The sequence below is a fragment of the Nicotiana sylvestris genome, chromosome 4 (genome assembly GCF_000393655.2).
Source record: "Nicotiana sylvestris chromosome 4, ASM39365v2, whole genome shotgun sequence".
In the NCBI taxonomy this organism is placed as follows: Eukaryota; Viridiplantae; Streptophyta; class Magnoliopsida; order Solanales; family Solanaceae; genus Nicotiana; species Nicotiana sylvestris.
In genome coordinates, this window is record NC_091060.1 from 171,629,029 (window position 1) to 171,701,117 (window position 72,089).

General features: G+C 38.1%; 5 protein-coding genes across 6 annotated transcripts; all 5 read right to left on the reverse strand.

Annotated features, from left to right (window-relative positions):
* Positions 1 to 6,769: 6,769 nt before the first annotated feature.
* LOC104241266 (protein SHI RELATED SEQUENCE 1-like) lies at positions 6,770 to 9,264 on the reverse strand. Of its 2 annotated transcripts, none has more exons than XM_009796197.2 (2): positions 8,015 to 9,264; positions 6,770 to 7,439 (listed from the first exon to the last, which is right to left on the reverse strand). In XM_009796197.2, exons 1-2 carry the CDS (start codon positions 8,685 to 8,687, stop codon positions 7,063 to 7,065), a joined length of 1,050 nt encoding a protein of 349 aa, XP_009794499.1. In that variant the 5' UTR covers positions 8,688 to 9,264; the 3' UTR covers positions 6,770 to 7,062. The 2 variants fall into 2 exon arrangements, with proteins under 2 accessions (XP_009794499.1, XP_009794498.1); XM_009796196.2 differs by having other exon boundaries at positions 6,770 to 7,445; positions 8,015 to 9,262.
* Positions 9,265 to 11,289: 2,025 nt separating this feature from the next.
* Positions 11,290 to 12,320, reverse strand: LOC138890517 (secreted RxLR effector protein 161-like). Its single transcript, XM_070173910.1, has 2 exons — positions 12,208 to 12,320; positions 11,290 to 11,872 (listed from the first exon to the last, which is right to left on the reverse strand). Exons 1-2 carry the CDS (start codon positions 12,318 to 12,320, stop codon positions 11,290 to 11,292), a joined length of 696 nt encoding a protein of 231 aa, XP_070030011.1.
* A 171-nt stretch (positions 12,321 to 12,491) lies between these two features.
* On the reverse strand, positions 12,492 to 15,921 carry LOC104241267 (uncharacterized). The gene is made up of 4 exons (XM_009796198.2): positions 15,667 to 15,921; positions 15,307 to 15,549; positions 14,980 to 15,064; positions 12,492 to 13,024 (listed from the first exon to the last, which is right to left on the reverse strand). The coding sequence occupies exons 1-4, from the start codon at positions 15,919 to 15,921 to the stop codon at positions 12,492 to 12,494; spliced, it is 1,116 nt and encodes a 371-aa protein (XP_009794500.2).
* A 450-nt stretch (positions 15,922 to 16,371) lies between these two features.
* On the reverse strand, positions 16,372 to 16,908 carry LOC138890518 (uncharacterized). Its single transcript, XM_070173911.1, has one exon. It carries the CDS (start codon positions 16,906 to 16,908, stop codon positions 16,372 to 16,374), a length of 537 nt encoding a protein of 178 aa, XP_070030012.1.
* Positions 16,909 to 45,887: 28,979 nt separating this feature from the next.
* Positions 45,888 to 51,411, reverse strand: LOC104241265 (coatomer subunit alpha-1-like). Its single transcript, XM_009796194.2, has 3 exons — positions 50,955 to 51,411; positions 49,630 to 50,124; positions 45,888 to 49,095 (listed from the first exon to the last, which is right to left on the reverse strand). The coding sequence occupies exons 1-3, from the start codon at positions 51,160 to 51,162 to the stop codon at positions 46,142 to 46,144; spliced, it is 3,657 nt and encodes a 1,218-aa protein (XP_009794496.1). The 5' UTR covers positions 51,163 to 51,411; the 3' UTR covers positions 45,888 to 46,141.
* Between the last annotated feature and the right edge of the window lie 20,678 nt (positions 51,412 to 72,089).

Here is a 72,089-nt window from a genome sequence, read left to right on the forward strand (position 1 = left end):
TTAATGACTTTAATAATTGCAAATTGCAGTTGAAGTCATAGCCATCCTTGTCCCAACCCACCCCATAAGGTCACAACCAAATCCTCAGAACAAGGGCATTAGGTCCAGTGCTGCAGATTGACGTACAAATAGGAAAGAAGAATGTAGTGCTGCCATGCAACAATAGAAACTGTTGTTATTTGAAGACATTACGGGTCCAAAAAAACAGATTAGGGCAGACTGTAAATTTGATGTTGGAACGACGAAAAAAACAGCTCCGTACACAAAGTATTCTGTGTTTACGGAAAGTTTAAGGGTCGCAATCTCCCCAAGAGAGTGTAATTTAGGCAGTTTACCATGATGCAAGCATCAATGATTAATTTCACACTTATAAGTCATACGGAGACAACTCGACTGTTGCTCCGCGACTCTCCTTCGATGTTAGAGTGAAGAGTACTGACATTTATGAGGACTAAAAGTCGAGAGATGTGGACCACTTATTTTTTGGGCAAAGCTCAAATACCAAAAACCTACAGAATGAAGAAGCACGCGGCTGAAATGGCTGGCTGTTGAATTAAATTTTGTTGGATACAAATCATACAATGGCCACAGCCTACTCTTTCCTAAATTCTCCACACCCTATAAACCTACTTGCTGATATCCTAGTGTGTACTGCATCATTGTTTTTGGCATTTTTCTCCTAATTACAATGACCATTTTTTCTTTTTTCTACTTTCTCATCTTTTTCGTTATTAAAAATTAATATCTCAAGTACTATTACTAACTATCCGATATCTGATTGCGACATAATTCGTTGTCATTGTTATTGCCAATCTTTTCTTTCAAACCTCACCCGGCCTCTTTCGTATGCCCAGACCTACCAACTGGAATGTAAACACTATAATACGAAGACCCAACATCAGAGTAAACAAAGAATTTGAATGGGTTTGATACTGATATCATGTGCTTTGCCCATCAAACAATGAGCAAGTGCCTTAAAAATTTAAGGCAGAGCAGAAGCTACGGGTTCGACAGAACTCAATCGCTTTAGTTTAAAGTTTAAACCATGTATTTGTCTTAAAAATTTATTGAATACACACAAATTATTAATTTGAAACTCAATAACTCAAAAGATTATCTCCCGTTTGGCCCGAAAATTTGGGAGTTTTGTTTACAAATATATTTTGTTTATTGTTATGACCGAAAAAATCAGATGTCATACGGAACCTAGCAAAGCAAACTTTGAACGACGATAAATCATAACAAGAGAAATATACCAAAAGAGACACAAACATTAACGTGGCTCAGTCAACTAACCTACGTCCACAACGGAGATGAGCAATCCACTATAATAAAAAGAGAGTACAAAATATCGAGAGAACAATCTCACGAAGAGGCAAACACAAGTGACACACTAAAACTTTTCCCGTAAAGTTCTCCCCCTAAACACGACTCTCAAGCCCCCTATGGCTACATTGTGGATGTTACTGAATGAGAAGGAAGGATTCTCAATTTATAGAAGTCCAAACCTTTTCCTACAAGAAAAAGGACTAGCCAAGTATAGGAGAATTATAATTTTCTTCTACAAAAAGGAAAACCCAATTAAGGTAATTATATTGCCCTTTCCTTCAACAAATAGGAAAACCAAATATGGTAAGAAAATTATGGCAAACACCTAACAATTCTCCCCCTTGGCTGGAATTTTCAGACAAAATAAACTTGATCCACCTTCTTCACATAGCCTTCAACAGGTCACATATCCAAATCTCCACCACAAAGTTTGTCTCAATGTGCGTAGCACACCGGTCAAATTTCTCAGAAAAAAAGCATGATTATCGTCAAATATGTTGCGGCTAGAACTGAACCCGCCAAGATGAACCCGTCTTGAACCTTGCTCTGATACCAATTGTTAGGACCGAAAAAATCAGATGTCATGCGAAATCTAGCAAAGCAAACCTTGAACGACGATAAATCATACAACAAGAGAGATATATCAAAAGAGACACAAACATTTAACGTGGTTCGGTCAACTGACCTACGTCCACAGCGGAGATGAGCAATCCACTATAATAAAAAGAGAGTACAAAATATCGAGAGAACAACCTCACGAAGAGGCAAACACAAGTGAAACACTAATACTTGTCCCGTAAAGTTCTCCCCCTAAACACGATTCTCAAGCACCCTATGGCTACATTGTGGATACTACTGAATGAGAAGGAAGGATTCTCAATTTATAGAAGTCCAAACATTTTCCTACAAGAAAAAGGACTAGCTAAATATAGGAGAATTATAATTTCCTTCTACAAAAAGGAAAACCCAATTAAGGTAATTATATTGCCCTTTCCTTCAACAAATAGGAAAACCAAATATGGTAAGAAAATTATGGCAAACACCTAACATTTATAGATCTTAACCATTTTTTGGCAGATTTTAAAAACAAAATCTTCAAATCCCAAAAAGAACTCTAGAGTAGTTTTTGAAAAGTTCTACTCACAAAACTTCAAATTCTTTTCAAGTAAAATGCATGTCCAAACATAATTTAAACTTTCAAAAACTATTTTTCGTCTCATCTTCAAAAACTCATTTTTTCAAGTTTCAACCAAATTTATGTCCAAACGCTAGCTTAGAATCCCGAATCCATAAGTTTCAAATCCTAACTCTGCCTCTACCGGTGAACCTAGCTGCCTAGTTTGTAGAGTTTTTCTGATCTTTTTGTTTCATATAAATGAAGAAAATTAGAGTACCTTTCATTACTAATCTACTGCGTTTTACAACATGAAGTTAACTACCTAATATTCGCAACTACTAGTAAGGTGGATGTAGTGAAAGAAATGATGTAATATTCCTTTTGTTTTGATAATATTTATTTCATAAATGGACAATTAGTTATCATATATATAATTCATACGATTGTAAAATCTCGAGTACCTTCAGTTTCAGGTTGCTAAAATGAATGATGGCAATGAGACAATAGGTCTCCAATCCCCATAAAAAACCTTATCACGGATAGCATATTTACCAAAAATTACCAAAAGTTTCAGTCTGGCAGATCACGAGGTGTGATTGATTATAGGGAGGGTAATAGAAGAAACCAGGCGCGGATTTTATTTCTACTAATTTTATACAGAGTTTAATTAATTATATACATCAGTATAAATAACTTTTTATATGAGCTGGTCAGAATCTATCTATAATAAACCTCCTTAAAATATTTGATGACAAGTTACCTGCTACACAAGTAAAGTGATTTGATTGTGTAAAATTCATTACACTAATAGTGCATATTGCTTAAATTCTCTTATATAATGAGAATCTTAGCACAAGAAACTTAACTGCTCAACAAAGTGTAGCTTTTTCTCCGTATATATTAGCTTTATATATTATCCGATGACAGACAAAATTAAAAAGATTATATTAATTGGTTAATTGTTTATTTAATTTTAGAAATTTATGCATGCCTATAGGTCCAAAATCTCATTGTGATTTAGGTCTATGCAATATTGGCTAGAAACCTATATACTATAAGAAAATATAAGTGTAAAACCATTCCTTGAGCTTAATGTGATGCAGCTGCAAAATCATCGCCCAACCTTTATTTTATTTTATTTCTTGTTGAATCCTTTAAACACTTGGAAATGCCTAAATTTTATGGTTTTCTGGCACTAACGTCTTCCACTTAAAAAATATTTCGAGGGCAAGCTGCAATTTAATAAACGTTTAACGGGCATCTTCTTGGTTTCATAATGCCATGGAAAAATAAGAGCTGCAAAAGAAAGAAAAAGAACTGCCCCCTTCTTTTCTTTTCATTCCCTTAAACATATACTTGCATGAAAATATATTGAATAATTAATGCTATTAACAGTACATAATTATCCCTCTACTCAATATGATCATCAAAGGGTATTTAGATTAGGTTAAAAAATAGGACGGACGTGCTCGTCTTGGACTTGACCGTGCCTTTTGGGTCAACCAAGCACATGCGACACCGGGCGTCAATAAGAATTAGGTCACAAAAAGACAGCTCAATGTAAAATATCATTTATCTCTCGATCTTAATTACCCTCAACAATAACCACCACAAAACTAAAAGCTGCATGTTGGGGACCTTAGAAGCACGCAGTTGCAGGAAAAGAAACTGACCATGTCTAAGCAAGAAGAGTTGCTAAAATCTGCAACCGATTTATTATTCCTCACGATATATCTGCAAGCTCTCTGAAATAGACTATTTTTGACAAATTACAGAAATTCTACTGTCTAATGTATACAAGAAAAGTAAGTTAAAAATGGCCGAATAAACTTGATTGGGACATATAAGTACTTAACGGATCATCACAAGGTTGCTCATCAATGACCAATGGGTACTTCCCAAGTTCTTCTCTTGACATTTAAAATATAAGGATTTTTATAAAAATGATAATATACTATGAAAGTATGAATTAATTATTTATATTATTGTATTACAAGTAAATTTATATTATTGAATTAAGTTAAACTACACTAAAATATTACAACAATAACACATCCAGTGAAATCCACAGATTAAATATGGAATAGTAATATATACGAAGACCTTACACCTACCTTAGGAAGGTAGGAAGCATGTTTCCAATAGACCTTCGGCTCATAAATAATAAAAAAGAAGCAATAAATAGACGGGAAGTTAAACTACACTAATAGTTTTTAAAAAATCTTTACACAATCAGTGTGTATAATTACTTAAATCCATAAAAAAAACGTTCTAGAAAAGTTAAAGTAATCCATATGACTTAGCCTTGCTAAACCAACTACACCTCAAAGATATCAACTTAATTATTTGCATAATCACTTATAATTTCTCAACCTTTATTATTCAGCGACAATTTGAGCAAACAGCTAAGTCTCAAGATATAGTTAAGAAAGCTTGAAAGATACCTAATAAAAGATGATAAAAGAGCAGAAGAAAGTACTTATCTGCATAGTGTACCAATCTGTTTGCCCTAATAAAGATAAAGAGTACTTAGTTTCAGAGATTTTCGAATCAAGGGAAAGCTTCTCCGTGTTTTCAGCTCTCTTTCACTTCTACTAAATCAAGTAGCCTATATATAGATAAAAGCTGCTCTCATATTCTGTCACATACCGTACCTTATACATATTATCAGCATTTACATCTTCCCTTACCAGTATCATAACTTTTATCATAATATGCATCACATGCATATGTTCCTGATACAACATTTTTGAACTGAAAGTTGTTTAAGGATCCATCTTAACACTATAAGCTCTCTCTTTGGTCTGCACTACCTAACTATTTTAACTAAATGAGTTTATGTTCCATGTACTAATGGGTCGTTTGGTACGCGCGCGGGATAAGGTGTGAGATTAAATTTATAGTGTTTGGTTAATGATACAAATTTATTTCAGAATAAATTTATACCGTCAACTAAGCATAGTATTAATTTAATCCCATACGTAATCCTGGATCCCACCTTATCTCATTAAACTTGAGATTATTTTATCCAACATTTGAAGTGGGATAAATTAATCCATATTATAATTTCAAGAATGTAATCCCAGAATAATTTAGTCCGCATGCTAAATGACCCCAACGGTATAAGGAATTTATACAGTATTAGGTTATAATGACCTATTTAACTTGTTAATGGAAGCATTGGGTAATTTTTCAATACCAACAGTTCGATATAATAACCTAACATCAGAGTGATGATGTGTTATAACCAGCTAAATTATACTAATTGTCTAAAGAAAATTAGACTATTAATTAACTCATATGTGCAATGACAGTGTGAGGATTTTCCACACTATCGAGTTGAAATTATGTATAACAAAAGGTAATACTGTAATACTACTATAAGTTAATCCTAATTTGGTAACCTGAAGATGCAATAAATAATCTCTACTAACTAAGTATATAATAGTAGATAGTTTATAGTTTAAAAATTCTTTATAATGTTAGTTTTTATAAATTACCACATTAAATAATTTAAAAAAAAAATTAAAAAAAAAGGAAAAAAAAAAAAGACAGCGGCCCGGAAAGGTGGACTTATGGAATGAGGCAGAAAAGAAGAAATGGGTGTCAATGGTGCATGTCACCAATACATTTTTCTCGTAATCCAACGGGCAACAACCAAAAATATAAGTAAATGAATGGTGAGGGGCAAATGGCAGATCTTAAGGAAAATAAAAACAAACAAAATCTTGGCCCAAACCAGACACGAAACATATCTACTTCGCCCCTATATAACCCGGCAAGCAGACGGATAAGCTGGAAAAAAAGTAGAATTGAGTTCAAATCCGACCAGAAAGACAATTGAAATCCATACTCAGAGTAGAAAAACCTAGAAAAGAATGTAACACAGAATATGCAAAAATGCACACATCCATATGCAGCACAAAATATATATTACCTATGTTGCTTAAGGATTTAACTTATATTCAGTAATACTGTGATTTTTTTGGTATACTATCAATGTATTTTAACTTGTTTTAATAAATGATTTGCTTCTGAGTTACTAATTTACATTATAAACAATTAGTTATAATTATTTTTAAACTGACCTTATAGCATATAGAAATTAAACTTTCTCCTACATATTCACAAAAACAAAAAAAGGGAACAACCCATACACAAGGTATCCTGCATCAACGCAAGATTCGGAAAAAGGATTGCACGTCAAGGGGTTTGGTCCAATGTAGACCGCCTACCCTAATGCAAGCAATAGGGGTTTCTTCTACGGATCGAGGTCATACGGAAACATATTTACCATCCTCTAGCTAATTCGTTCTACAAAAATCACAATAAAAAGGAGCTTACCGATAAGATCAACAAATAGTAATAATTAGTTATAATAACAAAATAAAAGTCATTCTTGAAATCCCAACAGAAAAACTAACATCCTATAAGAAAACAATGTCTTACTTCAAGGAGAAGTGCTGGAACTTCTGTTTCTCCTTCCCATTACCTAAATGGATGTCAATGAAGTTAAAAGAAAATCAAGAATTAGATTATTCTATGGCCTCTCTAATAATCCTTCCCTAAGCCAAAATGCCATAATTAAAATTTAAATTCTGAATTCGCCTTTCTGTTTAAGGTCTTGGCGGTGGAAAGAATTGCGTACCGGCCATGAAAGCATTAATAGGAGTTGGATATACGGAAGGATCGAACATTGTACCATGTTGTTGCTGGTGACTCGTGGCGGCAGCTGCGGTGGTGGAAGTGGTGGCGCCGGTGATAAAATTCAGCGCTTGTTGAGCTGCGCCACTACCTGCTGAACTCTCTCCACCACCACCACTATATCGACCCTCTGGCCCTTGATCATATAAAATTCCTTTGAATAAATGGCCCCCAATATTAACAGCCGTTTGATAAGCAAATTGATCTTCTGCATCGTCAATTGCACTAACTTTTACGCAGCGAAAGACTGCTTGAGAACTCACTTCTGCTGGAAAATGACCACCTACCTCTAACCCTAGCAATCAAAAAAGCACCTTAGTACAAATCAAATAATGAACTACCATTATTACTTCAAAGAACACAAGGAAAAAAAATGAAGTACAACACTCCACAATGCAATAACTTTTTTTTCGTCAAGTTTACTGCTAAACAGTAGAAAAATAAAAAAAAGAGTATAGGGTTGGTCACGGAATAATGAAAATAGCTATGTAGCATGTGTAATCACGGTTTTTGTTCTTCTTGATTTTTCTTCCCCCACATACTTTGTAGATTAGCATAAAAAAAACACGTTTGATTAAGCCCTTTAACGCGTCTTAAATTTTTTTAAAATAAAAAAGAGATGAATTAATTAATTACTCTGAAGTTCATTGATGATTCCCTTTAAAATAAACAAGAAATGATTGTACTTCCTATAGTTAAAGAGATGAATTCAACCAATCCCACCATTTTTTTTAAGACCAAAAATATAAGTATGAGAAAACTTTAAGGATTAGTAGTATGAAAATTATGGTTTGAGCTCATATTTTTAAGATAGTTCACAAAGTTGAGCTCATAAAAATTAAATCTTGAATCCGTCTCTATTACCTGACGAGATGGCGGGCAAACGCGTACAAGCAAGAGAGGAGCTGGTGTTCTCTCTTGGCCTTTTGGGAATAATATTAGAATCAGCTCTCAAACTCAACTGTTGAGTTTGTTGTTGTTGATTATGTTGTTGCAAAGCAGCAAGTTGTTGTTGTCTTTCACGTCTTTTAGCAGCAGGAACCCAAGTACTTTTAACGTGAGTTTGACACTGAAATCCTCTGCTCTTACAACAAGTTCGACATCTCAAATGTGGACAATCTTTCTTAGCTTGATTACCACAATCTTGACAATTCATACCCCCAACTCCACTACTACTACTTCCCCCTGTTGCCCTCATTACCCTAAAAGAATTACTATAATTATGATTATTATTATTATTATTATCATCACCGACAATATTGTTATTTCCGCTACTACTACTACTACCACTGATAATTCTTCTGTTGTTACTGGGTCCCACTCCAACTGAGAAATCCATCTCTTGCACTTGATGTTGTGGGGTTTGTGCTCTTTGTTGATGCAACTGATAGTACTGTTGCCATAATTCAAAACCCTTGTTGTAGATCTCTTCGTTCTTGAATAAAAGAAAACTATTCGTAGCTAATTGATCTTGTTCTTGTTCTTGTTCTTTATTTCCACCTCCACCTCCACCACCTAGTGTAAAAAAACCAGACATTTTTTACTACTAGCTTCTATGTCTATCCTTAATTTTGACAGCATATTCATACCCTCTTCAACCTAGTTAAAAATAGGAGAATAACTAGAGGGGGGGGGGGGGAGGAAGACAAAGTAAATGGATTTTTTTGGGGTTATGGTTAAAACTTTGCAGCTTTTGAGGAAAAATTATACTAGGACAATATATTTAGGAAAACGAAAGGAAAAGAAAATGGTTGAACTTCTCTTTTATGGTTTGCATTAAATTCACAGCTCTGCTACGCCGCCATGGCCACTGCACTACTGCTTTACCTCTTCCTTCAATTTAAGACTTATACAACAGTAGTACCATCTTTCTTGTCTCTCTCTTAAATTTTCTCTCACACACACTAATTCACTCTCTGTTTCTCACACTAATATTTTTCTTGGAACAGAAAATATTGCCACTTCTTTTCTACAGTTTTCTTACAGTTGGGCAATAAAATCTCATCAACAAGGAAGTAATCGAGGCCTATGCATGGTAATCGAACGGCTGAGAATTAACCACGTGGCTTGGCATCAGCTTTTGCTTATTCGTCCTTGCACCGGAAAACACGCTCTACTTTTTTCTGACCGTCCCATAATTAAGAAGGTTTTTCGTAAAAATTTCAATTTCAATCCAACCAAGAAATCTATCATACTAATACCAAATGAGGAAACACAAATTTACGGCCATTTCAATATTTTTGTATCACAGACCAATCAATGGACGTGGACATAAGTGGCTGTGATCACGACGGGCAAGAATTACAGACCCTAATTAACCCTACTCTAGTCTATTTCATTATCTTTAATCGAATTTAACTTATAAACTTGATAATTTAAATATTCTTTACGAGTATTATCGTATTTTAATTTGTCGCACCTAATTTTTATTCATTACTTCTTAGATTATACATTATTAATTTCACCTATTATGGATGATTGTAGGTTGTTATTTTTAGATGCCATGAAAGCATAATATATCTGTCAATTAACAGGGAGCTAAATGATTCAAATGGATTTTGATTTTCTTTATTTAAAAATAATAACGCAAAAAAAGAGTCAAAACAAATTGTTTAGATTATTTATTCTCTTGAATATAAGAAAAACTTATTGTATAGCAAAAGCAATTCAAAAATTACTTTAGATTTTATGTTGCAATCTTATAATCTTGTTTAGTGATATTCTTATATTTGTTAAAACCCTGGTTAGAATTCTTAACTTTGTCATTGTGGTCAGCTTACAGATATTAAACTCAATTTTATCCTTTTTATAATTATTAATTGATTCTCTTTTCTTTTCTAAAATATTTTTATGTGCATAAACATATTTATTCCATTATAAGCTCCTATTTTGCCACAGATTTTGGCTACTTTTTTTCCAACAAAAAAAATCAAAAATATTATATCTTTATGAAACATGATCAATTTTTGAACTTTTTAAAAATTTCTTTTCAAATTCCCAAAAAATAATTTAGGACAGTTTTTGAATTAAAAAATTTCTCCCATTCATAAAACTTCTACTTATCTGCAAATAAAATACATGTCGAAACACCACTTTAATTTCTAAAAAATTATTTTTTAACACAATTTAATTTTTTTTCAAACCTCAACCAAATCTATATCCCAACGCTAATATTTTCGCTTTGAATGATTAAACAGTGAGTTTTATTCTATGTAGCAGGATATTTCTATAAACCGGTCCATGAAAAAGTGAAATGAAGAGTAATAGAGATGTCTATATCTTTAGGTCAACTCTTCTGATGTAACAAGGGAGGGAGGGGTCCTGAGTAAAGTACTTATATTAGTATTATACAGTAGCAGCCAATCAACATATTGTATACTTCAATTAATATATTCTTAGTTAACAAAGGGTATGAATACAGTCTGTCAGCTGTGTCTTCGTAAATGAGACATAATCAAAAGGTCTTTCAATAATAATGGAGTAACAAATATTATTATAAGTAATACTAGTAATTATACTCTAAGAGGTCGTTTGGTAGAGTGCATTAGGAAAGTAATGCATGCATTAGCTTTGTGTATTAATAATATTTTATTTGATACATTTTTTCACCTTATGTATTGTAGAAATCTATCATTGTTGAGTGGAAGAACTTAGCACAGAGATTCGAAGAAGAAGAAGAAGAAGAAGAAGAATGGCGGGAAAATCAATTTTAACTAATTTTCTGAAAAGAAAGCTAAAATACATACACCTCTATACACACACATATATATAGACCTCCACTACTTCAACTATCACTAACCTCTAACAGACTATTACAGCTGTATAAATGAGTTAATCACGTGCTAATTTCTACACCCCTCCCCCTTCAAGCTAGGAGTGGTAAAAATGTTCAAAACACCTAACTTGGACATCAAATGATAGTGTTGAGCAGTTCCTAGTCCTTTTGTGAGCAAATCTGCTTCCAGTTCTTCTGTTGGCACATATGCTGGACGTATCAATCCTTGTTGCACCTTTTTCCTCACAAAATAACAATCTTTCTCTATATGTTTCGTTCGTTCATGAAACAATAGGTTATTAGCTATCTGCATAACTACTTTACTGTCTGTATGAAGTTAAATTGGAGTAGCAACCTCTACTCCCTACTCTCTGAACATTCCAACCAACCATATCAACTCAGACACAGTCAAGGCCATGCTTCTATACTCAGATTCTGCTGAACTCCTTGCCACTACGGCCTGCTTCTTAGATTTCCAAGATATCAATGATCCACCAAACTTCACAAGGTACCCAGTAACTGATTCTTTGGAGTTAGGACAACTTGCCCCGTCTGCATTACAATGTGCACTAAGAGTCATGTCCCTATCTGTACTCATAAGGATTCCAAACCCTGGCTCATTCTTCGCATACCTGACTACCCTGTACGCTGCTTCAAGATGGGACTGCTTGGGAGCTTGCATAAATTGACTTAGAGTCTGTACATTATAAGCAATATCGGGTCTTGTCAAGGTCAAGTATAAAAGCTTTCTAATCAACCTTTGATAGATCTTTACATCTGCTAGTGTTGGATCATTGTCTAAGTGACAATGTTCATCATACTCAACAGTTGTAAGTCGTTTGTTTTGTTCCATTGGTGTAATGGCAGGCTTGGCACCAGACAGTCCCAATTTTGCTATAAGCTCTAGATCATACTTACTTTGGCATAAAAGAATTCCTTTTGCTGACCTACAAACCTTAATGCCCAGAAAGTATTTCTAGTTTCCTAAGTCCTTAATTTTGAAGCCTTGTGTAGTGTGATCTTTGCTTCTTGAATCATTATAGTGTCATTGCATGTTATTATAAGGTCATCAATATATACAAGTATGACAACCTGTTTTCCATTCTCCTCTTTGGTGAACAAGAAGTGATCATGTTTGCTTTGTATAAAACCTGCTACCTATAGAGCTTCTATAAGTTTCAAGTTCCATTATCTTGATGCTTGCTTGAGTCCATATAGGGATTTAAGTAGTTTGTAGCCCTTAGAAATCCCCCTTTGGCTGCTGAAACCAGGTGACAATTACATGTAAACTTCTTCCTCAGGGTCACCTTGAAGAAATGCATTGTAAACATCCATTTGGAAAAGAGGCCATTGGTTCATAGCAGCCAATGCAATGACTGATCTCACTGTGACCATTTTGACAACTGGAGAAAAAGTCTCCTGATAGTCTAGACCTTCTTGCTGGTTGTAACCCTTAGCTACAAGTCTTGCTTTAAACCTCTCAACTTCTCCATTGGACCTGTACTTAATTCTGTATACCCATCTGCACCCAATGGGCACCTTATCCTTAGGAATATCAACTATCTCCTAGGTATTATTTAGAACTAAGGTATCTACTTCTATCTTTATGGCTTCAATCCATCTTGGGTCCTTCATGGCTTCTGTGTATGATGTAGGTTCTGTTTCTTGTGAGGTAACAGTCAAGTAAGATTGATAAATAGCTGATAAGGCATTATAGTTCACATAATTGGATATTGGATATATGCAGGTAGAAGATGATGCTCCATTGATTGGGAAGACATAGTCTTGCATCCAAATAGGTGGCTTGAGACCTCTGTTGGACCTCCTGAGTTGTACAGGTTGAACTTCCTCAGTGGTTTCATTAGATGGTATCTGCATATTATGAGCAACCTTTGTATCTAGTGACTGTTCACCATGATCTGGATCAGCTCCTGTGAGGTTGTGCTCTTGTTGCATCACTTCATGACCATGCTCAATAGCTTGGTTGACTGTATCATATCCTTCTCCTGGCATATGTGGTTGTTGTTGATGCAAAGAGTAATCTTCTCCTTTTGATTTCAGCTCTAAGAACATAGGATCTTGTTGTGTATCATCATTCCCTAGTTGAAAAGGAAAAATATCTTCCTTGAATGTGACATCTCTACTAACAAAGAACTTCCTTCTCCTTAAGTCATATAGCTTGTATCATTTCTGAGATACTGAATATCCCATGTGAACAACAGTAATGGCTCTAGGAGAAAATTTGTCCACATTTTTGTCACTATAGCAAAACATAGACAACCAATAGTTCTTAGGTGTGTCATATTAGGTGCTTTCTTATAAAAAATCTCATATGGAGACTTCCCAGCTAGAACTGAAGAAGGCAGTCGATTAATACGATATGCTGTAGCCAGTACACAATCTCCCCAGAATTACAGAGGAATTCTGCCTTGAAATCTCAGAGCCCTTGCCACCTCCAGGACATGCCTATGTCTTCTTTCCACGACTTCATTCTGTTGTGGAGTATGTGGGTGATAACTAGGGATTCTAGTCTATTTTATATTCCTTTTTGCTTGAGTTTTGGATTAAAAAATGTATACAAGTAGTCCCGAAAATTTACATATTGTGCTTGTTTGCAGTGTTTGGTCAAAAAGTGATAAGGAAGTCAAAACCAGCTCAAAAAGGAGTGAAACCTGCTCAAGTACCAAGAACAACTCAAAGCACTTCTATAACAGTAAATCCACCGCAGCAGCAATAGACCCACCACGACCGTAGTGCATTTGTTGCGATCCGCAGTGGAAAAGATCAGAGAGATGCAATTTTGGAAGCTCAAGCAATGCTGTCCACGGTAGATTCTTCGCGGCCGCAATCCATTTGTTGCGGTCCGCGGAGAGGGGATTCAGAGAGCTTGGATTTTGGAAGTTTCAAAACACCATAGTCCACGGTCTATTTTATGCGGTTCGCGATGAAGCCATCGTGGCCTAGAGTATTTTATGCGGTCCGTGGTGGCCAGATTCAGAGACCAAAACTTGAAACCAAAAAGCCTCACGGCGGCCGCAGTCCATTTCTTGCGGACCACGGTACCTCCGTCAGGGGTATTGTTTGTCCAAAAAATTCGGCCTTGTAAAAATACTCCTTTTTCCATATTTTTAGGGTATCTTTATCTGAGCAGAGCACGTGAACGGCGGTTTTAGTCTATTTTGAGTAATTTGTAGCTAGTTTACCATTAAATCTTCAAATCTTAGCTTGTAATTATATTTTATGGGTTATTCTTCATCTAAATATCTGATTTCTTTCATTATTATGAGTAGTTAGACCCACTAGCTAGGGTTGTGGCTCAACCCTAGTGTGGGTATTTGATGTGTCTTTTGTTTTAATGCTTAGATGTTTATGGGTGGTTGATATTTGGATTGATTTGTGTTTTCCATGTTTAATTAGTGGTTGCAAACACTAATATGTGCCTTTTTGGACTTGGGCTCTTCTTGAGAAAGAGAGCTTGAGTCTAGGAAAATCAGTGCAACAAGGAATTGGGGTATTCAAGAGATTGATAGCCCCAATTAAAGGGTTAAACCTAGAGATAGTAGTACCCGACTTGAGCCTATATTGCTTGCACAATTTTAACACCCAATTGATCTTGAGAAAATCAATTAGAGCAAGGTCACTCAAGCTACCGAGAGGTATAGAGTGAGTAAATTCGTGCATTGCCTATATCGCAATCCCCAACATAACAACTTTGTCTTAGGTTTTAGAACCTGTCAAATATTCACCTAGGAGAAAGCCACTTTTCTAGTACCTTTTTAACTATTTAGAAAACCTTACAAGTATTCATACTTAGTTTAATTTCGCATATCATTAGCATAAAATTAGAAGTAACAAACAAACAAATATGATTGGAAGTGTAATTAAGAGCACTACGCACTGCTAGTTTAGATAGGAATCCAAATCTCAAACGTTCTAGCTCCATGTGGATTCGATCCCGACCTTCTCGGGTAAAAGCTGTATCAACCGCTCTTGCCAGTTTGTAGTGGTATAGGGTTGGACCCGATCAGTGGGCAGCTACTTTGATGTAAAATACCATTATCTATCAAATAATCTTGACATTCATGACTAAAGAACTTTGCACCATTGTCAGTTCTTAGTACTTTAACATTCCTACCAAACTGTGTATATACCATTTTAAGAAAGGATTTCAGCACAACAACAGTATCACTTTTCAACTTCATTAGAAAAATCCAAATCATCTTGGAGTGATCATCAACAAGAGCCAAAAAATATCTATTTCCATTATATGTAGGTACTCTATATGGACCACAAATGTCTACATGAATCAAATGAATATGTCTTTAGCTATGTTGCTACTTAAAGGAAATGGTTTCCTTGTCTGCCTAGCTAAAGGACATACAGTGCAATTATTGAGCTTGCAATCAAAAAACTTCTTGTCTTTAAGAAAATCCAACTGCTTCATGAATTTGATTGGCACATGCCCAAGCCTTCTATGCCAAGTAGTGAAGTCTTCTTGCATTCCTTCTACAAGACAATTGCTTATCCTTTGTGCCATTTTATTTCTGTTGGACCCTTTAGGAATCAGTAGATAGAGACCACCCTTCTCCTTACCAATCCCCTTCACTTTCCCAATGTATAGGTTCTGAAATACACAAAATGTTGGGAAAAAATTAACTGATCATTGTAGCTCCTTAGTTAATTTTGAGACAGATAACAAGTTGTATTTAAAATCAGGCACACACAACACATCATGTATCACATCATGATCTATAAGTTTGTAACTTCCCTTGTAGATAATAGGCACAGTCTTACCATTTGGGAGATTGACACTACCTTTACTTGAGTCAGGTAATCCAGTCATTGTTATCAACATATCACTATTAGATGTCATATGGTCAGTAGTACCAGTATCTACAATCCAGTAGTCAGCTAGATGATCTAGAGATTGAGAATTAGCATTACCTGCCATATTTGCTACATGTTCTTCTGATTTGTCCTTGCTTATCATCTTCATGATCTAGTTGTATTGCTCATCAATAAAGAAATTGAGCATTCCTTGACTCACCCCTGCATTATCCTGATTCGCAACAACATTTTTGCCAGAACTGTTATCACTCATAGCCATGTTAGCTTGCCTATACTGCTGTGATTTCTTCCCCTTTAAACCAGATGGATATCCAACTAATTTGTAACATGTATCTCTTGTATGTTTTTTGTTTCGACAATACTCAGAGTACAAATTATTGAACCTCTTAAACTTTGACTGATTATTTCTAGAACTCATAAGAGCAGTAGAATCATTTACTTCATTTGTCACATTAATATGTGAATTAGTCTCAAACACTCTTCTCTGATTTTCTTCATTTATTAACATTGCATAGACACGACTAACAGAAGGTGATGGGGATTGAAGTAAAATCTGACTTCTAATTGCATTATAGGATTCATTTAAGCACATTAAGAACTAAAAAGGTTTCTGCTGCTCCAAGTGTTCAATAAAATCTCTAGTTCCAACTGTAATAGGAAGAGAAGGAATCATAGAATTATATTCATCCCAAAGTGACTTCAACCTAGAATAATATACTGAAATGCTAGATGTACCTTGAGAAATGGTAGCTATCTCCCTCTGAAGGTTGTAGATCCTAGATCCATTAACTTTATCAAAATGATCCTGCAGATCTAGCCACACTTCCTGAACACCACCAGCATATACGATTCCATTCACAAGATCTGGTGAAAACGTGTTCATAATCCATGTCAAAACAGTGGCATCCACTCGCTCCCATTCCTCCTCCAAGTTGACTGTAAATTGAGCCTTTGTACAACTCCCATCGATGAACCCTAGCTTACGCTTTGCTCGCAATGCAATCACCATCGCCTTGCTCCAAACTGGATAATTCTCAGTTCCTTTGAGCTGTATCGATATGATGACATTTCCAGGATTATCAAAAGGTTGCAAATATAGAGGATGACGGGGATTGTCGATGTCCAGATTCGCCATGGTTGACTGTCAAAATTGGCTTCAAAAACTTGAACTGATGATTTCAGAAATTGTATTAACTGACTAATTCTTCGCCTCGATCGATCTACTCGAGCTCTGATACCATGTAGAAATCCAGCATTGTTGAGTGGAAAAACTTAGCAGAGAGATTCGAAGAAGAAGAAGAAGAAGAGTGGCGGGAAAATCAGCTTTAACTAATTTTCTGAAAAGGAAGCTAAAAAACATACACCTCTATACACATATATATAGACCTCCACTACTTCAACTATCACTAACCTCTACAACTAACCTCTAATAGACTATTACATCTGTACAAATGAGTTAATCACGTGCTAATTTCTACATGTATAACTAATACAAGCATTAATTATACATTCTAGTTGATATTATCATATGTATAGTTAATGCATAGCAAACTATGGCATTAGTATTATCAATGCTATTAATGCATGCATTAGCTTGATTAAAGACAAAATTGTCCTTAAAGTCCCTTAAAGCTAAAGAATATATAGCGCATTTTTGTAAACAACTAATCTTTTTTTTAAAATTATGCAATGCATTTTAATTTTTAATACACCACACCAAATAATGTATAAAGAATAATTAATCTTTGCATAACTAATGCTTGCATTATTAACCCACGTATTACCACTCTCCGCATTACAATTCGATCAAGTGTGGTATTCTAATTCTGGTGACCCGATGACAGGATCGCGGCCGCTCATTCATATTTCATACTAGAAATAATTGCAGAAATTCCTTCGATAATGTGAATTCTTATTTTTTTAGTGATATTGCACGATCACGGCAATTGGTTGAATCTCATAATGAAATCAATTTGTAGTATATATAAACACAAGTCTGTTTTGATATGAAGAGAAATATCTTAAAGATGATTTATTTATTCCAAAACATTAATTTTTATTCAAAATAAAAGCCAAAATGAAATTACTAATAAAATTCAAACAATTCAAAAAAAGAAATATTCTATATTTTTTCTAAAAATTTCTTTTCGAAGATTTTTCCAAATATTTAAACCATGATTCTTTTTAGAATCCTTGAACATGAAGTCATGATTTATATTGCAAGTTGAATATCTCAAAATTAATCTCCTATTTTGGTCTTTAAGCCTTTATAATATGAATGAATAAATGCTCTCTCCAAAAAGAATTACTTGCTAATTCGCTTTTAAACTCGATCACAAATATCATATCATTAACTTCTATCCTTTACTTTTGTAGTGGGTTTTCAAGGAATCTAAGACTGCCATCACTCACTCATCACATTGTGTGATACTTAATGCTTCAGCTTAACAAGCAATCATGAACATGATTAAAATCAACTTATACTGTAATTAGTCAAAATATTCCTTTTTCTATTTTTAATAACAAAAAATAAAAATCCATTCAAAAACATTACTTAGGGCCCGTTCGACATTAGAAAAAATCTCCTTATTCAGAATTTTTTTCATTTTTTCCAGAATCAGTATTTGGTCGTGAAAACTTCAAATTTATTTGAAGTAAAATTCTGGAATTTTCTCGAAAATTTTAAGAACTCCAAAAAGTTATTTTTCAAAATTTTCATTTCAAATCACTCACAAAAATTCAAAAAACAGCCCCAAATTTTATTCATATACAAACACAACTCTAATTTTCAAATATTATTTTCACTTAAAAATAAATTTTACTTTATTCCGGAATTTCACAATTCTTAAGTCCAAACGCTCACTTATTAATCTGAGAACTTTTGCATCTTAGATACAGTAACATTGACTAAAATTCTTTGTTTTTTCTTTTCTTTAGTCAGTACATTGACAAGATTTATTTTGTCCATTTGCAATATAATTTCCCCCTTCAGTCTCCACCAACAGTATCTTTTAGTCAAGATGATTGAGATGTGTTATACCAACTGAAAATTTTACCTAAAAAGTGCCTTAAGCAGCTGTGTGATAAGACATAAACTCGTCGAGAACCATTCTTTAAACTCCTACGACAGCTTTTTAAAGGATAGTGCTATGACTCTATCGATGGAGTAACTAGTATTCAGGGCGAGCTAGAGTCGCTAGTGGGTTCAGTCAAACCAAATAGTTTGGTTCGAAACCTTGTATTTGTCGAATATATATAAATTACTAATTTAAAACCCAATAATTTAAAATGCTTAGAATTTCGAACTCATAAACTTAAAATCTCGGCGTCACCTCTGATTGTTTTACCAACACGAGTTATGATGAAGCGTGACGTATTACTTCATTTAACCCGAGCTTTTAAATTTAAGTCCGGAGTATGAAGTCGCCTTTGTTAAGACTTTTGAATGCAAATCCAACTGATCGGACACTAATGTGATTACTCAAATGGTCACTCAACTATACCAAATTATCTCCTAAAGTCACTTTACTTTCGTTTGTAATAACAAAGTCACTTAACTATGTCTATTGCACTCAGAAGGTCACTCAACTAGATTTTTCAAATTTTGGATTGCCAAATACCTATTTTACCCTCTAAATTATAAATATTTATCTTCTTTTTATTTTTTAAAACTTTTTAATATTATGATTTTCTCTTTTTAATTTATATTATGGACTTATTTATAGAATAAATAAATATTATTTATAAATTAAAAAAATAAAAAGTATTTAAGCATGTATAATGCTGGAATAACAAAATAACGAGCTTAATAAAAAAAGTTAATTTAGAATAATTTGTTAATAATAATAATTTTAGTATTAACAACAAAACTTCAAAAATTTATTTACACAATTCAGAATGAAAGAAAATAAAGGTTGTAAAATATATATTCCATACACGTAATACAAAAATAATTATTTAAATAAAGATATTTTTATAATATACATTATATATTCTTGAAAATTATGCTCAATTATATTATTATGTTTCTATCAACTTTCCGACGACACAAAGTTATGTCACCGAAAAGTAGGGGGACTATCTGCATAGGGTAAAATATACTATGTTAAATCGTGCATGGAATATATATAATATAATTGAGCATAATTTTCAAGAATATATATGTATATTATAAAAATACTTTTATTTAAATAATTATTTTTATATTACATGCATGGAATATATATTTTACAACCTTTATTTCTTTTTTCATTCTGAATTGTGTAAATAAATTTTTAAATTTTTGTTGTTAATACTAAAATTATTATTACGAACAAATTATTCTAATTAATTTTAATATGCTCATTATTTTGTTATTCCAACATTATAGATTATAGATGCTTAAATACTTTTTATTTTTTTAATTTATAAATAATATTTATTTATTCTATAGATAAGTCCATAATATAAATTAAAAAGGGAAAATCATAATATTAAAAAGTTAAAAAAATAAAAGAAGATAAATATTTATAATTTAGAGGGTAAAGTAGGTATTTGGCAATTCAAAATTTGAAAAATCTAGTTGAGTGATCTTCTGAGTGCAATATGCATAGTTCAGTGACTTTATTGTTACAAACGAAAAAAAAGTGACTTTAGGAGATAATTTGATAAAGTTGAGTGATCATATGAGTAACTGACTCTGCTAATGTTATATATTTCTTCTGTTTATACTAGTACTAGTATATGTCACGGGACACTTTTTATTATTACAAGAACACGTGATTTCCCTTAATTATTGCCAATAAGTAATTTAAATATAATACGTACTCGTATTTATATATTATAGGGAATGGACCAGTAAACGACCAAATCTAGCCGTACGTGATCCTTTACAAAAATGATTAAAGAGCGGCTAATTAGTAGTCACGGTATTATTTTCAATTCTTGTGGTGTAAATTTAATGTGAAAGGCAAATGATCAATCCTTAATTTTACTTTTTAAAAATTAGGTTTTTAGGGGCCCGAGGTTTCTTTTTACTACTATTTGACCCTGCAATTTTTTTTTTGGTCTACCTAGAGACTATCTTTCGTCTATATTTTGTGTATTGCGTATTAAATATATACTGTCAGTGTCATTATTCTAGGATTCATGTTCTGAAAATTAAAATAAGAAAGAAAATGCAACATGCTTTCATGTGTAACGATAAAAAGCTAATGATAAGAATTGGTCAGCCCCATAAAATATGCTAAAAGCCAAAATTACCTTTACTATCTCGAAAGCATAGTGTATATTTAATCAATCGTATTGCTGAATTTCACGCTATTTTTGGGCCTTTTGTCTGTTTCATATAATTCGGAAACTTTGCTATGATGTAGTGGAACATTTGGCAATTGTACTAAACTCATTTTCAGTTTCTCTAGGAATAAGTATAAAATATTGTACATTCTTATTACCCCTTATTTCAAAATGTATGTTCAATCTTTATAAGAAGAGGTCCTCCCGACCATATGTGGTGTAGTTCCAAGAACTATTACTTTTTGTCTTCGAACAATATTACTTTTTGTCTTCGAACAATAAGATATATATATATATATATATATATATATATATATATATATATATATATATATATATATATATATATATCGTTCGTCACAACAACAAATTCAGTTTAATTTCAGGATTAACGAATTTACCTCTATATTGTAAAAGTAGAAAAACTGTTTCAGGTAATATATTGTTAACACCAATAAATGATCATTTATACCACTCCAATTGCCAATTCATTGATGAATGACACTATTTACCAATTCTCTACCTAAATTTTTTATTTTTTTTTAAACAAGCAAAGGAATATTTAAGTATAACTAACTTATATGTCTAACTCCTCTTACATGAGCTTCTTAATATTTAGCCGATCACTCTTAAGTCAATTTGTTGAGAATTCGCATGAAAATAGTTTAATATAAATATGATGAAATCATATGTTACGTCAAGTAACAATGCTGGTAAGTGCCTTAACCAAATATTTCGGGTTCGATCCCTGAATATGAAATCAATTTTATTCGGGGAACGTTTTATTCTTAATGTGGAACTTTTTGTCACAAATTTGAATTTAGTATGAACCAATACAGGTACCGAATATCGGGTGGAAAAAAAAATTCAAAGTGTTCCACTTGTTCGATTTGCAAATAATAAAAAGGTAACTTGAGAACAAAGGTTTTATTATCCCAGGAAACCAGCTGAGCAAAGAAGAAAAGTGAATTTAAGGGGGGAGAGTGGGATTTGGTAGAGGTAAAATCAATTCAATGCAAAGACAAAAAGGAGTAGTACGTAATAAAAAGAGCCGATTTTGAGTTCGAATGAATGAAGAGAAGACTGAAGAGTGAAAGAAAGAGTAGAGTGAATATGGATTTTCTTTTGCTATTCCCAATAATTCTGTCTTTTTGGAGTGTTATCGAGCCCTGCGCCATTCCTTTGCCTTTATTTTACAGTAACTACTACTGCTTCTACCAACTCGTTGGGGAGTTGACTCTTCTTTTTCTTTTTCAGTTTCTTTCGGCAGTAATTAGAAGGCCAACGCCCTGTAAATCAACATTGTGATCTTAGTTAGCTGAATACAAACTTGTTGTATCATCAACTACTAGTGACATGAAATAACCCAAGAGAATTTGATACACAATTTTTATTTTTATTTTATATTCATGTAAAGAAAATTTAACCCACTATTGCATAAATATCAACAACAAACTCAGTAGAGTCCTACAAATGGGATCTGGGGAGAATAATATGTATGAAGATCTTATTCCTTTCATGGGAAGGTAAAGAGGTTATTTCTGATAGATCATTGACCCGAGAAAGAGCCACTTATTGATATGTATAGGCGCAGAAGTGGAGTGCAGCTAAAAGAACATCGCATAATTATTAGCTAGTTGTTGGGAGCAGTTAGTGATTAATGAGTTGTCAATTAGCTATTAATTGTTAGTTGATGAAGTTAGTTAGAGTCACGTGAGAAGTACGTGATAGAGAAAAGAACATCAGTTGTATATGCTTGTCTATGTACTCATTCTGAATTGAGCAGACATAGTTTCTTCTGTCTCCCCCCTCTATTCTCTCATCACGTGAGAAGCACGTGATAGAGAAAAGAACATCAGCTATATATGCTTGTCTATGTACTCATTCTGAATTGAGCTGACATAGTTTCTTCTGTCTCCCTCCTCTATTCTCTCTTCAAATTGATTCCTATCCCTAATTGTAGTACTCAATTTGACATGGTATCAGAGCAGGTCTCTAAAGGCGACTGATTTTCCGACGTGATTCCCGCGACTACTGAAGAACATAAAGTTTTCTCAATTTCTCACAACCATGGCAGGAAATAAAGTCACGTCATTAGATCATAATTATCCATTATGGGAGATGTAACGACCCGACCGGTCTTTTCGAGAGTTGTAGCTCCATTTTTCCATTTACTGCTCATTTTGTACTTTAAAGATGTTATGTGACTTGTCGGGTTATTGGTTCGGGTCCGAAGAGATTTCAGAATGATGTCTCAAGGTTGAAAGTTTAAGTTAAAATGATTGACCGTATATTGACTTATGTGTAAATGACTTCGAAATGTAGTTTTGATGGTTCTGTTAGCTCCGTTGGGAGATTTTGGACTTAGGAGCGTGTTCAGATTGTGATTTGGAGGTCCGTGGTAGAATTAGACTTGAAATGGCGAAAGATTGATTTCAAAAAGTTTGACCGCGAGTGAACTTTTTGATATTGGGGTCGGATGAGTTCCGGAAGTTGGAGTAGGTCCGTGGTATTATTTGTGAATTGTGTGCAAAATTTGAGGTTAATCGGACGTGATTTGATAGGTTTCAGCATCGTTTGTAGAAAATTGGAAGTTCAAAGTTCAATAGGCTTGAATCTATGTGTGATTCGTGTTTTTGATGTTGCTTGAGGTGTTTTGAGGGCTCGACTAAGTTCGCATGATGTTTTGGGACTTGTTAGTATGTTTGGTTGAGGTCTTGGGGCCCTGGGGTGACTTTCGGATGGTTAACGGATCAATGTTGGACTTAGTATTATAGTTGATATTTCTGGTGTCTCTAATCTGGTTTCCTCTTAGCGATCGCGTAGGAAGGTCCGCGATCACGTAGGCTAAGTTGGGCAGTGAATGATTTTGTTCTACGCATTCGCCAGCAAGAGGATGCAAACGCATAGTTGTGGAATGTTGTGGTTCGCGAACGCGTGGCTAAGGTCGTGTTCATGTAAAGTATTGGAGGCAAAAGCTGGGGCCACACATTTTTTCCTTGCGGTCGCATAGTGAAGGACGCGATTGCGTAGATATGAGGAGTCAGTTGTACACAATTGTGGTTTTTGTTATGCGTTCACGTGGTGTAAGCTTGTGAGGCAGACTGGCTTGTGCTATGCGAACGCGGGAGGATGGCCGCGTTCGTGATGAAGGCGCACCTAGGCAGATTTATAAGTGTCAAAAATGAGGCTTTGAGTTCATAATACAAAAATTGATTTGGGAGCTCGGTGGAAGGCGATTTTTGGAGAGATTTTCATGTGGGTGTTTTGGGTAAGTGATTCCTATCTAGTTTTGGTTAATTTCCATGATTATGCCTTTGATTTCATCATTAAATTATTGATTTGGGGAGAAAAATTGGGGAAAATGAAGAAAAGTTTTTAGGGTAGATTTTGAAATTTTGATCAAGATTTTAGCATCGGATTTGAGTAATTTTGGTATGGGTGGACTCATGGATGAATCGGTGTTCAGATTTTTGACTTTTACTCGATTTCGATATGTGGGCTCGGATGCCAACTTTTGACTTAAAGCTTAGTATTTTCTTATAGAATCTATTCCTTTAGCTCGTGTTGATTGTATCGAATTGTTTGTGGCAAGATTCGAGACATTTAGAGGCTGATTTGCGAGGCAAAAGTGTGTTGGAGTAGAGATTTGCTCGGATTGAGGTAAGTAACATTTCTAAATCTGGTTATGAGGGTATAAAACCTCGTATTATATATCTTGTCATTAGTTTGGAGGTGACGCACATTCTAGATGACGGGTGTCTAGGCATGCACTGTAGGAATTGTACTTGGTCCATTCTATGGAATTGTGAAGTTGAATAACTTGTTGTTAGCTATATGCTTTCCATGTGTTATAGAAATTTGACTGTAAATTATGTTAGAAATCATATTTAGGCTATGTGTTAGGTACTGTTGGGACCCATAGAGGTCGTGTTACATGTTGAATTACCTGCTAATCACTGTTTGTACTCAGTCTCAGTTTTACTTGCATATCATATCTCAGTCCATGTTATTCCTTGTTGATTCATCATATCATTGTTGTTTGGCCCGATGTTAATGATTTCTGAGAGCCCGAGAGACTGGAGAGGTTGATGACTGAGTGAGGCTGAGGGCATGATTGTGAAAATATTTATGGGATTAGGATGCACGCCGCAATATGTTTTATTGATTTATGTCATGATTGGCTTGATATAGAGTTTGGGCTGAAGGGGCCCCTATGGAGTCTGTACACACCCCTAGTGAGTGTAGGTACCTACTGAGTACGAGTACCGAGTGGTGAGTTTCGAGTGCCGAGCGACTAAGTGAAATGAGTGACTTTGAGGAATGAGTGATTGTGAGGTTGGAATGAATGGCAGGACTGAGTGACTGTTGCTCTAAGAGGATGCATTTAATTTCATTATTGTTGTGCTTAGATACCATATATCACTATTTCAAAATTTCTAAGAGATGTTACATCCTGTTTTTTGCTATAACTTGACATGAATTAACTGATTTGACTTGAATTGCTGGACTTGAAAGCATGCTTATTTTTCTATGTTAGACTACTGAAATTGAATTATAATTATGTAGCTCGTCACTACCTTCAGCTCTTTATTTAGTCTTGTTACTTACTGAGTTGGTTGTACTCACACTACACCATGTACTTTGTGTACAGATCTAGGTATTTTCGGACACGGTGGGTGTTGATACTCTGCGCAGTTGATCCTTTTGGAGACTTCAAGGTAGTTGTCCGACGTTCGCAGATCTTGTTTCTCCTTCCATATCTTTCTATTTATTGTATTTAGTTGCGGACTATCATAGACAGTGTTTTCCCATACTTGTGATACTTAGATCCTTGTGACACCCCTATATTGGGAGTTTCGCCTTATGTTTTTTAAGTTTTCTATCCCTCTTATGTTAACTTTTATTATTAAAATTGCTTTAATTCATTTTCTATTAGAAGTGTTGGAAATATTTTTGAAAAGTCGGTTTGCCTAGTACTATGCTAGGCATCATCATGACAGGCTAGTTTTGGGTCATGACAAGTTGATATCAGAGTCTAGGATGCATAGGTCTCTCGAGTCATGAGCAAGTTTAGTAGAGTCTTGCAGATCGGTACAGAGATGTTTGTACTTATCTTCGAGAGGCTTCCGAACCCTTAGAAAACATCACATTCTTGTATTCTTGTCGTGCAGATTTGTTGATTCCGGTAACTAAACTTCTGTTATCATATTCTCTCACAAATGGTGAGGACACGTGCCTGACAGGATGGACAACCACCAGTACCACCAGTTAGAGCTGCGAGAGGCCGAGGTCGCGTTAAAGTCCGCGGTAGGGGCAGTGTTGCAACTTGTAAAGCAGCTAGGGCCATACCTGCAGACCCACCAGTCGCTCCAGATCTGGAGCAAATACCAGATACAGTTGAGCCAATGAGGTCAGCTCAGGCACCAGTTGTACCCATAGTGATTTCAGGCCTTCAGGAGGCCTTGGCTCAGACTCTGACCGTGTGCACTAGTCTTGCTCAGGCGATCTCAGTTCTGGTCACAACACTTACTTCTCAGGCCGGGGGAGGTACCCAAGCTCCCGCGGCCCATACACCAGAGCTGGTGATGCAAGGACTGTAGACACCGGGGGCACTACTAGCCTAGCCGATTACAGTGGCAGTCTTGGGGCACGTGTTGTCTATTGAGGGGATTCAAGTGGATCCGAGAAGATAAAGACGGTTCAGAGTTGGTCCAGACCGTCTTCAGCTACAGAGATTTGGAGCTTTCTCGACTTGGTCAGTTATTATCATCGCTTCGTGCAGGGTTTCTCGTTTATTGCATCGCCTTTGACCAAATTGGTCCAAAAGGGTGCTCCTTTCAGGTGGCCGGATCAGTGTGAGGAGAGTTTTTAGAAGCTCAAGACTGTCTTGACTGCAACTCCAGTTCTAGTTTTGCCTTCAGCTTCAGGCTCTTATATAGTATATTGTGATGCCTCTCGAATTGGTATTGGATTTGTCTTGATGAAGGAGAGTAGAGTGATTACTTATGCTTCGTACCAGTTGAAGCCTCATGAGAAGAATTATAGAGCAACAATACAAACAGATTTTGAGCATGGTAGACAAGCCAGCCTTAAATGAAGATGTGGGCAACATAACATGTAATATGGCAATTATGATCTCACAGTTATCTAACACCTTTACTTCTGAATGAATAATTGACTCAAGGGAATCACACCATATTACATCATGTAGAGAGCTATTGACTGCTTTTAGATCATTAAGAGATAAAAAATAGCAAGGTGCAGATACCAACTAGTGGTAGAGCAGAAATTACTAATGTAAGGAATGCAGTGATCCTAGAAAAAATATGAACTTGAAAATGTTTTACATGTTCCATATTTCAAGTTCAACCTTCTCTGAGTATCAAAAATAACCAAGCAACTTTCCTGTGTACCTTTGTTTTTCCTAATTTCTCTGTGTTTTAAGGACTCTTCAATGGGAAGGTTCTAGAGATTGGTAAGGAGAGAAAAGGATTGTACACACTACAGGAGATAATAAAACCTGCAGTAGGAGCAGTTGTTCATAAGGAGGAAATCAGTGGCAAGCTATGACACCTAAGACTAGGACACCCCTCAATTGGAGTTATGCAATATTTTGCAAGCCTTAAGAATAAAGTTGACATCAGCATATAAGAATGTTGTGAGATATGCCCTCTAGCAAAACAAAGCAGAATGAATTTTCCTAATAGTAGTAGCATAACTAATAGTCATTTTTAATTGATATATCTTGATGTCTGGGGACCATATAGGAAAGCAACATATATAAAAGTATTACTTTGTTACCGTAGTAGATGATCATAGTAGATTTACGAGGATTTATTTGATTCAATCTAAGTGTGAGGTATTTTGGTGTTGAAAATCTTTCTTGCCTTAATAAAAAACCAATTTGACAGGAATGTCAAGATCCTGAGATTTGATAATGGCACAAAATTTTTTAATACCAAATGGAATGAATTGTTAGCTTATAATAGTACTATATATCAAAGTAGTTGCTCATACACTCCACAACAAAATGTAGTTGTGGAAAGGAAGTAAAAACATATATTAGAGGTAGCTATAGCATTGAGTTTTCAGAGTTCAATGCCAACCAGGTTTTCTGGAAACTATGTTAGAACAACAGTCTGTTTAATCAACAAACTACAATCTATAGTGTTGTAAGGCAGAACACTATTTGAAATATTGTATGGCAGACCACCAAAATTAGATCACCTTAGAGTATTTGGTTGTCTTTACTATTCAAGTAGATTGCCTAAAGGTGGTAAGTCTGCAGGTAGAGCAAGGAAGATAGTGTTTTTGGGATATTCTAAAACACAAAAGGGATACAAGCTTTATGACCTTGATGATCATCAAATTTTTGTCAGCAGGGATGTGCAGTTCAGGGAATCCATATTTCCTTTCAGAATAGTAGGACAGAAGGAAACACCAGACATCTTCTTATTCTAAGAACCAGTTTAACCAGTATATAGAAAGATGGACTCAACGTATGTATAAACTCCTGCTGTTAAGCCACATGTTGCACAAGACTTAACACATATGGATGTCACACACCTCCAAGACCAATACTAGAGACAAATGACACAGTTGCTACTTTATAGGAGCCTTATAATGCAACACCGGACACAGGAAACCACGAAGATCAATTCTAATAAGATGAGAACCTCCCAGCTGATTCATCTGATCAAAATGCATTCTCTCAACCTGAACGTAATGCCATTCATCAACATGAACAAAAAGGAGAAGTAAACTAAGACCTTCATGTGTAGGAAGCCACCAGTACCTATCACAACCTGAATTTTCCACCTTCGGGACTGTGTTGGTGCTTGACCTTGTACTCACTAGGCAAGCCAACGTTACAGATTATTCCACCTTTTTCCTTTATTCTTGTCTAATTACAGTTTAACAGAACTAAATCAGCGAAAAATGAATGCAGAAGTATATAATTTAACTATTTACTATTATACTATTAACGAAAACATAAGTCAATACCACCCAGAAACTGGTGTCACACCTCACGAACTTTCTACAGATTACTACAAATTCTGGTCTGAAAGAAAAGATTGCATCTATCACGAAAGTAACTAAAACAAAAATGAAGTAAAATAGAAGGGGACGTCAGGGCTTACGGACGCCTACAGGACTACCTTCGGTCTCCAGAATGCAGTAACAGCAACCAACCTTTTGATCAACCACTAGCTCTGCAATCTGCACAAGAAGTGCAGAGTGAAGTATTAGTACAACTGACCCCATGTACTAGTAAGTGCCGAGCCTAACCTCGATGAGGTAATGATGAGGCTACGGTGGGGCATAACAACATATATATACCTGCAACAGTTGATACTAACAGAAAAGGAAATAAAAAATGAAATATAATAGTAACTTCCATTAAATAGATACAGATATCAGTATTTAGCTATAACCAATCCTTAAAAGAATTTCAACACTACAATAATAAATTTCAGCAAAAAGGAATACATAAATTACATTTGATGTGGCGCACATCCCGATCCTACCATATAATCAATAACCGTATAACATTCACCCTTATTACTCCTTGTTGCGGCATGCAACCCAATCCCACCAATCCATCCTTATTACTCCTCAACACATATCACCTTTATTCCTCCTGTTGCGGCGTGCAACCCAATCCTACATGTCCACCTTATTACTCCATATTGCGGAGTGCAACCCGATCCCAATATATATCAGCACCAATCACGAAAATAAAAACAAGTGTTTCACAAGTTAACTCAAATACCCTACAACACTTACCTCAATCCACACAATGAAATATCACTACGATTTTGAAACTTCACCAGTGAAATCTACCCAGCGAGACCAACCAAAGTGCACCATGATGCACCAATAAATCAATGTAAGCCAACAGGGTAATAAAACAAAACCATGAAACAATTAAATACTTCAATAAAGAAAGTAACAGTTAATATGAAGCAATTAGACATGGAAACATTTATGAGCAAGTAGCAATTAAGGCAGGAGAGCAATAAATAGGGAAACAGGGAAAGGAGAAATATATAGGGAAATGGGGAAGGGAACAGGCTAAAACAATAATTTAGTGGTGCATAGGTACTCGTCACCACACCTATACACCACATGCATGGAATTCCACATAGCAAATAAGTCAGGGATTCCTAATCCCTCAAGTCAAGGTTATGCCAAACACTTACCTCAAGCCAACGGGTATTTCAAAGCTCAAACACCATTTTACCTTTCGATTCCACCACCAATTCACTCGTATCTAGTCATAATTAGCTTAATAACATCAATAAATGCTAAATAGCTCAACTCCAATGCATAATTATAGGTTTTCTAACATTTTCCCCAAAATTTTAAAAACTGACCCCGGGCCCCCTTGGTCATAACTCGAGGTTCGGACCAAAACTCATTAACCGATTCACCCACGAGCCCAAATATGTAATTAGTTTTGGAATCCGACCCCAAATCGAGGTCTAAATTTCCATATTTGCAAAATCCCCATTCTACCATGAAAAAACAAGATTTAGTGCTAGAATTCTAATGGATGTTGATGGAAATTAAAGGAAATGAGGTTAAGAACACAAACCTATGATTTGGTATTGAAATCCCTCTTCAAGAATCGCCCTAGGTTGAGTTTTAATGGAAGAGATATGAATTTTTTTTTAAATCTTGTCTTTAGTTTTGTTTTTAAAATCACTGGACAGGTCTTCATCACGCTCGCGAGGGACTTGTCGCGATTGCGATGCACAGCGGCCTAAGGCCTTCACGTTCGCGAGCCCATCTACGCACTCGCGTAAGGCAAATCTCCCCCTAGCCTTTGCGTTTGCGACCCAATGGCTGCATGACCCTTTCCCCCAGGTCCCATTATTCTTCGCGTTCGCTAAGGGTAACACCCCCGATGCTCCGCGTTCGCGACCTGGCCTACGCGTTCTCATAGAGGAAAACCACCCCTGCCCCAACTTCCCCTTAGTGATCGCGAGAGTGGCTTTGCGATCACGAAGCATAAGGTACGTACACCAGAAGCAACACTCATATCAGATTTTCTAAGTATAAAACATCTCGTAGCCTATCCGAAACTCACCCGAGCCCTCAGGGTTCCAAACCAAAAATGCACACAAGTCTTAAAACATCATACGAACTTACTCACGCTATTAAATAGCTAAAATAACATCTAGAACTATGAATTCAACAGCAAAACTCATGATATTTTCAAGATTGTTTCAAAACTTCTATTTTCTCAACCAAAGGTCTGAATTACATCAAATCACTTCCGTTTTTTACCAAATTTCACAAATAAGGCTTAAATATCATAACGGACCTATACCGGGCTCTGGAACCAAAATATGGGCCCGATACTAACAAGATCAAATCTTTTAAATTATTACATTTTCAGTCTTATCAATTTCTTTCAAAAATTCATTTCTCGAGCTTGGGACCTCGGAATTCGATTCCGTACATATGCATAGGTACTATGTTTTACTACAGACGGGAACCATCGGAACATAGGTCCTAGTCTGTTTACCCAAAACGTTGACCAAAGTCAACAAAAATCATCTTTTAAGCCAAAAAACATCATTTCTTAAATTTTCACATAAAAGCTTTCCGGTATCGCGCCCGGACTGTGCATGCAATTTGAGGAGAGATAAAATGAAGTTTTCAAGACCTCAAAACACGGAAACAGTTCCAAAACAAAAGATGACCTTTTGGGTCATCACATTCTCCACCTCTAAAACAACAGTTCGTCCTTGAACGGACATAGAAAAGTACTTGAGTCGATGAAAAGATGGGGATATCGGCTCCGTATATTGGACTCGGACTCCCAGGTAGCTGCCTAAACAGGCTGACCTATCCACTACACACGAACCGACGGATAACATTTTGATCTCAATTGTCGAACCTGCCGGTCTAGAATAGCTATTGGCTCCTCCTCGTAGGTCAAATACTTGGCTCCTCCTAATAGATCAAATTCTGGTCCAACTGGATAGTGCTGAAGTCTAACACGTGGGATGGATCGCTGTGATACTTCTGAAGCATGGACACATGGAACACTGGATGCACAACTAATAAACTTGGCGACGACGCAAGTCTGTAAGCCATCTCTCCCACTCGATCAAGGATCTCAAAAGGTCCGAGGAACTTAGGGCTTAGCTTGCCCTTCTTCCCAAATCTCATCACACCCTTCATGGGCGACATTCGAAGCAACACTCGCTCTCCGACCATGAATGCTACATTATGAACCTTACGGTCGGCATAACTCTTTTTCATGGACTGAGTTGTACGAAGCCTATCTTGAATGATTTTAACCTTATCCAAGGCATCCTGCACTAAGTCTGTACCCAGCAACTGAGCCTTCCCCGACTCAAACCACCCAACTGGAGATCGACATCGTATACTATATAATGCCTCAAAGGGAGCCATCTGGATGCTCAACTAATAACTGTTGTTGTAGGCAAACTCCGATAATGGAAAGAACTGATCCCAAAAACCTCCAAAGTCAATAACACATACTTGAAGCATATCCTCCAAAATCTGAATAGTACGCTCGGACTGCCCGTCTGTCTGAAGATGAAATGTTATGCTCAACTCGACCCGCATACCCAACTCACGCTGCACTGCCCTCCAAAAATGCGAGGTAAACTGCGTACCTCGGTCAGAAATGATAGACACAGGCACAACATGAAGATGAATGATCTCACGGATATAAATCTCTGCCAACCACTCAGAAGAATAGAAAACTGCCACATGAATGAAATGTGCTGACTTAGTCAGCTTATCCACAATAACTCACACTGCATCGAACTTCCTCTGAGTCTGTGGGAGTCTAACAACGAAGTCCATGGTGATACGCTCCCACTTCCACTCAGGAATCTCAATCTTCTGAAGCAAACCACTAGGTCTCTAATGCTCGTACTTTACCTGCTGACAATTCAAACACCAAGCTATGTATGCAACAGTATCCTTCTTCATCCTCTTCTACCAATAATGTTGCCGCAAATCCTGATACATCTTAGCGGTGCTCAGATGAATGGATATCAGGAACTATGGGCCTCCTCTAGAATCAACTCACGAAGTTCATCCATATTAGGCACACAAACACTACTCTGCATCCTCAAAACTCCATCATCTCTAACTGTCACCTGCTTGGCACCACCGTGCCTCACTCTGTCCCTAAGGACCAACAAATAAAGGTCATTACATTGCCAATCTCTGATACGCTCAAATAATGAAGATTGGGCGACTGTGCAAGCTAGAACACAGCTGGGCTCAGAAATATCCAACCTCACAAATTGATTGGCTAAAGCCTAAACATCCAAAGCAAGCGGCGTCTCACCAACCGAAATATACACAAGGCAGCCCATACTGGCTGGCTTCCTACTCAAAGCATCGGCCACAACATTGGCCTTCCCGGGATGATACAAGATGGTGATATCATAGTCTTTCAATAGCTCCAACCACCTTCTCTGCCTCAAATTGAGCTCCTTCTACTTGACCAAATACTGTAAACTCTTATTATCCATGAACATCTCACACGACATGCCATATAAATAATGCCTCTAAATCTTCAATGCGTGAACAATGGTTGCTAGCTCCAAGTCATGAACTGGATAGTTCTTCTCGTGAATCTTTAACTGCCGTGAAACATATGCAATAACTTTACCATTATGCATCAACACAGCTAGGGGTGTTCATAAAAACCCGAAAAACCGAACCAAACTGAAAACCAAACCAAACCAACCAAAAAAACCGATACTATTTAGGTTTGTTTTGGTTTTAAATTTTAAAAATCGATCAAATTTGGTTTGGTTTTGGTTTTAATCAAAAAAATAACCGAAAAAACCGAACCAAACCGACTATAAAAGTAGCTATTTAAATTTATTATTACACCTATATATATGTATACTTTTATATAAAGTTTCTAAAATTTTATAGTACATCTTAGTCACTTGTATTTTTAGTCTAGTTCTTTGTTATGATAATAATTTAATTCTTTATTTTTACATTCTAGTTTGATTGGTAGTTTTCTTTTGCTAAATACAAGAATTTATTTCATGTAAAAATAATCGATTTTTAATTGAGTACTTAAATTATTCATCACTATTTGATTCAATTATTAACAATATATCTTGGTAAATGATAGATTTCTCAAAGAGCAATTGATCTGATAGTCTTACATTGAAAATGTAGTCGTTGGGATATGTATTTGGTAGTGTATATCTCATATTTAAGAAAAAAACTGATAAATAATCGAAAAAACCGAAAAACCGACAAAAACCGAATCGATAAAAAACCGACTTAATTGGTTTGGTTTGGTTCCAATATTTGAAAAACCGACTTACTTAGTTTGGTTTCTTTTTAGAGAAAAACTAACCCAAACCGAACCATGAACACCCATAAACACAGCACCAAGTCCAATACGAGATACGTCATAATATACTGTATATGGCCCTAAACCTATGTGCAACACCAACATCGGCGCCATAGTCAAAGCTGTCTTGAGCTTCTAAAAGCTTGCCTCACACTCGTCTGACCACCTGAACTAGGCACCCTTCTGGGTCAACCTGGTCATCGGGGTTGCTATAAATGAAAACCTCTCCATAAATCGATGGTAATGACTCGCCAAACCCAAGAAACTCTAGATCTCTGTAGCTAATGTGGTCCTAGGCCAGTCCTTGACTGCCTCAATCTTCTTAAGATCCACCTAAATACCCTCTGCTAATACAACGTGACCCAAGAATGCAACTGAACTCAACCAAAACTCACATTTTGAAACCTTAGCATATAACTAGCTATCTCTCAAAGTCTGGAGAATGACTCGAAGATGCTGCTCATGCTCCTCTCGGCTGTGGGAGTAGATCAAGATATCATCAATGAAGACAATTACAAAGGAATCCAGATAGGGCTTGAACACCCGGTTCATCAAATCCATAAATGCTACTTGGTCATTTGTCATCCCAAATGACATCACTAAGAATTCATAATGCACATATCAAGTCCGAAAAGTTGTCTTAGGGACATCGGGTGCCCTAATCCTCAACTGATGGTTTCCAGATCTTAAATCAATCTTCGAAAACATTTTGGCACCCTGAAGCTGATCAAATAAGTCATCAATACTCGGCAATGGATACTTGTTCTTGATAGTGACTTTGTTTAACTGCCGATAATCTATGCACATCCTCATCGATCCATCCTTCTTCTTAACAAATAATACCGGCGCATCCCAAGGCGATACTGGGCCTAATAAAGCCCTTATAGAGAAAATCTTACAACTACTCCTTCAATTCCTTCAACTGTGGCAGGACCATATGGTACGGTAGAATAGAAATGGGCTGAGTGCCCGGAGCTAAATCTATGCAAAAGTCAATATCCCTATCGGGTGGCATCTCCGGCAGGTCTGCAGGAAACACCTTTGGAAACTCCCGAACAACTGGCACAGAATCTATAGGAGGGACCTCAGCACTAGAATCACGAACATAAGCCAAATAAGCCAAACACCCCTTCTCGACCATACGTCGAGCCTTCATATACGAGATAACCCTTCTGGTAGAATGCGCAGGAGTCCCCCTCCACTCCAATCGGGGCAACCTCGACAAAGCTAAGGTCACGGTCTTGACGTGACAATCCAATATAGCATAATCAGGTGACAGCCAATCAATTCCCAAAATGACATTGAAGTCAACCATATCGAGAAGTAGGAGATCTACATTAGTCTCAAGACCCCCAATAACAACCACACACAAACTATAAACACGATCCACAATAATAGAATTACCTACCGGCATGGACACATATACGGGAGCACTCAAAGAATCACGACGCACAACCAAATATGAAGCAAAATAAGAAGACACATAGGAGTACATAGATTCTGGTTACTGTTATTGCATGTCATTCATCTTTTGATTTTTATGCTTCTGTTACTATTACGGTTTCTACTGGAGTTACTAATGAATTCTATTTTCTTGTTTTTTATTTTATTTTCGTCTTTCTGAGCTGAGGGTCTATCGAAAACAGCCTCCCTGCCGGGGCAGGGGTAAGGCCTGCGTACACATTACCTTCCCAGACCCCACTATATAGGATTTTACTAGGTAGTTGTTGTTGTTGTACATAGGAGTACATAGATCTTGGATCAAATAGAACTGAAGAATTTCTACTACAAACCGAAATAGTATCTATGATAACAGCATCGAAGGACTCAGCCTCAGGCCTAGCTGGAAAAGCATAACATCAGGGTTGGGCCCCAACACTCTGAACCATATCTCAAGGATGGCCTCCTGCTTGCTGACCTCCACCTCTAGCGGCCTGGCCTCCACCTCTAATGGCCTGACCTCCACCTTTGGCGGGATGACCCCTACTTTTGGCTCCCTGACCCCTACCTCTAGCTGGCTGGACAAGCGGTGCTGGAATTATGGCATGAGAACTCTGCTGCTGTGACTGAACACCCACTAATCTCAGATAGGTCCTCCGTATATGCCCATACTCACCATACTCAAAACATCCATCTGAATACTGTGGCTGAGGAAATTGAGACTGACCTTGACGGGCTGGTTGACAATAATAATAACTTTGAAGAGAAGGTGCTATGATAGGAGCTGGCAGTGCAATATACGCTGGCTACCCTGGAGGAGGTACATAAGGACCACGACCCCTTAAAGCTCCTTGGGATGTCTGAAGTGCTGAATGAAATGGCCTGGGAGGATGGCCTTTACCAAAAGAATCCCTGCCTCCAGACGAGGCACCACTAACCTACCAGAATGACAATGCCTCTCATACCCCTAACCACTCCCCTGATCTAACACCATCTTAACTCGCCTGGCCACATTGGCTGCATCTTGAAAAGAAATATCGCTTCCTGTCTCCTTAGCCATCTACAATCTAATAGGTTGAGCGAGTCCTTCAATAAACCACCTTACCCTCTCTTTCTCTCTCGGTGGGAAGTATAAGAAGAGTATGACGGGCCAAATCAACAAATCTGGTCTCGTACTAAGTGACAGTCATAGAACCCTGCTGAAGGCGCTCAAACTGCCTCCGATAGTCCTCCCTCTAAGTGATAGGAAGATATTTCTCCAAGAATAGCTGTGAGATCTGGTCCCAAGTGAGAGTTGGTAATCCAGCTGGTCTGGCCAAACAATAATCGCTCCACCATTTCTTGGCGGAACCTGACAGGCGAAAAGCAGCAAAGTCGACCCCATTGGTCTCCACTATCCCCATGTTCCATAACCTCATGGAAATTGTCCAAATAGTCCTGGGGATCCTATAAAGATGTACCGCTATAGGTAGTAATGAAAAGCTTGGTGAAACTGTCCAACCTCTACAAAGCCTCTGAAGATATAGTTAATCCATCACCGGTCTGTGCTATGATACCCGGTGGAACTACCTAACTGGCTGAGCTGCTAGAGTCTGAAACTGGGGAGTCATCTATTCTAGAGTGTGAGTAGCGGTAGTCTGTGCTCCTTTCCCAGCCCGAGAGACGAAGGGTGCTATTGGAAGTATGCCGACCTAAGTAACACTCTCCATAAGGCCTACTAGATGGAGCAAAGCATCCTGAAGTACCGGGGTAGCTATGAACCCCTTTGGAACCCGAGATGGCCCTGCTGGAACGGTCTGGGCCAGAACCTCCTCATCAAAGTCTACTTGAGGCTCTGCCGCTAGTACTGCTACTCGAGCTTTGGGCTGATCCCTACACCTACCTCAACCCCTAGCACGGCCTTGGCCTCGTCCTCTACTCCTCGTAGGAGCTTTCATCGGGAGCTCAGGCTACTAATCAGCTAATAAAGCAGCACGTGTTCTCGCCATCTGCAAAAGAATAGAGTAGAGAGTTCAATTAGCAATGAGAGATCAAACTGCACGACAGAGATGAATAGAAGTGAAATTGTTCCTAACTTTGTAGCCTCTGGGGATAAACACAGATATCTCCGTACCGATACCTCAGACTATACCAAGCTTGTCCGTGAATTGTGAGACCTAAGCAACCTAGAGCTCTGATACCAACTTGTCATGACCCGAATTTCTCACCTTCGGGACCGTGATGGCGCCTAACATTGTACTTGCTAGGCAAGCCAATATTATAGATTATTCCACCTTTTTCCCTTTTTTTCTTTTATAATTACAGTTTAACAGAACTAAATCAACATAAAATGAATGCGGAAGTATATAATTTAACTTTTACTATTATATTATTAACGAAAGCATAAGTCAATATCACCTAGAAATTGGTGTCATAACTCACGAACTTTCTACAAATTACTACAAATACTGGTCTGAAAGAAAAGATTACATCTGTTTTGAAAGTAACTAAAACAGAAATTAAGAAAGATAGAAGGGGACGCTAGGGCCTGCGGATGCCTGCAGGACTACCTTGGGTCTCCGGAATGCAGTAACAACAACCAACCTCTCGATCAGCCACTAGCTCCGAAATCTGCCCAAATATGTAATTAGTTTTGGAATCCGATCCCGAGTCGAGGTCAAAATTCTCAAATTTGCAAAATCCCTAATTTTTTTCCAAAATCCCTAATTCTACCATGAAAGAACAAGATTTAGGGCTATAATTCTAATGGGTGTTGATGGAAATTAAAGGAAATGAGGTTAAGAATACAAACCCATGATTTGGTGTTAAAATCCCTCTTCAAGAATCGCCCTAGGTTGAGTTTTAATGGAAGAGATACGAATTTTTGAAAAATTCCGTCTTTAATTCTGTTTTAAAATCACTAGATAGGTCTTCATCGCGTTCGCGAGGGACTTGTCGATCGCGATGCACAACGGCCTAAGGCCTTCGCGTTCGCGAGCCCATCTACGCGTCCTCGTAAGGCAAATCTTCCCCCTCGCCTTCGCGTTCGTGACCCAATGATCGCGTTCGCGTAGAAGAGCATGACCCTCTCCCCCAGGTCCCATTATTCTTCGCGTTCGCGATAGACAGGTCGCGTTCGCGAAGGGTAACACCCCCGCTGCTCCGCGTTCACGACCTGATCTACGCGTTCGCGTAGAGGAAAACCAACCCTGCCCCTATTTCCCCTTTGCGATCGCGAAGCACAATGTACCAGTACACCAGAAGCAGCACTCATATCAGATTTTCTAAGTATAAAACATCCTGTAGCTTATTCGAAACTCACCCGAACCTTCGAGGCGGCAAACCAAACATGCACACAAGTCTTAAAACATCATATGAACTTACTCGCATGATCAAATCGCCAAAATAACATCTAAAACTATGAATTCAACACCAAAACTCATGAAATTTTTAAGATAGTTTCAAAACTTCTATTATCTCAACCAAAGGTACGAATTATATCAAATCACTTCCATTTTTTACCAAATTTTACAGATAAGGCTTAAATATCATAACGGACCTGTATCAGGCTCCGGAATCAAAATACAGGCATGATACCAATACGATCAAATCTTTTAAATTATTACATTTTCAGTCTTATCAATTCTTTTCAAAAATTCATTTCTGAAAGATAAAAGGAGGTTTTCAAGACCTCAGAACATGGAAATAGATTCCAAAACAAAAGATGACCTTTTACGGGTTCGGGTCTGTTTACCGAAAATGTTGATCGAAGTAAACAAAAATATTCTTTTAAGCCAAAAATTATTATTTCTTAAAATTTCATATAAAGGCTTTCTGGCATCGCACCCGGACTGCGTACACAAATCGAGCAAAAATAAAAGGAAATTTTCAAGGCCTCAGAACACGGAAACGAATTCCAAAATAAAAGATAATCGTTTGGATCATCACAGTACCAAACCATGTAGAGTGGCCAGACCACCAATATAGCTTAGTGACTATGTCACTACTATTAAAACAAGAACACATTGCACGTATCCTATACCACAGTATGTTACATATTCTCATCTCAGTCCAAGTTATCAAGCTTACTTGGGTTCCTTTTCTCTACTAACTAAGACTAAATTTTTCAAAGAAGATTCTATAGATCCTAAACGGATCCAAGCAATACAACAAGAAATGGATGCATTATAAGGCAACAAGATTTGGGAACTAGTGACACTACTAGTTGGGAAGAAAGCCATAGGCTATAAATGTGTGTACGAAATTAAGCATAAAGCCAATAGGGAGATATAAAAATATAAAGTTAAATTGGTGACCAAGGGATATACTAAATTGAAAGGACTAGATTGCCATGAGACTTTTCCCAGTGGCAAAAATGATTACTATTAGGACAATAATCAGTATAGCAGCTTAAAAGAATTGGTTCTTGTATCAAATGGATATCAATAATGATTTCCTTCAAGGAGACTTATATGAGGATGTCTATATGGACCCACCACAGGGATTTCATAGACAGGGGAAGTATAGAGTCTGTAAACTACTGAAATCCCTGTAGGGGCTCAAGCAAGCATCAAGACAATAGAACATCAAGCTTACTATTGTTTTATTGGAAGCCAGATTCTATCAAAGTTAACACGATCATTCACTATTCACTAAGCAACAAGAAGGATGCATTGTGATCATCCTAATCGATATAAATGATATACTTGTCACTGGTGGTGGCAAGGATCTAATTGATAAAGCAATACAAACTCTGCACAATAATTTCAAAGTGAAGGATTTAGGTAAGCTCAAGTATTTCCTGGTAATTGAAGTGCTCAGATCACAGAAAGTGATACTTCTTAATTCAAAAGAAGTATGTCCTAGAATTGGTGTCAAATATGGGATTAAGTGGTGCAAAACCAGTGTCCACACCTCTTAAAGACAATAATAAGTTGACTACTACCGAATATGACAAGCTGGCATAATGCATCCTTTACTAGAGGACATCAACATCTATCAAAAGTTAGTGGGAAACTTAATTTATCTAACTATCACAATGCCAGACATCTGATTCACAGTCCAAGTCTTTAGTCAATTCATGTAACAACCAAAAAGAACACATTTGGATGCAACAGTAAGAGTGATTAGATACATTAAAGAATGCCCAGGCTTGGGGATATTCAGGTATGAAAACTCCACAACTCAGTTGAATACATTCTGTGATGCAGACTAGGCTACATGCCCTAAAACTAGGCGATCAGTGACAGGTTATGCCATCAAGTTGGGTGATTCTTTAATCTCCTAGAAATCGATGAAACAACAAACTGTCAATAGATGCTCGGCAGAAGCTGAATATATAAGCATGGCAACATGTGTAGCATAAGTTATGTGGCTACATGGTCTGTTACAGGACCTTGGAGTGTTTGTTGCCAAAACAGTTTCACTTTATTGTGATAGTAAAGCAGCTATCCAAATTGCTACAAATCCCACATTCCATGAGAGAACAAAGCATATTGACATTGACTGTCTGTTTGTTCATGAGAAAGTAAAAGAGGGGATGATCTAGCTATTCAGTTACAGATTGCAGATTTGCTAACCAAAGGCTTAGGTGTGAGTCAACATCATCTTCTTCTTTACAAGTTAGGTGTGCTCGATGTTTTCCACCCTCCAACTTGAGGGGGGGTATTGGAATGTACATGCATAGACGCAAAGGAGTGCAGCTAGAAGAGCATCGCATAACTGTTAGCTAGTTGTTAGAAGCGGTTAGTGATTAATGAGCTGTCAATTAGCCGTTAATTGTTAGTTGATGAAGTTAGTTAGAGTCGCGTGATAGGGAAAATAACACAAGCTATATAAGCTTGTCTATGTACTCATTCTTAAGTGAGTTAACATAGTTTCTTCCGTATTCCCTCTTTAATCTCCCTTCAAATTGATTCCTATCCCTAATTGCAGTAGGTAATTTGACACCAATGTTACATAAATATACCAATTCAATTTGAATAGTTCAATAACAACTCTTCATGAAGTGTTAGGAACTAATTAATAACATGTTTGTCAAATTACAGCGTTTAAAAATCAATAAAGAGCGAAGCAAGAATTGTAGAGTATTAAAGTCTAATGACTCATGACGTTGAAGAGTCTGGAAATCTTGAAACTATCTTATATATTGCATGTAACAAAAGAAAGGCAAAAGAAGCCGACATGTCCTGTATGAGGTCTTTTGTTTAAATTCCACCTAAGGCAAAAATACTAGGTGATATTTTCTGTTACATATTTTTAAGTTTAGGTGAATAAAGTTACTCGATACTTGGGTTAGTATGAGATAGTAATATGTATCTTCTAAAATTAGTCGAGACGCGGACACCATGGTTATCAAAATAAAAAAATAAAAAAGCTGAGAAGTCCTCTTGTACTTTGTGTCATTACTCCTTGGCAAGCCATTGAAATCCATTTTTCGGAATTTGAAATATTTATCTAGTAATAAATTTCTTAGGATATTTGCATTCACTTGGGCTACTGTACTACGTTTTATACAACCTGTTCAAATAACATATGGATGACACATCAATTATCCAACCCAACTAAATAGCTCATTCAATTTAATGTTAACTACATATATGATTAACCGGCTTAAATTATTAGAGAACGCTAGTATTTAGTAGAGTAATTAAATAACTCCAATTGGTTTTCTAGCCGGAGGCGTCATTAATTTTCTTTACAATGAAACTAAAAAGGAAAACTAACCTATATTGTGGGTGTGAGATATAGAGTTTATGACATTCAACCTAATTACAAGTACTCCTATTAGTACTAGCTAGAGTACTTTAGATATGAGAAATTTAGTGCATATACAATTATAAGAGAGAGACCAACAAGTAAAAACTCCTTCTATCTTAGCTTTGATTATTTCGAAATTATGATTTTTTTATACGAATTTAAATTAGTCGGGTCCCAAAATAAATATCGAACATCGGATGAGAAACCAAAAGAAAGAGAGAAATTGTATTTATATATGGATTTGAAAATCTTAAATGTTGGACAGAAGAGTAAAGGTACTTTTACGTATATCTAGGGTTTTAGGTAAAACTTTCTTTAATGGATTTTTCCATTGTTATGAATATAAAGGAAAGCTCCTTCACAAGTCGCCATCGTACGGAACTCTCAAAAAAAACTTCAGTTTCGTAGTTAAACATCGTTAAGGAAGGAGAAGAAGACGGGGGACCGTCCTAGTCATCACATGGTGGGTCATGTCAACTTAGTACTGGGTCCCACTATGGCTGTCCATGTGCTTAACATAATGACAATTAGAAGGTGGTAAATGGACGAGTCGGATTGGATATAAGCGGGTCAAAAATAGGTAATGCAAAAATAGATAATTATCCGATCCGACCTAATATTTAATACATATAAAAAGGGGTTAAACGGCCGATAATATGGTTATCCACATTTATTCATGACTTTTTGAATATGATCACTTTTGGGAGATGAGTCTTTACAAATATAGAATAAATCTATTAGTTATCCATTTTCTAAGTGAATAATATGGCTCTTATCCATATTTGACCTGTTTTTAAAAAGTTCATTATCTAACCTATTTTTTAATGGATAATATGTGTGGATAACTGTTTTCTTTTAACCATTTTGACACCACTAATGAGAATTTATACTATTTTTTAAAAAATATTTTTTGATATTAAAATAAACAGAGTCTTCATATAACAAACTTATGGGTCCAAACGAGTTGCATAAGGAAGCAATCCACTTTTATCTTGCATTATTGCGTGCTTTAATCCACTAGAAGAGCACTATAATAACTTTGGTGAATAGTAAAGTGCTATACTTTTCACCTAAATTAATCTATTACTACAAATTACTCAATAGTTAACATTCTTTAACCACAGTGTAAAGAGATGTCACAGTACTTTGCCTAGCCACATGGTAGGACACCAACTTTTGACAACCCCAAGCAATTTTGTGGTATTAATGGAAAGCTAAGCTAGGTAATTAGCTAGGTTTTGTGATGAAGGTCGGTTATTAGGGTTATTATTGCAAAAAGGAAAATACCATTCACATATATAAGGACAGCGATATCATCTTTTGGAAAGCAAAAATTCATGTTACTATCCAGAAACAGCCAGACATGTTCTTGTGCTTTATATAAATGTGAAACTTCTTTTTACTCTTTGTACATTTCTGATTTTCAGTATCTTCCATTAAAAAATTATACTATTCCCTCGGTTCCAATTTATGTTTCAAAGTATAAATTTTATTTTAAAAAATTTAAAATTTTTATATCCAAATTCACGGTAAAAATTTAAGAAGTTTGGCTCTTGAAATATGAGTTCCGTAGCATAAATTGGGACAGAGGAATTACTTCTAATTTCTCCTTGAAGGCTAGCCTACTCCTCCTTATTGTTTTGGATCTAGCTTTAACCATTTCATGGAGAAAGGACAAAATTAGCTTTATCTATTCGTGTAGGTAGGCTTTAGCTGTCACAAATAAAAAATTAAGCATGTATAGTTACTCCTCCTTATAATAATAAGTAAATTATTTTTCTGCAAATGCATGTTTTTCTAGTCGGTTTTGGAGTAAGCAAGAGTTACTGGAGCTCATAGACAGTGATATACGCCAATAGGTAATTTTATCTAATCGCTTTCAAATATTCTAGCAGTGTAAAATTATTTACTGACTTCTAAAATTTTTTATAAAAATAACATTCAATTTATACAAACTGTCAATATAAAGAAACTTTTACCAAAAAAATTGTATGTTTTTCTCACATTACCAGCTTTTCTTTCTATAGTATTGCAAAAAGGAAAAATTAAACCCCTCATCGTACGAGTTCTGAGTATTGTGTAATAGTTCAAGTAGTTGATTGTACATTGTAGTATAATAGAGGTGGTTAAGGCAATTGTATAGGGGGGTTCCCAGATTCACACCTCTATTTCTTTTTTATCCGAATGGAATGTCTTCTGTTATTATATCAAAGAGGTCAGGTATAGGTATAGCCCCCTCTATTGTTGTACCTCTTTTGATATAATACGCGATACTCAGAACTCTTATGGGTATAATTTATATATATATATATAAAAAAAAAAAAGACATGTAAAGTGTAAACCATGAGAAGACTGAGTTGGTGAATGATGAGTCAATAACCCTGATAAGGGCATGCTCCATTCAAGGAGAACAGGGACTTAAAACTTTCGGCCCAAACTATGTTTTTGTGCTGTCTCGTAACAGGGCCTTGAGGTTGGTACGACAACACAGAAAGACATACTAGTAGATATGAATTATTCATTTTTAATTATTTTGTTTACTTAAATCACATTCTTAACATTTAAAATAATTGACCACCTACCTATACAGGAGCTTGATAGGGCTGATAAATTCTTTGGCACGTTTTGTGTAGCAACGTAACATGATTAGCTTAGCGACATAAAATTAATACATGTGTTACCATCTATCCACACCGCCAACAAAATAATACTAACAATCATTAGTTGCACAGAAACTGCAATACTGACAATCATTTGAAACTCTGTTTTAGATGGTCAATGCCTTGTAAGTAATCTTACCAGTAACAACAGTCAAATCCATAGAATAGAAGACGTCCTTGGTCTCTCCTAACTACCTCGATAATTGTTTACTTGTTTGGTACGACCGAATTCCTTTTCCAAGGAAACCCAGGAGATTATATAGCAAATAAACGAACTACTGTAATGATTCTCTGAAAACTATTACAAGGCCAACAGCTACGTTTATAAGATCCCTTACACAGCATCCTGAAGATGTTTAGATACCTTTTCCTCATCTAACAATATAAATTAATGTATGATTTAATTAAAACTGCAAATAGCAATGATTCACCAAATGAAATGAATTCGTAGTGATATTAAAGAGAAGATATGGGTGACTAGGACCTGGCAATGCCTAAATTCTGCACCAACGTTCCTATTTATCTCCAGCTTTAGTTTCAGGCCAAACTAAAAAACTGGAACTAAGATGCGATGCGATCAGCATTCAAGTTCTTTGGGTTTGCTACTTAGACCTGTCAAACTAGGTGAAAATATGCTTCAAAGAATAGGTCCAAGTCAATCTTACATGCTTTATTACAATCAAAATTGTAATCATAATAAAACTTAAAAAGAAGGGCAATTAGGTTCATAAAACTATTGCAAAAATCAAAACAGATATAAACCAGAGGTACAATCCGATGAAAAGCAGGTCTGTTCATACTCATGCCTAACTTCTAATTGTAGAATCGGAAGCTTCTGAATGACAGCCAAAAGAACTGATGTGAAAAAACTGAAATTATCTGACCTGCGAAGGTGAGCAAAGTAAACCAGATGCATCTGCTCCTACAACTGCAAGATCGCAAACAGTACAAAGCTGTCCTTGCTGTGCTGGAACAAAATGAGTAGCACAATAAGGGCAAGTGACATCCTTCTGGCCTCTGTATATGGGGACATATGTTGCGCCACAGACCACAAACGGATTTCTGAAGTCATAATTCAACTGTGTAGCATCTCGCATATTTTTCTCAGCTTGTTGCAGAACCTGGCGGGCTATTTTGGCTTGACTTTCATTGGTTGGATTTGTCTCCAAGAGTCTTCTAGCAAAGTTAGCCGCAGGGCTAAGATTGCCTGCCTTAAAGCAGACAGACATAGCATTCTGTAATGCGAGTCTCAAGTGCGGAAGCTGCAGATTACAGTGTGTGAAGTAGGCAGCCAACTCCTGCTGACGAACAGGATTATCTTTTAATTCCTTCCTCTTAAGCTCCATCTGCAAACCCAAAACATACTCCTTCACTATGATAATCAATTCCTTGACCTCATCCACCTCTCGCCTTGACTCAACAACAATCAGGGGAATAGTGTGAAGAATGCTCAGGAATAATCTAAGCGCATCAGAAAATTTCCCAGCAGTTGTGGCCCTATAACCAGCTTTAAGTTTTTCTTCCAGCTGACTAAAATTGAAGACAAGCGCAGGTGGACCCCGTACATTGGGACTAGCTGACTCACTCCAACCTCTCTCAATTGCAAAAGAGATAACTGGTGCCGAGGAGAAGGCACGTAGATGTGTGTGGCTTCCCATATGTAGATCAGCAAACAATTGCTTTAAAGGAGAGAAATTCTTAATCCCTAGTTGCCGGCTCAGCAACCGCATAGCAGTGTCGAAATTGCCAGCAGCTGCATGTTCAGCAGCAAGAGATGATTTTTGGACCCAAATCTGGCTCACAGGCATGCCAGGGGTTGGGGTAACAAAAACAGAAGAGCGAGCGTTTGAAGCAGTTTTTGGCGTGTCAGTATCAGGTGGCAGATCCAGATCCTCAAGATCCCATCCTACTTCCTCGTCATTTTCTTCTTGTCCATCCTCATCCTCAAGCACCATACTGATATCCCCGTTCTGCAGATTTTCCACCTCACCTATATCCAGTGACTCACCCCAATTAGCATCTGCAGCCTCTTCATACTCCTCATGTCCACCCCTGACTGTAGCATCCAGACCACCTTCAAATATCCCTTTTGTCACCATCAATAGAGGCCAGTCTCCCCCACCCAAGATAGGAGTTGGGGGCAGCAGCAGAGATGCTTTTTTCTCCTTTGGTAATGATGGAACATTTTCACCCAGTTCTTCTGCAAGACGCTCAGCAATATCCTTGAGCCCATGGGTTGTAGCTGTGATATATGCAAGGGGCAAATGACCAGCATTTTCCAAAATCTTAACACGCTCACGAACATCACCAAGGTACAAGGCATCATGGAATTGACCCATAACATTATTTTTTACCTCAGCAATTTTCATCATTTTTGATAACTTATCCAGGTTTCCTGTTATTAGATAAAGGAAAGAGAGCCTCTCAAAGTTCTTCGTCTTCTGATAGGCGTATTCAACAATACCTGCATTACCCTGCCGAAGGGCCTCCACCCCAAGCCTATACCAATGATCTTTCTGATCAAGCTTCTTAGCAGATTCAAGAGCTATCTCAATGTTCCCACTTTCAAGTGCTAAGTTGAAACGAGTAAGCTCATCCTTAACAAAATGAAGGGCAACCTCAGGAAAACCCTTCTGCTGTAAATAGGCAATCATGGCTTGACCACAAAGCTCGGAGTTTCTTATCATACTCATAACCTGGTCATATCTCTTTTTAAGCAGGGCTAGCTTGAATATGTATTCAGTTGAATCAATAATGATAGGACGGTTTTTCCCATCTCGATCCAAGCAAAAGATTGTGTTCCCATATATCTTAGTAATGTAGACTGGGACGTCTAAGGTTTTGATGATTCCACTGTCTCCATTGGGAAGACAATACTTGATGTGGGTGAGAGTTGTATAGATGAAGACCCCATTGTCATCCCAGGCACCACTCTTGACACGAATTGTCTCGTGAAGAGTGCAACGGTGCACAAGCTTCTTATCTGCTATTACTATGGAATGCTTGCTAAGCAAAGCGACACTTTCCATGTCCGATGACCAAACAACATATCTGATGAAAGGAGTCTGAAGCTCTCCAAGAACAATTCTCTGCTGGAGATCGAAAATAACAACTCTGTCCTCTGCCCTGCATAGTAAGTTTCCTGTGCCGGCATAAAATATAGCATCAGTAACAGTAGGAAGAAGGCTTTTCTTAACAATCTCATTTTTCAGATTTTTGACCAGGACTTGGTTGGTGCTCTTCTCAAGCACTGCAAACCTGTTACGAGCAACAAACACCGCTGATCCACCAGTTCCCCTTTTTGCATCTTGAGCAGTATCACCCCTACCATAACTGTCTTTAGGAATGATGTACAGTTCGTAGGAACCCCCATCCACATCTGAACAGATCAAAACAGCATTTTCAGTAGGACTGTAAGAAATCGTTCGTGGACCTTGGTTCAGACTATTTGAACCAGGTCTTCTAATTGGTATCAACTGATTCTCCTTCTGAGTTGAGTACTCGTACACACGGAGAAAACGATCCTTCACATAAAACAAAGAATCACTGCTCACAGAAAAAGCAGGGCGTTCTCTCTCCAACTTGAACACTATCATCCCGCTGTCATGACCAGCTGCTAGAAGATTCATCTCAGGATGAGCTGCAAGGATCCAGAATCTGTCATGCTCCCGGCGGAAAGTCTGAAGACCAGTCCTTTTTGTAGCATCCCACACTCGAATGCTCTTATCCTCTGAATTTGAAACAATAATATCTTGCTTTGCATGGAACTGAACACATGATACATTGTTCATATGGCCTCTCAATGTGTCCACCTCCCAAGCCTTTGTATCTGCAAATATCAAACACAGTTAGCAACATATTATCTCAACTTGATGACCTGAAAAAATTAATATAACAAACGCATTAAATTATTTATGGTTCTACCAGCTGACAGCCTAATCCAAGCTGAAGGAGCACTTGTTTTCCATCAATTTAATTCGAGGTGAACATTACTCTCCAAGAAAAAAGAAAAACTTGAGGTTACATCTATGATATATCATTCTACATAAAACAATTAAGAAGCAACATTTGTCTCTTTATCGGTACCAAGAAACTACAGCTCAGCATAAAGAGACAGTTTCAACCGAATAAGGAGTCCCTAGCTGAGAAGCTTTATCAAAAATCCTATTTCGCTGGCCAAGTGGACAACCAAAAATCTCTTATTACAGCTAGATCGATATACAACAGTGAAAGATGTCAAATATCATAAAACTGTTAAATTTATGTTTACAACCAATTGAGAAAATTTGGTGCTAAATGTTCCACAGATATGTAAGAAAGCTTTTATAGCAGGAGTAAAAAATACTAAGATTTCAGAACATACCATTCATCCGCCAGATTTTCACCTGGCGATCATCAGCACCAGATACGATCAGGGGCAGCGTAGGATGAAATGAAGCCCAGTTAACCCCTCGATCGTGACCCTCCAAGACATATTTCACAACAGCATCTACTCCACCAAAAAAGTCTGTGTTCATCTGGCTCAGGCGCAAGATGTCATCAGCAGGAGAAACAGTTTTCTTCCTAAGGGCACCAATATCCCAGACCCGAACAGTCTGATCCAATGACGCAGAAACAACTAAGTCCTCTTTGGGATGAAATAAGGCACACATCACATAATGGTTGTGCCCAGTCAAGACAGAAATACAAGTGCGAGATTGCCAGTTCCATATCCTAATTGTCTGATCATCACTTGCACTGACAATCCAGGGATATTCATGATGGAATTGAACGGTGCGGATATAATCAAGATGTCCAAGAAGGGTAAATAAGCACCGATGCAGCTTATAATTCCAGACTTTTATCTTGTAGTCATCTCCTGCAGTTAACAATGTTTAAATATACTGAGAAGAGTCCAACACAGAATTTCCATTATGCAAGTGCACAAAGACATTAGCTTTAAAATGTTTAAATGTAAATAAAAAATGACAACAATGACTTGCAATTCTGTTAAACTTCTGTCTTGAATCTTCATTTATTTACTTATTTGCTTTAACAATGACAGGTAAATTTATTGCCCCAGCGGCAGTTGCAGCACTATATAAAAGATTTCACATCATAAAGTTCACTAATCATCAATATTAATATGGATGTTATAGCATTGAGCCTTGAATGTAAAGAGGAGTCCACAATTCCTTCATATTTTGACAATGTGTCTGATTTTCTTTTTAACACTAATCTAAAATATCTCTTGCGTAACTCAATCCACTTGAGGCTTCTGTCAAAAAAGTATTAAAATGCCCAAATTTCTTACGACGTTCAATGATGGACTAAAATAAGTTAGATCATACTACATTTTCTATTATTCAAGGGGCATTCCACCTGATCTGGGATACACAATACAAAAACAAAAGATTAATAAAACTATACATCACACAAATTTAATTCAGATGCATAGGAAAAAATAATGTGAATGATATTCCTAGCCGACACCATTGATCACATAGATCAAATTAGAAACAATTCCAATCGTCAACTTCACTAATTCAGTAAAGGTAGCATTTTGATTTCATAGATCACACATGTATTCATCAACACATATCAGTAGATCCACACTCTACCACACTATCATGAAATCAGTAGCACCAATTAACAGCTATGTAACAGTACATAATTTTTTTTTAAAAAGGAAAAATAGTGAAATCAAACCTCCGGATACAAAGAGAGGCTGAGATTTGTGAAAATGAACGCCGCGAACAGGGCCATCGTGCTCATCGAATCGATCAATGAGAGTTCCCATACGGTAATCCCAAAGCTGGATCACACCGCTATGAAGACTAGCTAAGATCCATGGCCTTTTGGTATGAAAACTGAGTCCTTTGACTCGATTACTCTTCGTTTCGAACTTCGTCAACATCTTTCAAACAATTCCCCTATATCTACACACAACACAATCACGGTAATCAATTTTGCTGTTATGTATTTGAAACCCTAACTGAATTTTTGAGATCAAATTCCACTCAGATCTAAAATGAAGAGTGCATTTTGTATGAAGATCGGCGAAGGGAGATAAAGGGAGAGTGCGAATGTTAAGGGCAGTTGTCTCTGTGTGTGTGTGTGTTAAGTGTGCGTTAAAGAAATTGGGGAAGAGAAAGGTGCGTAGATCGGAAGTTTCAATGACAGAGAAATAATATATTGAAATCGAAATTAAACTCGATTGCTGGTGGATCTACTCGATATTTGATTGGTTGAATGACGGATCCGAGCTGTAAGATCCATTTTTACTACGAAAAGAAAAGGAAAAAACCTTTTTTACTATATTTGAATTATTTTTGCTTCAATTATTAAACTTTTTTAGTGTAAAATTAAGTGAAAATGATATCAGGTACCCACTTTTAAACATGTTATTTAAAATATATTCAAGTTTACAATATATTTAAAAATTAGCTAATTTTGCTCAAACTTTAGGACATTGCGTCCTATTTTAAATCTCAAAATTCAAACTTCAGGATATAATGCCCTAAAGTTCGAAAATTATGTACTAAAGTTTAAATCTTATGTCATGAATTTTTAAATTAGTAGTTTAGAAATTCAAGGTACTTAGTCCTAAATTTCAAATTAGCAACTCAAAAATTCAGGACACTAAGTCCGCAATTTCCAAATACAGGATACTTAGTAGGCGTTTGGACATGAATTCCATTTTTTTTTCAAATTTGGAATTTCACTAAAATTTGAATTGAAGATGAAGTTGTGTTTGGTTATAATTTTTGCAACATATTTGGATGTCTTTTTTTCAACATATTTTGCAACTAAAAACTAGCAATCTTTCCATTTTCAATTGGAAAACTGGTGCGAATTTGAAAATGCATTTCAAGTGAGATTGGAAAAAATGTAAAATTTGGATAACCAAACATTGTTTTCAAAAAAAAATTGAAAAAAGGGAAATTTTCTTATGTCCAAACGGGTTCTTAGTCTTGAAGTTTGAGTGAATTGACTAATTTTTAAATACATTGTAAATTATGAATACATTTTAAATATCGGGCTTAAAAATTGCCATTGCTGCACTTCGCCCTAAAATTAATCAGTTGATAGTATGACATGAGAATTGAGAGAGCATTTTGGTACAGTTGGAACCGTGAAAATAGTACGGGGGCTAGCCAGTTTTCGGACTAGTAATTGAGAAATAGTCAGCGTTTGCAAAGTCATTGAAAAATAGCCATTATTTTGCTGCAACACGGAAAGTTCCAGCATAATATATCGGAGATTGGTGCACATGTGTATGAACTTCCACCATATTATGTTGGAACTCCAACACACAGAAAGTTCCAACATAATATACTGGAGATTGGAGCACATATGTAAGAACTTCCAACATATTATGCTGGACCTGTGTATTATACTAGAATTCCAATATATTATGCTGGAAGTCCAGTATATTATATTGAAAGTCCAATATAATATACTGAAATATTTTTCGGATTTTGAACAGTGTTTTCATTCAAATTTTCTTTACATGAAAAATAGCTAAATTTCAATTACTTTTGAAACTGTGACTATTTTTCAATTATCACTTGTAAATTTGGCTATTTTTTAATTTCTTCCGTTAGAACTGTCACACCTCCTTTTTGCGCGCCCGCCCCCGAAGGGTTAAATGCGCGAGTGGAGTTTTTCCAATTTAAGTGACAATATTCGAAATGGGATTATTTATTTAATTCAGAGTCGCCACTTGGGAAAGGTTTGACTTTTGGTGTCCCAAGTCACTGGTTTATCTTGAATCCCAAATCGAGGAAATTTTCGACTTTTCCAAATGAAGTCTGCGAACCAGAAATTCTAAGTAAGGAATTCTGTTGACCCGAGGGAAGGTGTTAGGCATCCTCGAATCCCGTGGTTCTAGCACGGTCGCTTAAATTGTTATAATGGCTAAATATCTGATTTAAATACATGTTATGACTTACGTGCTTTTATTAAGTTTAAACCGCTTTTATTATTATCATTTATTTTTATAGAATTGCAACGTCGTGAAAATGCATCTCGAACCACGTCACAATCAATGCACCCGTAGTTGTTAACACATTTCGACTCCGTTGAGATTTGAATTTGGGTCACATAAATGCGCACCCGAATTTAAGAATGTAATTTAATTAAGTCGCGCCTAAAAAGTCTAACGCGTTATTATCTTTGGGGAAGGCAGTGGAATTCACTAAACAGTCCATCCCAAATTCTAAGTATTTATTATGACCAATTATTGAGGGCCCCGCAATTTGCCTTTTTATTCGGCGAGGCTCGTCTCATTATTTTAGAAGGGTACCCTACAATGACTACGTCTTTATTGTGTTTGTCTCTAATAAAATGAAAGAAAGAGGATTACATGCTGATTACATGCTTGACCAACTTCGGATCCTTATTTGACTATCTGATTTTATGAGGCGTGAATTATTTTGTACTTTATTTCATGGATGAACATGTTGTTAATTGGTCAGGGGGAATTAATATACAAGATCAATATAACTACTAAAAGCTTATGATAAGTGTTCTTCAGATCCGAGTTTGAAACCCGCTTATTTAAACCAAAGTCAATAGAATTATCCTATCGAAAACTATTGCTAATAGAGTTTGAACAGGATCATGTGAACTACCTACAAAGATTCAATAAAATCTAACATCATATCTGACAAGATTAAGGGCATTCTATTCTATAGATACAGAATATTAGTTGAAAGGTTACCTAACTATCTGTGTGCCAAAACACTCCTACATGCCTTATCAGACAATCCATTAAGCAAACGAAATCACAATTTAGGGTGAACTGAGCTGCGATTAAGTACAAGGCTACCTAATGTGCTTCTTTTGTTGAATCGCAAACTAAACAAATTACATAAATCTAATAGTATTCATAAAAAAAACTGTAATTGCAGCAAGCGAATGATTAAACTCCTGCATATCTTTGATTTCATGCTTTCATTGTTACATCAGATGCAAGTCTTAGTATGTACCTGGATATTGGATACAACAGAAGAAGCAAGGGGTCAGTAGAGCAATAGAAGCAATACCAAACAGCAGCAGTAACAGCATGTACCAATAGAACAAAATCCCAGTGCAAGAGGCCATTAAAGCCAATGGAGGAATGGCAGAATGAAGCAAATTCCCAGTAGTATGGAATCAGAGATCCAGGCAATCCAATTCCAGGAGAAGCAAACAATACAAATCCAAACAATAGACTTAGCTGATACTTGAAAGAAGACAGAACTGATTTGGACAGTTTGAACAAACTAAGAATCGAACAAACAATAGGAAGAAAGCAGTTTCTGATTTTTGTGATATCCCTCTCCCTATCTCCTTTCTTTTCAAAATCTAATGTCAATCTTCAGTTTTGAAATTATATTGAAGTTATTAAAAGAAATCTTTTCCAGCTCTCTCTGTCTGTCTGTGTGTGTTAATATGTATCCCCTCTCTCTCTTATCTTTTCTATGTATATGTGTGTATCTTTTTTTTTCTCCCTAATCTCTGGTTCCCTCTTTTTCTCCCTTCTTTCTTCTAAACTGATGGAAGTTCTTCTTTTATAAGCCTTAACATTACCCATTTTACAGCCTGATAGACTAATCAGATACCCCTCACATGTGCCCCCTTCTTTTCAGTTCCACTTAGCTATTTAAGTATTAACTCCCCTCCCCCCTCAACATTCCCTGGCAGACATACTCTTTAAAACAAAAGTTTAATACTTCTTAAACTAAAGCAAAGTATGGGCAGCAGAATATATCTGACAGCGTATGCTGTCAAACCATTATTAAATCAAAAGCCCTTTATGCAGGGACCAGGCTGTGCACAAATGCACCTGTGGTGCACAAATGCACATGCTGTGCACAAGTGCACATGCCCTCCAATTCATAACTTAAACAAAACATTCCTTTTACATTACTGATTCGAATTAACAACTATAAGTAAACAAACTCAGTTCCTAATTGATTCAAACAAATGCTTAGCAGAAGTAAGTCGATTTGTTATTGTTCGGACAACTGAAACTAATTGACGACACATGTCGACTCGACTATATTAGTTATAACACATACAATCGTAGCCAAAAATCGGACATTTAACAGTATCATACAAGGGGTTCATATTGCAATGTTAACACAGAAGGGCCCTAGGAGCTAAATGAATGAACCAATTCAATACTCACTTGATTGCACAGCTTACACATACCATTATCAGTGAACAAGTAGAAGAAAGAAAATAATCAAACACAAAGGCTCGGGCAAGGTGGACAGGACACAGTTAATAAAAACTCAAAACAACAGATTTCAACAATCATGAACAGCTTTTAAAACAAATCACACGGACTAAAACAAATAAAGAAAAGAAAAAGCAAGACTCACCTTAAATCTTCGAAAAATCAAAAGCCTTAACTCGGATTTGGACAGACCTTTCTTAAGGCTGAACGGGCTTTAATCGAAGTGTTTCTCAGATGAGAAACACTTCGATTAAGGTCTATTAGACCTTAATCCTTTGGTTTGAACAAAACACGGCCCATCGACGAGGAACCTTATGGTTCCAAGAATCAGATCTGGGATTCATGCTTCCCTGGTCAGATTCGGACCAAACCAAGCATGGTTTGGTCACGAGGGGGTCTGGGGAGTGTCTGGTGTGAAGCTGGGGTTAAACGGTATAGATCGAGTTTTGACTCGAATCTTCAAATGAAGATTCGAGAAAGTGGGATGGGATTTGAGTTAAGTAGTTAACAGATCCATGTTCAGGACGGCAAGGGGATTCTAGGGTGATAAGGTTAAGGTCACCGGCATCCGTGTCGCCGGTTTTCATGGTGAAGGGTACAGGGGCGGCTCTAGGGTTTGGGGTTCTGGTGAAGACGACGAAGGCTGGGGTTTGGATAGGGGGGGCAGGGTAAGGTTACAATCTTATATAGTTAGTGGGTAGGTGGATCCTAGCCGTTGGATGAGATGTGATGAAGGGCCAGGATCCTTCGACTAACAGGGAACGGCGTCGTTTCAAGGGTAAAGGGTTTGGGTTGGTCCGGGTGGAAACGGGTCGGGTTCCTCAGTGGGTTATGGGGAATCGATCTTGACCGTTGATCAATTTGAGATCAACGGCCCAGATCAACCTGGATTAACACGACGTCGTTTGGACGCTCTGGGTGTTTAGCTGGTGTGGACCGGGCAAGCCTGGTTTTGGGCTGAGTTTGTTTGGGCCAATTTATTTAAAATTGGCCCAAGTCCGGAAGAAGAAGATTTTTTTTGGCCTACATATCCTGGGCTAAACAGGAATCAGGTCAATGTAGTTCGAGAAGTTTTGGTAGCTGGGACTACCATGGGATTGCAATGCTTGCTGTTACTGCTGTTGCTGTTGTCACTGCTGTGTCACTGACCGCCTTATTACAACCAAAGGAAAATTGGAAAACTGAACTAACTACTTATATGCATGTCAACTGCTAGTTACAAAATTCCGATCTATGATTCTTTTGCGACTTGATCTTGGGTCTTAGCTGATTCTACTTGTAGACTCCGATCTGAATCTTGATGTTTGCGAGTTGCGGCGACTTGTTTAATCTCTAGGATACTGAGTGAGACGCGATTGGCAGGGTTCATGACCTTAATCAAATGTTGGAGTCAATCTGCCTTCCATTTACTCCGATATCTCGGGACATCTTCTCTTTTTTTTTTCTTCTTTGATTCCGAGCTGGGACTCATCTCGTGGGTCATTTCGATCCATGTGGCTCGAGGTTAGACCTGCGGGAGAAAACAAACGAACGAAATTTTCTGCCCCAGTTTCACTAGGAAAATTTCGTTAATTATTCGCCAGGAAGTTCATAAAATTGATGAAGGAAGATAAAAATGCTTAGTTCATGATTGGAGCCCTAATACCGACTTGCATGGAAAAGCTCAGTTTAGGGTTTAAAACCCTAATGCTGGCTGAATGGAAAAAGTTCAGTTTAGGGTTTAAAACCCTAATGCTGACTGCATGGAAAAGCTCAGTTTAGGGTTTAAAACCCTAATGCTGGCTGAATGGAAAAAGTTCAGTTTAGGGTTTAAAACCCTAATGCTGACTAAAAGGAAAATTCAGTTTAGGGTTTAAAACCCTAATGCTGATTAAAAGGAAAATTCAGTTTAGGGTTTAAAACCCTAATGCTGATTAAAAGGAAAATTCAGTTTAGGGTTTAAAACCCTAATGCTGATTAAAAGGAAAATTCAGTTTAGGGTTTAAAACCCTAATGCTGATTGCATGGAAAAGCTCAGTTTAGGGTTTAAAACCCTAATGCTGGCTGAATGGAAAAAGTTCAGTTTAGGGTTTAAAACCCTTATGCTGACTAAAAGGAAAATTCAGTTTAGGGTTTAAAACCCTAATGTTGATTGCATGGAAAAGCTCAGTTTAGGGTTTAAAACCCTAATGCTGGCTGAATGGAAAAAGTTCAGTTTAGGGTTTAAAACCCTTATGCTGACTAAAAGGAAAATTCAGTTTAGGGTTTAAAACCCTAATGCTGATTGCATGGAAAAGCTTAGTTTAGGGTTTAAAACCCTAATGCTGGCTGAATGGAAAAAGTTCAGTTTAGGGTTTAAAACCCTAATGCTGACTAAAAGGAAAATTCAGTTTAGGGTTTAAAACCCTAATGCTGATTAAAAGGAAAATTCAGTTTAGGGTTTAAAACCCTAATGCTGATTAAAAGAAAAATTCAGTTTAGGGTTTAAAACCCTAATGTTGATTGTATGGAAAAGCTCAGTTTAGGGTTTAAAACCCTAATGCTGGCTGAATGAAAAAAGCTCAGTTTAGGGTTTAAAACCCTAATGTTGGCTGAATGGAAAAAGTTTAGTTTAGGGTTTAAAATCCTAATGCTGACTAAAAGGAAAATTCAGTTTAGGGTTTAAAACCCTAATGCTGACTAAAAGGAAAATTCAGTTTAGGGTTTAAAACCCTAATGCTGATTAAAAGGAAAATTCAGTTTAGGGTTTAAAACCCTAATGCTGATTGCATGGAAAAGCTCAGTTTAGGGTTTAAAACCCTAATGCTGGCTGAATGAAAAAAGTTCAGTTTAAGGTTTAAAACCCTAATGCTGACTAAAAGGAAAATTCAGTTTAGGGTTTAAAACCCTAATGCTGATTGCATGGAAAAGCTCAGTTTAGGGTTTAAAACCCTAATGCTGGCTGAATGGAAAAAGTTCAGTTTAGGGTTTAAAACCCTTATGCTGACTAAAAGGAAAATTCAGTTTAGGGTTTAAAACCCTAATGCTGATTGCATGGAAAAGCTTAGTTTAGGGTTTAAAACCCTAATGCTGATTAAAAGAAAAATTCAGTTTAGGGTTTAAAACCCTAATGCTGATTGTATGGAAAAGCTCAGTTTAGGGTTTAAAACCCTAATGCTGGCTGAATGAAAAAAGTTCAGTTTAGGGTTTAAAACTCTAATGCTGACTAAAAGGAAAATTCAGTTTAGGGTTTAAAACCCTAATGCTGATTGCATGGAATAGCTCAGTTTAGGGTTTAAAACCCTAATGCTGGCTGAATGGAAAAAGTTCAGTTTAGGGTTTAAAACCCTAATGCTGACTAAAAGGAAAATTCAGTTTAGGGTTTAAAACCCTAATGCTGATTAAAAGGAAAATTCAGTTTAGGGTTTAAAACCCTAATGCTGATTGCATGGAAAAGCTCAGTTTAGGGTTTAAAACCCTAATGCTGGCTGAATGAAAAAAGTACAGTTTAGGGTTTAAAACCCTAATGCTGACTAAAAGGAAAATTCAGTTTAGGGTTTAAAACCCTAATGCTGATTGCATGGAAAAGCTCAGTTTAGGGTTTAAAACCCTAATGCTGGCTGAATGAAAAAGTTCAGTTTAGGGTTTAAAACCCTAATGCTGATTGCATGGAAAAGCTCAGTTTAGGGTTTAAAACCCTAATGCTGGCTGAAAATGGAAAAAGTTCAGTTTAGGGTTTATAACCCTAATGCTGACTAAAGGAAAAATTCAGTTTAGGGTTTAAAACCCTAATGCTGATTGCATGGAAAAGCTCAGTTTAGGGTTTAAAACCCTAATGCTGGCTGAATGGAAAAAAGTTCAGTTTAGGGTTTAAAACTCTAATGCTGACTAAAGGAAAAATTCAGTTTAGGGTTTAAAACCCTAATGCTGATTGCATGGAAAAGCTCAGTTTAGGGTTTAAAACCCTAATGCTGGCTGAATGGAAAAGCTCAGTTTAGGGTTTAAAACCCTAATGCTGGCTGAATGAAAAAAGTTCAGTTTAGGGTTTAAAACCCTAATGATGACTAAAAGGAAAATTCAGTTTAGGGTTTAAAACCCTAATGCTGATTGCATGGAAAAGCTCAGTTTAGGGTTTAAAACTCTAATGCTGGCTGAATGGAAAAAGTTCAGTTTAGGGTTTAAAACCCTAATGCTGACTAAAAGAAAAATTCAGTTTAGGGTTTAAAACCCTAATGCTGATTAAAAGGAAAATTCAGTTTAGGGTTTAAAACCCTAATGCTGATTAAAAGGAAAATTCAGTTTAGGGTTTAAAACCCTAATGCTGATTGGCTGGGGACAAAGTTCGAGAATACTAAGCGATCTCTTTTTTTGAATTTTCTTGTTTTAGTAGAAGATAAAAGGGAGTTTCGTGGAAACTTACCTTTCGAGTGAATTCCTTATTGCCAAAATATCTCTTGTACCCATGTACCTTCTTCTTTGGGCGACACCTGCTTCTTGCATGGTTGTCTCGGATTACACCTGTTTCAACTTTTCAGACAAAGAAAAATTGTTAGTTCGGAAATGACGGTCGGTTTGTTGACCTTGATCGTTCCCAGTTGCTTTGTTGCGTCTTCATTTCTGTTGCGAAGTCCCGCCATTGATTTGATTCATATGCCGAAACCCTTTAGACCGCTCAGGCTTGCATTTCCAGATTCTGTGATGATTTGCCTCGTAAGGCTTCCTTTTTTTTTCTCTTTTTTTATGTGGTTCCGTTTTGCTTGGAGGTTCTCAACGGGGATTTTATTGGAGGTATTCTGTGGGGATTTGTACAAAGGAAGCCCTATGGGGGAATATTTACAAAGTGGATTCTTTGTGTGGATTTTTGTACAATGGAGCATGCTGGGGATTTGTTTCGAAGCGGGCTCTCTAGGCTTGGTTGAGGTAAGCTTGTTGGGGAATTTTTTAAAAAAGGGACTCGCTGGGGATGTGCTGGGGAAATTCCAACGAGAATATTTTTTTTTTATATATATATATTGGGGAGACTTTGTGGGGGATTGTACAAAGGGAGACTCTGTGGGGATTCGTCCGAAGGCGGACTTGCTGGGGGAAATTTCTCTTTTTCCTCTTTACTTTGAACGCCATCAAACATCATGATTCATCAGGCTTGGACAAACGTACCAACGAAACGAGGCGTTTTCCTTCATGAAACGGAATTCCGTGCAACCAAACCTGCCACCTGTCCTTTCCGGTACATCTAGAACTTGGGCTTAAACAAAAAGAGATTCGAATAAAAACAAAGAAAAGATAAAACGGGTTTCAGAAAGGAGTGCCCCCTTCGGGACGAGAAAGACTTATCTGAGGAAGATAACGCTGGCTTTAAATGACATGACATGCTCTTTGGACTGGACGCCTGACCTTCCCTGAACTTGCGCTTCCCTGAACCAGAACGGAATCGTGATTCCAAACCGGTGGAACTTTGCCGAGACCTCTTTGGGGTGGAGTCATTCTTTTCGGCCAACAGCGCCCTTTGCGGGTTTTCGCCGGCTGACCTCTCTCATTTCTCTTCCTGTCATCGCTTGATAGCACTCTTTGTGAGTTTTTACTAAACAAGCTCTCTCATTTTGGTTTCTCTACTCCCGTCGCCTCGTGGTGCCCGAAGGTTTTCACCGACGAGACTCTCTCATTTTATCTCTCTCAATTCAGAGTGTGCCGGTCTCCATTTGTGACGCTTATTGGTTTCCCACTATCTTTGGTAATTGATCTGAAGGCTTGTGCTTGGTAAAGAGAGGTAGATGATACTAACTTCTAAACTGCTCGACGTGCCCCGGTTTCAATTTCAGGGTGAATGGGATTTTATTGTTGGTGTGACTGAACCTCAGGGAGAGGCTGCCTACGTATCCTTTCGGAATCAAGTCAAACGTAGTTCAGGCCTCAATCAATTTTTTTTTTTTGTAAACGGCTCAAAGGTTTGTAGAGAGAATTGGGTAGTGTTTGGGGAGTAGTGGGAATAAAACCTTCATCATTTCGAATGTGTCAAGACTACTGGAGTATAATTCAGACGTAGTATCTCTTGACTGCATCCGCATTTACTGCTGTGTCGGGGTCATTTCCTTCGATATCACCTAAATACAATGCTCCTCTCGGCAATATCTTCCTTATGATGTATGGGCCTTTCCAATTTGGAGCAAACTTCCCTTTTGCTTCCTCATGATGCGGCAGAATACGCCTCAGTACCAGCTGACCTACTTCGAAATTCCTGGGTCGGACTTTCTTGTTGTAAGCACGGGCCATCCTTCGTTGGTATAACTGTCCGTGACAAACCGCGGCCATTCGCTTTTCATCAATCAAAGTCAATTGCTCTAACCGAGTCTTGACCCACTCGCTGTCTTCAATTTCCGCTTCGACAATGGTTCGAAGCGAAGGAATTTCTACCTCTGCCGGTATTACAGCCTCGGTCCCATAAACCAAAAGGTAAGGAGTCGCTCCTACTGATGTGCGTACCGTAGTGCGGTACCCCAACAATGCAAATGGTAACTGCTCCTGCCACTGTCGGGAACTTTGGATGGTCTTCCTCAAAATCTTCTTGATGTTTTTGTTTGCCGCTTCCTACAGCACCATTGGCCTTTGGCCGATAAGGAGTAGAATTCCTATGCGTTATTTTGAATTGCTCGCATACATCTCCCATCAAGTGACTGTTCAAGTTTGTTGCGTTATCTGTAATGATAGTCGCAGGAATACCGAAACGACAGATAAGATTTGAGTGTACAAAATCCACTACAGCTTTTTTAGTGACCGACTTGAGAGTGACAGCTTCTACCCATTTTGTGAAGTAATCGATGGCAACCAGTATAAACCTGTGTCCATTCGAAGCCTTTGGTTCGATTGGTCCAATGACGTCCATGCCCCAGGCGACAAATGGCCAAGGTGCAGACATGGGATGCAGCTCCGTGGGAGGTGCATGAATCAAATCACCGTGCACCTGACACTGATGACACTTCCGAACGAAGCTAAAGCAATCCTTTTCCATGGTCATCCAGTAATAACCTGCTCGAAGGATTTTCTTTGCTAAGACATACCCGTTCATGTGAGGTCCGCACACACCTGCGTGTACTTCGTGCATGATCTTTCTTGCCTCCTCGATATCGACACATCTTAGAAGATTGAGGTCCGGGGTCCTCTTATACAACAATTCACCGCTTAGAAAGAAACCACTTGCATGTCGCCTAATGGTCCTCTTTTGATCTCCAGTAGCGTGCTCGGGGTATTCTTGTGTCTTTAGGAACCTCTTGATGTCATGGTACCACGGCTGCGTATTTGATCCTGCCTCGATTACATTGCAGTAACCGTGTCTTTCCTTGATTTGGATTTCCAAAGGATCGACGTGGGCGTTGCCCGGGTAGGGTAGCATTGAAGCCAAAGTAGCAAGTGCATCTGCCAGTTCATTGTGACACCTCGGGATATACCTGAATTCTATCGATGTAAAGCGCTTGTTGAGGTTCTCCACATGCTGTCGGTAAGGGATAAGTTTGACATCCCGAGTTTCCCATTCACCTTGAGCTTGACGGATAATCAGGTCAGAATCTCCCATAATCAGTAAGTCTTCGACGTCCTGATCGATTGCCATATGCATGCCCATGATGTAGGCTTCATACTCAGCTGTATTATTTGTGCAAAAGAAACGAAGTCTAGCTGTGGCGGGATAATGCTGACCAGAAGGCGAGATTAAAATTGCCCCAATCCCTACACCCTTGGCGTTCACGGCTCCATCAAAGAACATCTTCCAAACACGGGCTTCCTCTGAGACCACTTCCACGGTGTTTACTTCTTCATCTGGAAAGTAGGTATCCAATGGCTGGTATTCCTCATCGACCGGATTTTCGGCCAAATGATCTGCTAGCGCCTGGGCTTTCATTGCTGTGCGAGTGACATAGACTATGTCGAATTCCGTAAGCAAGATTTGCCACTTAGCCAGTCTCCCAGTAGGCATTGGTTTCTGAAATATATACTTCAAAGGATCCAACCTGCTTATGAGGAACGTAGTGTGGGCTTGGAGATAATGTCTCAGCTTTTGAGCAACCCATGTGAAGAGCGCAACATGTCCTTTCCAGCAGAGTGTATTTGGCCTCGTAGCCGGTGAATTTCTTGCTCAAGTAGTAGATTGCTTGCTCCTTCTTTCCGGTTACGTCGTGTTGCCCGAGGACGCAACCGAAAGAGTTCTCCAAGACTGTTAGATACAAGAAAAGTGGCCTCCCCGGTTCTGGAGGGACCAAGACTGGGGGATTCGAAAGGTATTCTTTGACTTTATCAAAAGCTTCTTGACATTCAGTGGTCCATTTAATCGCTGCATCTTTCCTTAACAGCTTGAATATGGGCTCACACGTGCTTGTCAGCTGGGCAATAAACCGACTGATGTAATTCAACCTGCCCAACAGACTCATCACGTCTTTCTTTGTTCTCGGGGGAGGTAGATCTCTGATGGATTTTATCTTAGTTGGATCTAGCTCGATTCCTCTCCTGCTTACGATGAAGCCCAAAAGTTTGCCTGACGGAACTCCGAAAGCGCATTTGGCTGGGTTCAGCTTCAGGTCGTACTTCCTTAACCTCTCAAAGAATTTCCTCAAGTCTTGGATGTGATTATCCTGCGTCCTGGACTTGACTATCACATCGTCCACGTACACCTCTATTTCCTGATGCATCATGTCATGGAAAATGGCAGTCATGGCCCTCATGTAAGTAGCCCCAGCATTCTTCAAACCAAATGGCATGACCCGGTAGCAGTAGGTGCCCCAAGGCGTGGTGAAGGCAGTTTTCTCGGCGTCCTCTTCATCCATCAATACCTGATGATACCCAGCGTAACAATCTACAAAAGACTGTATCTCGTGTTTGGCACAATTATCAACGAGGATGTGGATGTTGGGCAGCGGGAAATTATCTTTAGGACTTGCTCTGTTCAGATCTCGGTAATCTACACATACCCGAGTTTTCCCGTCCTTTTTTGGTACTGGAACCACATTCGCCAACCATGTTGTATATTGGACTACCCGAATCACTCCCGTTTTCAGTTGTTTGGTGATCTCCTCTTTAATCTTGTCACTGACCTCAGTTTTGAACTTTCGTTGCTTTTGTTGAACTGGAGGACAATCAGGATGAATCGGCAATTTATGAACCACTAGATCAACACCTAGCCCCGGCATGTCATCATATGACCAAGCAAACACGTCTTTAAATTCAAAAAGAAGTTGAATTATCGCCTCTCGCGTTTTCTTGTCCGTGTGAATGCTTATCTTGGTCTCCCGGATTTCTTCCGGGGTTCCTAAATTTACCGGTTCAGTGTCATTCAGATTTGGCTTAGGTTTATTCTCGAAATATTCCAACTCTCGGTTTATCTCCCTAAAAGCCTCTTCCGCATCATATTCTGGTTCTGGGTTCATTAATTCGCAGTTAAATAACTCATTGTGATCTGGGCGTGAAGTCCGCAAGCATGTCATATTTAAAGCCGCATTATTAGGACTGAAAAGGAAGATAAGAGGAAAAGTAATAAAAATCAGAACAAAAGAAAGAATGGGAAAGCAATGATGATTTTTTTTTATTTTCTTTGGAAAGTTGGAAGACAACAATGTTTACAATTAGGAATTCAAAACAACAATTGAAAAGAAGAAAACGTTCAAGTTATGTCCTGGAGATAACTTGTGACACAGGAAAGGTGGCAGGACAGGTCTACCCGGACTTCCGTCTAGTCGGGAATGGCGTAGCCTCCCAGTTTTGAAGTTTGGCGTTCGGCCCCATGTACAGCATCTCAGCAGTGCTTGTGCCTTCACCTGGTTGAACCATGTGGACCTCGTAGAGCAACTCTCTCATCGCTCCACATATCTCCTCGATTTCCTCAGCTGTGAAGACCTCATCATCTTCTTCTTCAGCGTACCTTGGCCCGATGAAAGTTGCATATAAATCCGGCAGTGGTCGAGGTAACTTCCAACCCTCATTTTTCCTTTTCTTTGCCCACTCTTCGTCTGCTGGAGTAGGTTTGAAACCTAGTCCAAAAGGTTTCTTGGTGACTGGCAAGGTAATGGGTTCTGTTATTCCCTGAAGGGTTCGTCCAAGCCCCTTCCCTGGCCTAAATCCGTGCCGGATCATCTCTTTGGCCACCATAACCGAGGCGTTAGACAAGAAAGGCTGGGGGCAGGGTATTCCCTCTTCGTGCTGCTCTGCCAGTACAATCTCAAAAGCTTGATAGACCGTATGTTCGCTCCCTTCTCTCGGTTCCAGATATGGGGTGGATGGGTCCCGATAAATAGCATGCTCATCTTCCCCATGGACCACGATCTCTCGGTCTTCGTACTCGAACTTCACCATCTGGTGAAGAGTGGAAGGCACGGCTCCTGCCGCATGGATCCAAGGTCTGCCAAGGAGAAAATTGTAGGATGTATCCATGTCGATCACTTAGAAGGTTACTTGAAATTCGACTGGTCCTATGACCAACAACAGGTTTATTTCTCCCATGGTATCTCTCTTGATGCCGTCGAAAGCTCTTACGCAGACATTGTTGGGTCGGATTCTTTCGGTCCCAATTTCCATTCTTTGCAGCATGGAGAGCGGGCAAATGTCAACACCCGAACCCCCATCCAACATTACCCGCTTGACATAATAGTCTTCGCATTTAACTGTTAGATGCAAAGGCTTGTTGTGTGTCGCTCCTTCCGGGGGTAAATCATTCTTGCTGAAAGAGATTTGGTTGACGGCGAAGAATCTTTCTGTCATCCGCTCTAGTTGTTCAACCGAGGTTTCAACTGGCACATATGCTTCATTCAGGGTCTTCAGTAAGATCTTTTGATGCTCGGCCGACCTCATCAATAATGATAGCATGGACACTTGCTCGGGGTACTTGCGCAGTTGATCTATCACTTCGTAATCCGGCATTTTCATTTGTTGGAAGAACACTTCCGCTTCTTCAACACTTACGGGCTTCTTTGGCGGGAAGCGCCTTTGTGTGGCGTTGTTCAGTTCTTGGGTATTTGAATACCTTCCAATGAAAGTATTTTCTGGAAGTTCTCCCATGACCTCTTTACCTTTGTACATTACCAAAGTCTTTTGATAATTCCATGGCACTGTGGACGGGTTGGTCATTGGCTTTTGTGGCACGCGTCCGATAACCACTGGCTCATTCGGCCGAGGTGGTTGAATCGTCCCCCGGACCACATAGGCCCCTTTTGGCACGTACATAGGTTTTGTCTTTTTGATTCCGAAGTTCTGCGTCTTCTCAGCTCGGCCTCGTGGTATGTAAAGAACTCCATCCTTTACCGGTACCACTTTCTTCTCCACCTTCTTTTCAGGCTCTTTCTTTATAGCTTTGGCCTCCTTCCCCTTTTCTGGTTTCTGGTCTGTCTCAGGCCTCTTCCCCGTGTCGACAATGGCAATTATGGCTTTCAGTGCAGGGTCGAATTCTTTGTCTTCGCAAATCATTCCGATCAGCGGCCCATTATTGTGAGCAGGTAATGGATTGTTAGTTACATTTGGGATCTCCTCGTCCCTTAGCACTATTTCCCTTGCTCTATCAAATTTTCGACCACTCTTTTCAACGACCAGCAGTCATTTGTATCATGTCCCTCGGCCCCTGAATGATAGGCGCATCTGACTCCGGCTTTGTAAGAAGGTGATGTTGGGTTTTGCCTCGTTTGGGGAATTGGTTGCAAGAAACCCAACTGGACTAGCTTAGGGAACAAAGTAGAGTATTGTTCACCGATGGGCGTGAAAGTCCGCCGTCGAGGTGGCTCCTGGGGGCGGTAGTTATTCTGCGGGGGTTGTGGGTTATAGTGGTTGCGGTAAGGAGGCTGATTTCTGGGAGGTGGAGCTGGGCCTCGGTTGGCTTGTTGTGGTGGATGGTTATAAGGTTGGGCATTCATGACCATATAAGGTTGATGAGCATATGCCAAATTTGAGTGGGGGTAGTAGTGTTGTGGGGCTCTTTCCGGAAAATGGGGCCTGGGATGACGATACTCCCTTGCTTCAGAGGCTGCCATAGTCGTTTCTTCCTTCTTCTTCCCCCTTGTCGTTCCTCCGGACCCGCTTTGGACGGCCTGGGAGGTCGCCCTTATGGCTGCTTGACTCAGAATCCTACTTGTTTTCAGGCCATTTTCCACCATCTCTCCAATCTTGATCGCTTCCGCGAATGGCTTACCCATGGCTGACATCATGTTTTGGAAATAGTCAGATTCTTGAGCCTGGAGAAAGGTAGTGACCATTTCCACTTCATCCATGGGAGGCTTCACTCTCGACGCCTGTTCACGCCACTTGATAGCATATTCTCTGAAGCTTTCCGAAGGTTTCTTCTTCAAATTCGACAGAGAGTTTCGGTCTGGCGCAATGTCGATGTTATACTGGAATTGTTTTACAAAATCTCTGGCGAGATCATCCCATATATGCCATCGGGACATTTCCTGATCCATATACCATTCCGAAGCTATCCCTACTAGACTTTCCCCAAAATACGCCATCAGCAGTTCTTCTTTTCCGCCGGCTCCCCGTAATTGGTTGCAGTATTTCTTAAGATGTGCAATGGGGTCACCGTGCCCATCGTATTTCTCGAACTTTGGGGTCTTGAAACCCGTTGGCAGGTGCACGTGAGGGAACATGCACAGGTCGGCGTAAGAGACGCTCTTTTGTCCGCTCAATCCTTGCATATTCTTCAAACTTTGTTCAAGGCTTCTCATTCTCTTGGCAATCTCATTTTGTTCTGCAATTCTGGGGTTCTGATCCTGCCCAGGTGCAAGCTCGCACTGAGGCGGTAGAGGATTAGTACTGGTAGCGAACCTAGTTGGTTCCATTGAGAACGATGGTGCTTGGAATGTAAAAGAGGATGAGTCAAAGCTTGGCTTGTACGTGGTAGGCTGTGCCGTAATCGGGCAAGGCGATGTAGTAAAGATGTTCATGCTTGCATCAGTGGATGACATTCGGGGATGAGGCTCAGAAGGCGATCCAGCAGAGAAGGCTGAGGTGGCTGGGTACCCGAATGAGGTAGCAGGATAATTTATGGGGACATTAGAAGTCCCACTTGACCTGGAAAATAATTCAGGGAATCCGGGGACGACACTTGGCGGCTCTTTCCCATTATTCCAATCATCCAGCATTTCCAGCATGCGGAGCCGTAGGATTCTATTTTCCTCTGCAGTTGCGGATTCAGGTGTGAGGACGGCTGAGATCGAGCTTTCCTCGAAAACAGGGATTGTTTGCAATGGAATTTCTGAAGACATTTCCACACTTCCTTTTGACCTGGTGAAGTAAGTGTGAGCACTGCTTATGGTCCTAACAACAGGTAGTTGAACACTTCTCCTTGACCTCGTGAAGTATGAGTGCGAGACCAGACTTTCACCAAACCAACCGTCTTTCCAAAACCCTGGATACTCATCGACAAACGCACTGTTAATTTGCAGCAAATAACAGATAGTTAATCTCACGTTGGGCATGATGCACCTATACAGTTAAGTGGATTACTATATGTTTGCCACGAGAGCATGCGTCATTCCGGCATTTTTCCTCTTTATTAGTTTTTCCCTTCTTTTTTTTTTTTTTTTTATGTTTTTTTTTATTTTGCAGTAAAAGAAATGCGACCGGATCCGATGAGGATTGCCTACGTATCATGATGCCTACGTGAATCAGATCATTACGTAGTTCGAAAAACACAAATGATCGTAAAAGAAAGCAACCTCTTTATTGTTGAAATGGTCTATTACAAACTACATTTTGCAAAAGAAAAGCAAACTTTGAAAATAAACCTAGACTCAAAATAGACTAAAAATCACCCTGATGGGAAAAACAAGCAGAAGATGCTAAGATACAGATTTGACCTATGAGTGCATTATGGTTTTGAAAATTGGTGTCCGCGGGGCATCGTTCGGCCTCACCGCGGTCCTAGGCGTGAGATCCCTCTCAAGTTGCTCCAGCTCATGCATAGTCTGCTTGACATAACCCATTACTGCCGAGAGGACGGTAACGCTGGACATGTTCTCACATCGTAGACATCGTCTGGTGATGGCATGGGCAATGGCCTTGATCCTATCTCTGGTTCGCTTCTTCTCTACGAGTAGGCGTTTTATCTGATCGCTACATATCTTGAATACTTGGGCATCCTGTACGTGCCGATGCTTCAGTCGCCGTACTTCCAACTTTATCTGGGCTATTGAGTCGTACCAGTATCTGCTCTCAATTTGGAAATCCTTGGCCTGATTAGCTGCTTTGACCTCAAGTGCAGCCATCTCTCTCTTTATTTTAGCAACAGTTTTCTTGTGTTCACCTTCCAATTGATTCAAGTATCGGCGACGCTTATCTGTTCTCACATCCCACTGTGCCCTGAGCTCCGCTATGACGTTTTCAGATTTCTCCAAACCATCTTGCCATTCCCTGATTTCACTTTTTAACCTTTTTATCAGCTGCTCGTCTGATCGACGCCTTGGCTGTTTATCTGCATCCACCCTTATCTGTTTGATCTGGGCTCTGAGCATTTCGTTTTCCTGAATTAACCTGTTCCGCTCTCCCAGATTGGTAGCAGCTTGCACGTTGTGCTCATATTTCAAGCCTTCTACTTGTTGCTTTAACCTGCTGATTTCGGCGCAATAGCCTCTTTCCTTTGCTAACCAATCCCACTGCCTTTGCGATGATTCGGTGAAATTCCGGATGTGGGGTCTCTTAGCCGGCCTTTCATGCTCAAATTCCCTTCTATACCATGCAAGGTAACCTGGCGCCGTCTCTCCTTTGGCTCGATCCCGCACGCAAGTATCTGATTTCAAATATTGACACTCACTCCAGATTTGGCGAATCTTTGCTTCTGGGAATTGTCCGTTAGGACTTATCTCAACTGCTTGAGTGCTAAGATCTTCCTCATGAGGTACTGTCTGGCATCTTCCGAACTGTCTCAAAACTCGGCAGGGTGCGTAAGGTTGAATGCTCTTAAGCCCCATCAGTAAGAAATGAGTTTTAGCTGCAGACATATATAGGATCTCATCAACAGGCAACCATCCCAACGTCCATTGTATTTGGCTGGCAGTAAGAGCTTGAAAGAACGAGGTCCATGCCAGGACTCCTTTGGGCAAACTGATCTCTTTGGTTCTCGTGTAAGATTCTTCTATGCAGGTCTTTTCCGGGGAACCATGGCTCAAAATCTCGGAATGATGGCAGAGGTGCTCGGTCATCCATATCTGTAGGAGCAAGTTACAACCTTCGAAGAAATTTCCCCCAGCTTTACAAACTGTAAGAGCTCGAAAGATGTCAGATACCACCATAGGCGCGAGAGTACTGTCATTTTGCGTGAGTAAAGTGCTGACGACCCCGGATATCTTCAAATCAATGTTTCCGTCTTTCCTTGGAAATACCAGAAGGCCCAGGAACATCATCATGAAAGCTACCCGTCTGTGTTTGTCCCACTTCTGACGAACACCTTTGCTGCACAGTTTGTTGATTGGATTATTGAATCCCCCCTCATGACCGTACCTATCATATATGAAGCATGGAGTACAAAATCCGGCTGCCAGATCCGGGTTGTGGACTGTTCTAGGTATCTTCAATGAATCTAGGAACCGATGTACCGTGACGACTCTTGGGGCGACCAAGTATTTTTCCCTCAAGGGAAGTTCAGTATTCCCGATGTATCCGGCCATTTCTTCCAAAGTCGGGGTGAGTTCAAAATCAGAGAAATGGAAAACATTGTGCGCCGGGTCCCAATAGGTAACCAAAGCTCTTATGATATCTCCCCGAGGCTGGATTTCCAACAAACCCACAAGACCTTTCAGATATTTCTTAACCTCGTTTTGTCCTTCAACACCTAGATCATTCCACCATAGCCGTAACTTGACAGGGATTTTGGTCATTATTGAAAAATGTTCATTTTGCATCGTGCTCATCCTGCACATTTATTAAGGTGATTTTAACAAAAAATGACTTGACTCAAAATATTTTACAGAGGGGATCAAGTTTTGAACACGACCTTTAAACACTTCGGGGACGAAGATTTTAAGGCTATGTGGGTCAACTGGACAAAAATGCTAAACAAGACCCAAAGGTGGCTGTTTATGCAAAGTCAGCCTCCCGGCGTCCCTTTTCGGAATCATTCGGCTATTTATGACAAAACAGCGTCACCTGACTTATTTATGACTCTTTTTTTAAAGTTTGAGACGCATTTTTTTTATTCATTGATTTTGGCTATTTTAGCAAAATAGGGTTGAATCCGACGAGGGTTGCCTATGTATCTCAGATCCGGTGAGAATCAAACCGGCATAGTTCGGGCATATCGTAAATAGAAAAAATCAAATAAATCTAGAAATCAAGAATACGTATTCTTATTATTTTTTCTGCAAAGAGATAAAGACTAAAGAAAATATTATTACATTTTTTAGGAAATCTTTGGACTATTAGTCTGAATTTATAAAAGGGGTACTACGAAAGAGACAACATTTTTTTGAATTATGAATTTCCGTTTTTTTTACTTTTAAATAAATACCTTCTCTTTTTTTTTTTGATTTTGGAAGTGATAAAAAAAAGAAAAAATTTTATATTATTTTTTTTTAATAACTCAAACTAAGAAGACAAATTTTGTTTTTATTCTCTTTTTTTTTTTTAGAAAAATTCCGGCGAGGTTTTGACACTACTTGGACATTGGTTTTATTTTTCCAAAATAAGTAATTATCTCCCCT

Coding starts and splice junctions, on each gene's coding strand:
- LOC104241266 (XM_009796196.2), bottom strand. CDS start 8,687: ATGTCTGGTTTTTTTACACTAGGTGGTGGAGGTGGAGGTGGAAATAAA. Junction 7,446..8,014: donor TTTGCCCGCCATCTCGTCAG/GTAATAGAGACG, acceptor TTTGATTGCTAG/GGTTAGAGGTAGGTGGTCAT.
- LOC138890517 (XM_070173910.1), bottom strand. CDS start 12,320: ATGGTCACAGTGAGATCAGTCATTGCATTGGCTGCTATGAACCAATGG. Junction 11,873..12,207: donor CCTGAGGAAGAAGTTTACAT/GTAATTGTCACC, acceptor TAAGGTTTGTAG/GTCAGCAAAAGGAATTCTTT.
- LOC104241267 (XM_009796198.2), bottom strand. CDS start 15,921: ATGAAGATGATAAGCAAGGACAAATCAGAAGAACATGTAGCAAATATG. Junction 15,550..15,666: donor ACAAACTTATAGATCATGAT/GTGATACATGAT, acceptor TGTGTATTTCAG/AACCTATACATTGGGAAAGT. Junction 15,065..15,306: donor GCAAGCTCAATAATTGCACT/GTATGTCCTTTA, acceptor GTATATACACAG/TTTGGTAGGAATGTTAAAGT.
- LOC138890518 (XM_070173911.1), bottom strand. CDS start 16,908: ATGGCGAATCTGGACATCGACAATCCCCGTCATCCTCTATATTTGCAA.
- LOC104241265 (XM_009796194.2), bottom strand. CDS start 51,162: ATGTTGACGAAGTTCGAAACGAAGAGTAATCGAGTCAAAGGACTCAGT. Junction 50,125..50,954: donor GCCTCTCTTTGTATCCGGAG/GTTTGATTTCAC, acceptor TGTTAACTGCAG/GAGATGACTACAAGATAAAA. Junction 49,096..49,629: donor GAAAATCTGGCGGATGAATG/GTATGTTCTGAA, acceptor TGATATTTGCAG/ATACAAAGGCTTGGGAGGTG.